At 30.7% G+C, this 60948-nt stretch overlaps 7 protein-coding genes across 11 annotated transcripts; 3 read left to right on the plus strand and 4 right to left on the minus strand.

Moving 5' to 3' along the window:
* Positions 1-17043: 17043 nt before the first annotated feature.
* On the plus strand, positions 17044-21574 carry LOC113849267. The gene is made up of 5 exons (XM_027479040.1): positions 17044-17958; positions 18627-18685; positions 18838-18966; positions 20123-20258; positions 20542-21574. The coding sequence occupies exons 1-5, from the start codon at positions 17257-17259 to the stop codon at positions 20860-20862; spliced, it is 1347 nt and encodes a 448-aa protein (XP_027334841.1). The 5' UTR covers positions 17044-17256; the 3' UTR covers positions 20863-21574.
* LOC113849268 (THO complex subunit 4D) lies at positions 21542-27123 on the minus strand. Its single transcript, XM_027479041.1, has 7 exons — positions 26872-27123; positions 25840-26145; positions 24865-25008; positions 24700-24768; positions 24237-24424; positions 23328-23378; positions 21542-22105 (listed from the first exon to the last, which is right to left on the minus strand). Exons 2-7 carry the CDS (start codon positions 26089-26091, stop codon positions 21916-21918), a joined length of 894 nt encoding a protein of 297 aa, XP_027334842.1. The 5' UTR covers positions 26092-26145; positions 26872-27123; the 3' UTR covers positions 21542-21915.
* Positions 27124-29506: 2383 nt separating this feature from the next.
* LOC113850394 (HMG-Y-related protein A-like) lies at positions 29507-31135 on the minus strand. The gene is made up of 2 exons (XM_027480928.1): positions 30947-31135; positions 29507-30296 (listed from the first exon to the last, which is right to left on the minus strand). Exons 1-2 carry the CDS (start codon positions 30995-30997, stop codon positions 29823-29825), a joined length of 525 nt encoding a protein of 174 aa, XP_027336729.1. The 5' UTR covers positions 30998-31135; the 3' UTR covers positions 29507-29822.
* A 2624-nt stretch (positions 31136-33759) lies between these two features.
* On the minus strand, positions 33760-35124 carry LOC113850348 (HMG-Y-related protein A-like). 2 transcript variants are annotated; one of them, XM_027480855.1, is made up of 2 exons: positions 34957-35124; positions 33760-34643 (listed from the first exon to the last, which is right to left on the minus strand). In XM_027480855.1, exons 1-2 carry the CDS (start codon positions 35008-35010, stop codon positions 34167-34169), a joined length of 531 nt encoding a protein of 176 aa, XP_027336656.1. In that variant the 5' UTR covers positions 35011-35124; the 3' UTR covers positions 33760-34166. The 2 variants fall into 2 exon arrangements, with proteins under 2 accessions (XP_027336656.1, XP_027336655.1); XM_027480854.1 differs by having other exon boundaries at positions 33791-34655.
* Positions 35125-35354: 230 nt separating this feature from the next.
* LOC113851256 (putative F-box/LRR-repeat protein 23) lies at positions 35355-38176 on the plus strand. The gene is made up of 4 exons (XM_027481723.1): positions 35355-35413; positions 36758-37024; positions 37546-38015; positions 38154-38176. Exons 1-4 carry the CDS (start codon positions 35355-35357, stop codon positions 38174-38176), a joined length of 819 nt encoding a protein of 272 aa, XP_027337524.1.
* Positions 38177-39328: 1152 nt separating this feature from the next.
* LOC113849681 (glutathione S-transferase DHAR3, chloroplastic-like) lies at positions 39329-42413 on the minus strand. Its single transcript, XM_027479759.1, has 6 exons — positions 42125-42413; positions 41572-41662; positions 41282-41425; positions 40884-41001; positions 39622-39762; positions 39329-39445 (listed from the first exon to the last, which is right to left on the minus strand). Exons 1-6 carry the CDS (start codon positions 42339-42341, stop codon positions 39359-39361), a joined length of 798 nt encoding a protein of 265 aa, XP_027335560.1. The 5' UTR covers positions 42342-42413; the 3' UTR covers positions 39329-39358.
* A 13769-nt stretch (positions 42414-56182) lies between these two features.
* On the plus strand, positions 56183-58314 carry LOC113850062 (DELLA protein GAI-like). 4 transcript variants are annotated; one of them, XM_027480392.1, is made up of 2 exons: positions 56340-56908; positions 56978-58314. In XM_027480392.1, exons 1-2 carry the CDS (start codon positions 56407-56409, stop codon positions 58141-58143), a joined length of 1668 nt encoding a protein of 555 aa, XP_027336193.1. In that variant the 5' UTR covers positions 56340-56406; the 3' UTR covers positions 58144-58314. The 4 variants fall into 4 exon arrangements, with proteins under 4 accessions (XP_027336192.1, XP_027336193.1, XP_027336194.1 ...); XM_027480393.1 differs by having other exon boundaries at positions 56340-56825; positions 56907-58314; XM_027480394.1 differs by having other exon boundaries at positions 56340-56739; positions 56821-58314.
* The last annotated feature ends 2634 nt before the right edge of the window (positions 58315-60948 follow it).

The following is a 60948-nucleotide window of genomic DNA, read 5'->3' on the forward strand; positions in this document are numbered from 1 at the left end:
CAGCTCAAAATTACTATTGGGTAAATAAAAACAAAAAGTCGAATAGTTCCAAGTCCAACGGTAGACATGTCTTTTTCCATGCTTTATATAGTTACAATTTGGCAAATGTTAATCTACGCAGTAAAGATACAGTTCAAGGAATTCAAAAAAAAATTATTAAAAAAATATATCCATTTAATGTTTGAGGGTAGACTATATATAGTAACCATTTTTATTAATTTTGATAAATTAGTGTGTGTATATATATATATATATGCTATTTATTTATTATTTATAAATATTGATATATTCTAGCAAAATTTATATAAATGTTACTATACATGTCTTATTTTAAAAACAAGAAAATTAAAAAATAATTTAAAATTTATGAGAAATTATGCATAAGTACTAGTTTTAGAAAGAATTATATAAATAAAAAGTTACTGACTTTGACACTTGCGATAAGAACTGTATATACAGTATATGTATAATTAATTATGATGGATTGGTTGGGCATGAGTATAAAGATTAATGCCTTACAATGTTTAAAACCATAGGATACGAGTAACAGTGACATGTGGGTCCAACCATACATCATATTATACATTTAAGATAATATATATATATATATATATATATATATATATATATATAAAATTAAAAAATTTATTAGATATACTCATAATAAGGCTAATCATATATCATATATTCATATTATAATTTATTATAATTACTGTATGTTTTAATCAATTAATAATTTTTTATACTACCATCCATCAATTTATACGCAACTAAAAGATCGACTCGCAGAGTTACTAGTAACAATACATAGATAAAAAATCAAACTTAATAATATATAATGTGTTTATGTAAAATGTTATTATTTATACGATTATTTAAATTGGATTTTATAAATTTTAATAAAAAATTATTACATGTAATTAACGGATACATATATATTAGTATAATGTAATAAGTTTCAACAAGAAGATCCGACATACGCCAGAAACTTTAATGAGGCATCATTCAAGCATCCTCTATTTAAAGGAATATATTTTTTAAGCTTAGAAATATAATAATTTTTTGTTTTAGACCTTAAAATATTTATGAATTATATATTTAAAAACAATCATTTCAATATAAATGATTTTGCTTGTATATGCAGAAAATTTCTCCAATGATAGACTTATACATTACACTAAGGTAGATTAAAATAGATAAAAAACAAAAAAAAAATTCAAATATAAAAGGACGTGAATGAACTTGTATTTCTTAGAAATTTTATAGAGATAAAGAATATGTTATAGTTGTATATGTACACGCACAGCATTTTGTTAGCAGAACAATAATAATGAATGATAATAGTTTTGCCTCCTTGGTAATTATAAATGCTCTGGTGCCTTTGGAGAGTTTTTTAAGCCTTGGTTATGAAGGTAGGACTCACTAAAACTTAATAATTAATTGCAGTTTGATAATCATCCTTTTGAACAATACCAACATACCAAGATATACGATTGTCTACGTTACTCATGACACCCAGCACGTCTTCTTTGCAAGCCAAGATTACAATTTCCTTCAAAAGTTGTTCACATCATTCTTATTTAAGATCAAGCCATCAAAAAGATTAATCATTTTTTATTTTTATAATAATCATTTCAATGCAATAAATTGTACACCAATAGAATTCATATGAAATTATTCAGTAATATGATCAATTTCAGTTGTTTAAATTAATGTTCCTCAGTATAACATCTCATTGTGCTTACGTGTGTCTGATCTTTTTTTTTTTAATCAATTCTTTAACGTTACTTTAGACTTTTTGGATAAAAAAAAATTGTTTTCAATATTTTTTTTAATTTATAGTAAGTATTGTTTTAAAAAACAATAATTCCAGAAAGTATTTTAATTAAAATACGATAAATAATGTAACGCTATTCCAATAATGAGAAGTGAGAACGCGTAAAACGCTATCCGTACACCCAGCAAGTCAAAGGATGATTCAAACTCATCTTAAAGTCGTCGGCAAGTACTCACTCGATCGCCTGAGTCAAACTTGCGAGTCTTGGCTTTCTCGCAGTTGAAACGTGAATCACAATTGTAAATTAAAAAAAATTTGTTATTGTTAATAATATTTTGTTTACATTTCTCATGATGGATGTGCAAGTTAAGTAATATCTATTTATTATTAAAATAATATACTAAATTAATCTCTATAATTATTAGTATTAATGCATTTAATATTTAAAATTATAAATTTAATTTTTAAAATTTTAAGAACTAAAATAATTATCATGTGATAAAGTTAAGAATTAAAATATATTTATTTAATAAATTTAAATTTAAAATAATATTTATATAATTTTTAGAAATAAATTAAATGGTGTGTTAATTTAAGAATTGAATTAATTCATTATACTTGATCAAAAATTGGAGAATTGTCCTTTAAAATGAACAATTAAAAAAAACAATAGAATATTTATCTTCAAGTAAACGTTAACGAGCATTGTCAGATGTTTTTAAAATTTTTAAATATATTTGTGTTGTATTGTTTAACCTGTGTTATTGAGATATTTATCAATAAGATCCTTTCTTTTCGTACGTCAAAGTGTGTTGTAATGTTAACCTATTAAATGATTTAAGAGAAAACCTAATTTTATAAATAGTGGCTGGTTATAATAAAAGTGAACTGCTATTATAAAGTTTAAATGTAATGTTAAAAGATCGATTTTAATACTAAAGTCAAATTATTTTAAGAAAATCTTTACCTAACCATTATTTCTCACTGGAAAACTTTATATGCAATGTTAATTTTGTTCTCGTTATTTTTTTTTAGAAATTAAGATTTCATGATAAATCTTTAAAAATTATTTAATGTAAGAAAAAATAATTTATCGATAAATTTTTATGTGCTCTAATATATATATATATGATTCTTTCTAGTCAACATGTTAGGTTTGAGTGAATAGGGGACTTAAATTTCTCAAATACACTGCTAGATTTAGGTTTAGTTTAGGTGAACTTTACTTATAGGAAAAAAAAATCATTCTCATGGTTTAAAAGTTTTTTCAATTAAATTATTAAAAATGTTATGCATAAGTTGACTTTAATTTATAAAAAGATTATTATTTTCGTTAGGTACTCAGCCTCAAACATAACCTTTACCATTTATGAGTGTGAAAAAAAAAAGTATTATTAAGAAGAGTCTATATTTTAACACACACACAAAGTATTACATTTTCACTTGAAATGACGGCAGGTTGAGAGTATTAAGAATTGTTAATAAACTATGCGGATTGCTGGAAACCACCGTCGTTTTAATTTTGAAGATTGATCATCACAGCTTGCATACAGACCTTGCAGAACATTAAGTGCAACCTCTAATGTATAGAAGCATCAAAACGCGTATGAGTAAAATTATCCTTATTATAATATTACCCTATTTTTTAGGAGCTAAAGAAATGGAAGAATTCTCACTTGTTTGGTAAAACTATAAAGTACAAAATCATTCAAAGAAAATGACTTGTGGAAGTGGAGCTAATCAAAAGGGTTTGAATTCTCTCTCTCTTTCTCTTTCACTTGCAGTTCTCTTCTGGCGCATACCCCTTCATTACATAGTCTTTGAAAATGTAAATGTTGTTCTGCCATCTTTTATGGACTTCTGGCTTTGACATGGGTTGCAATTATCTTTCTACTCTCATCAAGATGTTACATTCACACACTATTTTTGACCCTTCTTGTCTTTCCCTCGATGACAAAAGATTCATTTCATGGTCCTCACACATTGGCAATTCATGTGTCAAAGATTATCCTTGTGAACAGAATATTATGCACCGTGATGCCGCGTTATCTCCATTACATAAGTATACGTTTGATTTTCCTTAATATATTATTGTACTTTATACCCTGAAAATATACTAAAATTATTACTCGTTTAAAAGAATTGACTTGCTATTAATATTAAGTTAGTATGAAGATTTTTAATGAATTTACTATTGTTGTATGGATTAAAAATATTCAAATATTATCAAATAATTCATATCATTTCATTTACATCATAAGAGATCACTAAGATAGTTGGAATATCCTAGTACACATAGAATATTATTCATGAAGAGCAAATTTGTTTTCTTATTCTCCCAATCGATTCAAATAATATTATGATGCGAAGTTTGATAGCTAAACCTCTTTCTAAGGGAAAGTGACATTCGTTAGGGTCAGTTGAAAAAATAATTACTTTATTTTCTTGTTGGTTCATTAGAAAAATGCATTTAGTTAATCATAAATAGTTGGGTAATTTTTTTAAAAAAATGTAGCGAAAAAATTAAAAAATTATATAAAATCAAGCTGATACAACTTTTTTTTCAGCTAATTATTTTGTATATAATAATTTTAAAAATATATATTTTTGGGGATTGGCCCCTATTGGTAGGAAATTGACATTTTCTCTCATAAGGCTTCCACGAATGGTGATCATTTTCCCACTATAACAAATTGGGACATGAGATCCAACAAGATGTGATAGTAAGTCTTAAATGGAACCTTATTATGCGCATCATTCTCAATCCATATCACCTACAGATTCTAAAATCCTCATTAACATTCAAAAGCTCAAACTGCAATATAAAAGACAAGTGGAGTATGCAACTAGTGACACAACACTAGCATGTTCCAATGGAACTTCTAAAAAGCCAGATCGAAAAACACTAATCTTTGTCCTAGTAATATAATTACACTCAATATTATAAGTCTTGATAAAATCATGGTTAGTTTAATTGGTATTATTGCTCAATTTATGATGGCACGCACACATACAAATGACATATGATACGCGGATCTCAAAGTTACTCTATGAAAATGACTATTTATTGTATATTTTATTTATTTTTATTATTAAAGACAAAAATTAAATGCAGTATTACTGATATTACATATTTTATAATTGAAATTAAAATTTTACTTTAATAATATATATATATATATATATATATATCAAATTTTAATGTGAATTTTTATTACATAAATCGTCAAGATAAAATTTTTATTTTAATTAAAAAACAATCAAAAATATTAAAAATGGTATCTTCAATATATTTTTTTAATATATTTAGTTATTGATAAAAAATTTAAAAATATCAGAAAAAAATCATTAAATTAAAAGTAAATTTAATCTAATTTTTAAATATGATTAGTTAATTTTAATTAATAATTAAAAATATATTTGAAAATTGTGTTAAAAAACGTATTACTATATTTCTTGTACAAACTATTTATAAAATTGTATTTAAGTTTATCTTGTTATAAATTTTTTGATGGGGTAGACTAGCACCTGCAGATCATGCTAAAAACATATTTGATGTCTTTTATACCTGAGTTTTATTATTTTATATCATTTAATGCTAAAACATTTTGTATTTTAATAATAATAAGATAAAATTTATCTTATAAAATGAAAATCATTTTAAAAATTATTGTATAAACAGTATAAATGTAGTTTTAAAGAAAAATATATTTATTATTTTAAAATATTAAAATTATTCAATAATCTTTAATTAATAATTAAAAAATAAATAGGAAAATTTTGAATTATAATTTTTAGTTATTTCGTAACTGAGAATTGTGAAAGTAAACATGTGCCACGTGAGCAGGTTTCTCTACTCGACACATCATCACACACAAGTAAGGGACATTGAAACAGTTTACCATATTTCTAGTGCGTGACAACCTACGCGTAGAACAGCACATCATTACCAATTCCATATGTCAGTATAAGTTCATCTTAATAATGTCAATTACTATTTATTAATCACAATACAATGTGTATATAGATTAGAGAGAGATTTCAATCATAAAATGTTTGAAAATTGTTTATATAACTTTATGTTTGTTTTAGCAGCAAAGAGGTGACGTTCAATAGTGCTCAACGTAATTTTATTAAAAAAATATTTTTGATTAATTTCAATTGAAACCATGTTTATTAATTTTTTAAAAATATTTAAGTAAAAATAAAAAGTTAAAATTTTTATAATAGCTCTATAAGTCCATATAGTGTTAATGTTTTACTCATTTTAATTTTTAAAAATAAGTTTTATATATATAAAAAAAAGTATAAAAATATAATAGTTTTCTTTATTTTTTAAAAAAATTAAAATTAAAATTAAAGCTGGAATATAATGTTGAATAATTTTATGAATGGGGGGGCAAACAGTTTTTGTCGGAGCAATATTATTGGTTGTTTGTACATAAACTGTGTCCCTTGAAACATAATTTGGGTGTGTAATTGATTGGTTGACTAGATATTTAGTGAGTCAAATCACTTCAAAGCAGTCGTTAGAAGGTCAAATCATAGATTAGTAGGACATTGTCAGTTTCATTCACTGACTTACTAGTTATTACCATCATAATGACAACTTGGGCTCTTTGCCACAACAAATCACAATAACCCTTCGTGGATCCCATTTATCGTTCTATATTCAAAGAAGCTACAACGTAATTGTCTCATTAAGCTTATCCTTCTAAAAGTTGTGAGAATAGACAACATTAACTATGTATAACTTTACCAGGTCATAAATCAATAAAAAGAAAGAAAAAATTATATATATATATGTGATCTTCAACTTATATATTACATGTAATTTATTTTAAATATGGCGAGAAATACCAAATTATAAGTAATATTGCGAGATATGAATACCAAATGTAATTTTAGGGTATTATCTATCGCATGTATAGAACCATGTAAAGAATATGAATATGAATTTGTGCAATTATAAAATCATCAATCTAAATAATAATCGTAGGAATTTTTAACTAAAAGAATAAACTGTGGTAAAAGAAAATTCGATTAGATAAATTGCAACATTGTACTGGAATTTAAAGTTTTAATAAATTATATGTAAAGTAAAATTGAATAAATGTGTTCAAATCAAGATAAAAATATAAAGAATATGAAGTTTATCGATTACTACTTAAATTATGATATAATTACTAACGAGCATGTTGATTAATTGGTATATAGTTGTGTTATCATGATTAATAATTTAATTTTAATTGAAATATTAAAAATATAATTATGTTAAATATTTAAAAATTGATTTTATTTTCTTTGGAATAAAATTGATTGTGATACAAATTAAAAAATTATGGTATAAATATAATAATATTTTAAATAAAAGTAAATTGAATTGGATGAATTTATCGATGAGTTGTTTGGGATTACTTAAAATGATATTTAAATAAGAAAAATTCAGACCAGTTATTTTTAGCTATAGAACCCCCCCTCCCCTAATTACTTCATTGATTATTTCTTTCACTAAATGGAATTTTAGACTCATTCTATATATAATAAGATAGTAGGTAATTTTCCTTGCATTAGTCAATTCAAACATCGAAGGAGGCAAGACCCGGGCTATGTGCTAGATGATCTTGGGACTAAGACTATATATATGTATTTTTTCCATTGTTTAATTAATATACTAACGGACTTCCAAACAACATGATTTTTTAAAGTAAAGTTAATAAAGTGAACCATTTAATTAGATGACGTAATAAGATGTAAGACTTGAATTTAACTTAACTGGATTGAGTATTTTATTTTTTCAACTCTACTCTTTAGTTTTCCTAAATTAATCTCAATATAGCAATATGAACCAAAAAAATTATAACTTTAAAAAATATTAAAAAATATAATTTTAAAATAACAATTTAAGGTAGATAAAAAGGACATATGTAGCTTAGAATTATAACTTAAGCAATAATACAACATTTAGGGATTTTTAGATTAAATTTTAGTTAAATTTTCTTTTTCTACTTTACATGTGTATCCATTAGTTTTGTAAGCTTTATTTCACTTCATTAGTTTTTTAAACATTTGATTTTATCAATCCAATTTAAAACGTTTATTAAATATCAAGTGTATGATCAATGTTATATAACTTGAAAAATAATTAATAGTTCATCAATCAATTTTATTTCAATACATAACAGGCTTTGTAAAATATAAATAAATTTTAACAATAAAATTATATATTAAAATATTTAATTTATTTAAAATTAGTATATAATACTACCTCATGTCCTATTTATGAAAAACAAGCAACTAATTCATCAATACCAATAAAAATAGTTACATTCTTTAAATATTAATGTTATTGCAAAAGTATCCATCATTAAATGACTAAATTAGTGGCTTGCATGGAAAATAGATGAGTGCTTAATTAAAATAACCTTATAAGAAATTAAGAGTATAAAATATTTAGCAATCAGTATACTTAAAAATAAGTTATTATTTCTTAGAATTAGGACTAAAAATAAATTTTGGTAGTTATTTCTTATAAATAGAACCAGAGATAGTATTATAAAGATAACACACTTGATTTAATAGTTTAATTTACTAATTTATTTAAAAAATTATTAAGTACGTTAAGCTTTAAGAATTATTCTTAGATTGAAAAAAAAAATTGTGTTTATAGTTGGTGTAACAGGAAAAGGTAACTTAAGGTGAGGGTATAGTAACAAATAAATAATGTATATGTAAAAAGTTGGTCAATGCCTATCATAACATCCATAGGAACGTAATTAGTTCAAAACAAATGAAAGATAAAGGGCCATGGGATGTGACCAACAAAATTTGAGAGGCTGGGCAAGGATGGAAGCCACTGGGTTTAGTTGGTACAAGCAAGCAGAGATGTAATTTTTCAAGAAAAAGAGAAAAGGGATAAGAAGATGAGTAAAGTTAGTGTGTTTGTTTTAATTGTTAGGAGAGATCAGAGAAAAAGAAAAAGAAGATGGAAAGGGAGTTGAAGATGATGGGTGGGTCACATTATGTTGAGCTTCTCTTCACTGTAACCTGGCACAAAAAGTGCCTAAATGAAATGAATAGAGGAGAGATATATCTTCATTAAAAAAATTCCACAATTTTACATGTAGAAAATTATGTTAAAAATGTGTATATTTTAGCAAAATTTTAAATGGCTAAATTATAGGTAAATTATCTGAAAATTGGGGTGAATAAAGGGTATGGTAAGATATGCACATATGGTCCCCTTGCTTGGGGCGGTGCGATTTGATCTCCCAAAAACGCGCATGAATTCCATTGGAGGATTTAGTGGATGTTGGGACCCTCATCTGGGTCTCTCCCTACTACATGCCTCCAAAATAAAGTGTTCGATCAGAAGAGAGAGGCTTAGAGAGAAGTAGTATATACCCTTTATCTTGCATCCTTTTCATCTTTATTAAAATGAATCAATGCCCCAATGAGTGCATGTTTCAAGTCAGCTTTGATGTTTCCAAGACCTTAATCTTCATATAAATATATTAGTATATATGGTGCAAATTCATCGTTCACTTTCATGCATAGCACGTTTTATTTTTATATACCCGCGGCTTAAATTTGATCCTTTGTTAATTCGATACTCGACTCTCCAATTCGTAATGCTTTGGTCATTCCTATGGTCACATATTTGCTTTTAGATTTAGAAAAACTTTGTTGAGGCATGCGAGCTAGTTAAAATATTGAAGAGGTTTCTTTTCTTTTAATAGAACATGAACAGAACATACAAAGAGACTTAAATCTCACAGTAAGATTTTTCTATTCATCCTTGTTATCTCAACAGACTTGCAAACTGATAGTGCTATTCTTTCTTAATTTCTCCCATTTGAATGACATAAGCAACAAACTAGCTTGACGCAACAAAACTTGTCCCATTAGTTTGGTTGGAATGACATTTAGGTATCTTAATTTTTCTAACTAACAAATTTTGAAAAAGAAAAATTATGGTTATATGGTATACAAATAATTGGAATTCCAAGTTGAAAGTGGATCGAGAAAAGGAATTTATAAATCAACCTTCAATGTGGATATCCTTATTTGTACTTGGATAAAACTGCCAATCGCCATGCAATCCTTAAACCCTAGGTCCACATCCACTTTCATTACACGCGTATATATGTGAATACAATTCTTGAATATAGCACTTGGATTTGAAGGTCGGAGTTGGTGATGGGTCCAAAAGGTCATTACTGGTTCAGTGTTTCATGGCAGATAGGGCTCCTAGACTAGCCAACGCAACAGGATAAAAAAGAAGAGGTCAACATCTTAGAGGGCACAAAATTTTTAAATCCACGAAAAAAAAAAGATAATATAATCATTAATTTCAGCAATTTCTTTCCATTTTATTGAATTTTTTTGGGTGAATAAAAATATATAATAAATAATGTGATATGATATGATAAAAATAAAATAAAACAAAAAAGAAGTAAAAATAAGTATACAAGTATATGAATATAATTATTAATGTTTATTTATGAATATATTTATATTCCATCACTTTATTCGATGACTATTATGAGTGGATATTCGAAAAGCTTTTCCAGATTTGATAATACCCATCCATTTACAGAAACGTTATCTTCTGCAGCCACATTATGGGTTCTACAATGTTCTGAGAGGTGCCAAGGTGTGCCATTTTGGGCACGGGGAGCATTAGAATATGAGGGACAGACATTATGTTTTGGAGGTTACCCATCCATGACCTGCTCCAATATAACAAATACATGTGTAGGTGCATAAAGATACACATAGGCCATTGAGGCCCAAACATTTTCTTTTGCCTTTGCATTTTGGTCGTTGATATGATCATTTATGCTTGCTACCTAAATTGCTTTCAATAAATTCTCGACATATGTTAACATTTTGAATGAGTTGGCATAGGAAACATAGTGTACTTTCCAAGAAGACTATTGGTTGGTTTTGTTGCAAAGAGAAGTTACTAAATAATAAGGTCTCTCCCTTATTATATTTTAATTTTTACATTGATTTATAGTATGGTACTATTATTCTAATTTTCTTTATGAAACAGTGGATTATTAGCAAGCCCCTTATGTTCTGAAGAAATTCACATGACGTAAGAACTTGATCAAAATTACCTTGGATAATGTCACTTACAACGTCATAATATACGTTATTTTTATGTTAATTAAAATCTGTTGTTAGAAGAAGCACTTTCGGAGGAGAAAGTACTGGAGGACATGAATAAAGCATTGAATTCGAGATGTTCCACATTGAAGATGAATCAGCATAAGGTTGTAATCATTAAGTTGAAAACTATACTATGTAATGAGTGGTAGGTAATGGTGAATAGAAAAGGAGAAAGGGAAAATGAAAAGATCATGTCTACTAAACAGTCAAACATAAGAAAAATAATAAAAAAAATATGTCAATGTAAAAAGTATTGTTTCTTTTCTTTTTTCTCATGGACAATGCAAAGTGTCCTCACAGAAAAAGTTAAAAACAAAAAGCTGAAAATCAATAACAGCACTGGCATCCCTGAGGGCTTCATAAACCACTCTCTGTAGATATAGAGTATCTAAATTTTAAAAATTGGTAGAACAAATCAAATCAATTGGAAGCACAAAACTAATGAAATAAGTTTAGACTTGATCTCACACTAAATATTGCTTTATTTTTATTTTTAATAAAAACTAATTATATTTATTTATCTTCGTGACTTTAACATTTATTCTGAATATCTTTTAACTCATATCAGATAATAAATTAACTTTAACATTATTATTTCTTTTGGGCCATAACTGTATGGACGTGGTTTTCACTTTTGGCCCACAACTTGTAGGGATTATTTAGCTGTTTTTTACTTTGGTTAAAATGAGCTTAGTTTTCGGTAAACATGTGGGCCTTACGCCTTTTTATCTGTTTCATTGATGACCAGATAAGGCTGAGTTGAAAAACTTCAGCTCATTCAAAAAACGGTTTTTTTATGGTCAACAAAAAAACAGTTGTTGCAGCTGAAAACTTCTATGGGCCTAATAATATTCTTAAGATCTTATTTTAGTAGTTCATGAACATTTTGAATCTTCATAGTTTTGAAGCCCAAAAAAAGTTTCCACTGTTTTACGATTAACTAACCTATTGTAGCTGGGTCTCTGTTTGAAATGAAAACGTATGTCATACGAATATAATATATATTATATGAATTTAATTTGAATCCATTGATATTATACAAAAAAAAATTTACATTATCACTTAATTATGAACTATCACATCAACAAAAATCGTTAATTTATATAATAATTAATATAAAACTATATCCATAATGTATTTTAATTGATTAACTTAGTAAAATATTAAAGTGGTGTTATATAAACCATCTCATCTTATTCGAGTTTATTGTAACCAATCTTATCTGGAAGCTGTATAAGATGCATGGTAAACAGCAAACATCTACCTGGCAAAAATTTATTTACATGAATCAAAATAATACCTCAACTATTTTAGCATATCATCCAATTAATACTTATTGTAAATATTTTGTACTAATTAGGTTAGATCATTAATATTTCGTAATTAGTAAATCAGCTCGTGAAAATTTGTGGTTCTGATATTTACTAATTAGGTTACTCGTGTAATGTATGTAGCATTGCACGGTTTTTCCAGTCAATATTTAAAATAATTACAATTATATTTCATTTAATTGATAAACATTTAAAATATAATTAAAAAACCATCTATGATTAAGATTCTCATAAAAGAATATTTGGTCAAATTATTTTTAATCAACGGGCATGATTGTAGTTACGAGTAAAGGCGAGTTGATGTAGATATGAAAGTTATAATAACAGCCCACAGAAGAACTTGTGTAACCTGTGATGTAGATTCCATTATGAGTTCCAAACTTTTGTTAATCTAAACTAAGTTTTTAATTTGGCTCTTTTTATTATGCATGTGAGTGAAGAATGCTCGTGTTTTAGGATGATGATTCTTTGCTTTAATCACACTGAAAAGATGGTGGAATAGGGCTGCAAGGTTCTTTCCTTAAGTTGGAGACATGCTTTCTTGTGCTTGGAAAAATGCACTTTTAACAATTACAAAAATATAATTCTATTTTCATTTCATTTCAATTTCAATAACTTGTATTAAATAAAAATAATATAAATAAAAAATATTCTTTTCAAATTAAAAAATTTATTTATCTTTTCATTTTCTTTCATAAAAATTGGTTTAAAGATTGCGAAAATGCTTAGCTATTTTTATTATAAGTAGTCCAATGGAGCAAAATGGATTTCAATTTCATTGTAGAAAACTTTATTATAAAAAGCACAAGTTTATCTTAAAAAAGTGCTCTTTTTTTTTCATGTTTGTATTGAGAATCGTATAAAACAAACACGTAAATAAGCACTTGATGTATGTTTATTTTAACATTTACAACAATTCAAACACAAATTTTGCTTCAGGGCAACAAATTGTTATTTTCCCATTTATCAGCTTTAAAACTCATTCTAACATATTCTTAAACAATGAAAATGAATACCAAAAATCTTTACATCGACAGCAACAAAGAAAATCATCACAAAATCAGTAAGAGAAGCAGATTATGTCAGGATTTGTGATGCCATTATGTTATGGTATAATATAAGTTAAATTACATTTTGTAGTTTATTTTAATAATTTTTTAATATAATTTTTTTTTATTCTCATTCGATTTAATTTGGATCCGACTCAAGTCGTGCACTTGAATATGGTAGGTGAGTTTATTATTGAAATTTTTTGATATATACAAAAATTCAAATATAAAATCTTACTTAAGCGATAACAAATTGTCTGCCACTCAAATTAATTTTTGTTAGTTTTTAATATAATTTATTAAAATAAATTATGTTAACTATTAAATTTGTAGCATAGACTATTGTTTAAAAAATATACTAAATAAATACTTAAATAAGTTATATATTCAAATACACACATAATTTAAAATAATCATAGTCAAAACATCTTTTATAGAAAAGGACTTTATTTTAAGAACAAATATAATTTATTTCGTTGTTTATCACAATTATAATTATGATATATTTCCCTGTTGTTAAAAACATAGATCAAATGATAAATATAACAATTATTGAAAAGGGTAAACCGTGTTTGAAAAGCATATGATTGTATAAATATTCAGATCTTAGCAAGCAGGAAAGCAAAAAGTGACAAATCAAAAGCAGGAGAATTTTCTTTTCCTCTCAGAATGATTTATATATTAAAAAGATTGGAATTTAGCCAATTACTTCTCTTTTTAATTTTTACTGAGTATGGTATAATGATGTATCATTAATTCACTAAGCACTATATTTTCCTAGCAGCTATTTCCTCAAAATGGAAAATTCCAATAAGAACTCATTATCTCATACAACTTTGACTCTCCTCTTTGGAGAAATAGACTGGTCATTAAGTAATGCAATTTTAAGGGAAATTTTAATAATTTTTTATAATATAAATCTAAAATACAATAATTTTTTATTAACAGGTACAATATTTAATACTAATAATATATTCAATTATTAATTTTTTTCAATACAATTTTATTACACATAGTTTTTACTACATATCCTTAGATGTGATAAAAAAATATATATATGATGAAACATAATCATCAAAATTATTTTGAAGGTGAATTTAATTCTCGTTTTAATTTTTTTTTTCTATTTATGGCCGTTGCAAGTTCAAATTTATCAATGGTTTATTAATCTTTCATTCTAGAAAGTCATTAGATTTCGTAACAAGATTTCCATATTACAAAACATTAAAGAAAGAAGGAAGATGGACTATACAACTTTCTGAAATATATAATTACTTAAATTTAAACATTAATTTATTCTTTATGACCAAACATGTAATTTAAGGAGTTGTTTTAACTTAATTTGTAACCTTGAATTCAAAATTCAAACGTTAAATATTCAGAAAAAAAATATTGGTATTTAATTACGGCGTTATTAGTTGGTTCGAAGATAATTAGAGAAATAACAACCATTAAAATAATAAAAAAGAGAAACATGGAGGATTGAAATTTGAAGATACAAATAAGAAAGGAAAAGAAAAGAAGAAAATGAACTACTCCACCAGCCAGAGAGAAAAGAGAATGAAACAATAATATATAAAAGCCGTCTGTGACTTATAAAGCGTGGACTGATTTATAATATTAAAATTTTCAACTACAATTATCACATGATAATTTTTTTCTAATTTTCTTTTAAAATATTCACATGCTTAATTAATAATATATTTCAAGAAACGTACATTACATTGTTTAATACTTTAAAATTTCTTTTTTGGTTATTCTTCTAACTTTATAAATAAATAATAATTAAAAGTACATTAATTTTTAATGATTTATAAAAATATATTTTATCACATATGTAGATCATAAAAAGAATATAACAATATACATTAACAAAATTAAAAAATTGTATATTCATATTTTATGTTTATAATGAAAAATGTTAAGGATTAATTAGATGTTAAAATTTGATTATAAATGAGAATATTAAATAAAAACTATAAATTATTTCATCATAGATGTAATCATGTAAATACTATGGTTGAATACAAATAATTTTATTTTCTCTTGTTATTGGCTGCTAGTTGATGAAAAGCCAAACCTACATTTTATAAACCATTACACTTTATATTCATGGATACTCCTACCTAAACAATGGAGGAAAATTAAAGCCATCGACTTTGATCATTGATTAAATAATGCAATTAAGTTGAATCACATATACAGGTGTGGAACAGGCAGGATCTTTGAAGATGATGCAGTTTCATCCTTCACCATTCAAAAGTTACAATCTTATATTTTGTTTATATTTTTTTTATGTATAAATAGTTTTTTGGATGACTACAGAGAACAAAATCTGGAGTTCATTCAAAAGGAGACGTGTAATCACCTAACCAAATTTAAAAGAGATTTTTTTTGGTTTTTTCAAATGTTTGTTACTATTTAATTAAATGAATATAAAATAAGAACATAAAAATATTTAATGAATTTTCAAATTAATAATTTATAGACACACAAAATTATTAATTATAAAAGCTGTAGTCTTACCCACATCCACAAAAAAAAAATTTAATGTACGTTTGATGAAATAATAATAAAAGAAAAGCTAAAATTCAACTTAACAATCAAGCATCCACATATTGTCTAACAAAAACTGTTTATATTTTTATTTATTTACTCAAAATAATTATAAAAATTTAAAAATATTTTTTATTAGGGAATCTATTTTAAATTGTTGGAATATTTAACTGGTAAAAATGCTTTACTTATTATAATTAAAATTCCTATATGAACAAAAAATAATAATTAGTATTTTCTTAACTTTTCACATAAGCTGATAAGTAAGAAAAGATAGCATTATAAAATGCAATTCAACAAACAACAATTGACACATTAAATTATTTCATAAAAATATAAATATCTATTAATGTAGGATAAAATTAAGGTGTACTAATTTATATATTTTTAATTGAAATTAATTTTTCTTAAAAATTAATGCTGGTCTTTTATTTTTTTCTAGGTTAATTATTAAAATAAATTTTACTTTCCATTGGAAAAAAATATCCAAAAAAATTTAAGATGGTGTCTAATTCCTTTATAAGACAATACATTAAAAGTTGATATTATTTATAAGACAATTTATGGAATTTTAAAAGTATTAATGTTTTTATATATTTGTCTTTATAGTTTAATCACAATAGTAAAATCTAATGACTTTAAAGTGAAATTTAACTTTACATAATAATATTTTTAAAAATTAAGATCAAATTTGAAAATTAAGTACAATAATATTATTAAAAAATATTTATTACACTTATAATTTTAACATAATAAATGTGTTATTTTTAAAAAAATATTTATTTTTTGATATTGAACCTAATTTTAAGAATAGAAGTTAACGAAACCCTAAATTTAAATATTATACAATAAATTTTCAAAAATCAAAATATAATTAATTTTAACATTTTTTCTTATAAATTTTTAACATATTTTTAAATTTGTGTAATTTAGTAAAAATGTATTGTAAACTGAATAAAAAACATTATTTTTAATCATTGAAATAATCAAACCATATAATTTTCATCCTTTACTTTTATAATTTCAAAGAGTAGATGGTTATTTAATAGCATCAAAGACTAAGCATGACTATAATCAAAGACAAGCATTGGAATCTGACAAAAAAAGTCACAATCTCAGTCTCTTTTCTCTCTCCAGCTAACTTGTTTGAAGTTGAAGGCTTTAACCTCACACCAGAATCTTCCATTATATTCTCTCTAACACATCCCATTCTATGTGTTATAGAGATTAACCCCTAATTAGGCTATCACTCTCAAACACACTCACTCAGAAAGAAAGCATATCCAAACCCATCTTCCATTGACACCACAAGTTCCAAACTTCCACACATTCTAAGACTCCCATTACCTTAAAAGCCCCGAAAACCATGTCGGTATCATGTGGGGTAGAGTGCGTCTTCGTTCTCGGCTGCGCGCGCTGGCTCTGGAAACGCTGTACCTACGTCGGCTCCTACGACAGTGTCACGTGGCCAGCCGCCACAGCCGATGAGTTCGAGCCGGTACCACGTGTCTGCCGACTCATTCTCGCCATCTACGAACCGGATCTCCGAAACCCGCAGTACTATAAACCCGCAACCGGGTACGGGTTGAACCCGGATTGGGTCATAAAACGTGTCACTTACGAAGAAACACTCGGCCAAGCGCCGCCCTACATAATCTACGCCGATCACGAGCACCGCGAGATCGTGATGGCGGTGCGTGGACTCAATTTAGTGAAGGAGAGTGATTATAAGCTTCTTTTGGATAATCGATTGGGTAAGCAAATGTTCGATGGTGGGTATGTTCATCATGGGTTGCTGAAGTCTGCGGTTTGGTTGTTGAATCGTGAATCGGAGACTTTGAAGCGATTGTGGGTTGAGAATGGTTCGGATTATGGAATGGTTTTTGCGGGTCACTCTTTGGGGTCTGGTGTGGTTTCGTTGTTGACAATTCTTGTTGTGAATCATAGAGAGCGTTTGGGTGGAATTCCCAAAGAGAAGATTCGGTGTTATGCTCTTGCTCCTGCTCGTTGTATGTCTCTCAATTTGGCCGTTAAATATGCCAATGTCATTCACTCTATTATTTTGCAGGTTAGTTCCATAATTCTTTCATTTTAATGAAAATTAATTGAGACGTGGATGATAATCCATGTTAATTAAACTTTGTTTTTAATTAAACAGTAGAATACTTCATTTTTTATTTGATGGTTGTGTGATTTGATGTATTATCTCAATATCATTAGGCTATTGAGAAGACAATTTTTTAAAGAATCTAGTTTTTAAAAATAATTACAATAATGTCTGTTTCGTTTCAATAGTGTTATGTTAATTTTACCGGTTCTTACATTAATTTTCAAAAGTAATGTTTTTGTCACTATTTATAAGAAAAAAAAAACGCTTTTTTCAAACATTTCCTACGAGATTTTTGTCAGCTTGACCGTATTGCCTCTGACTGAATTGCTTAGGAACTTGTCATTAAATGGATAAAATTATAAAAATGTTTATAAAATTAAAGGTGTAAAACTGTACTTATGCAAGGTAATATGTATGTAACGTACGTAATACGTGTATAAACAAAGGTGAAATTATTATTTTTTCGCTCTCTTCTATTCTTGATCAAAATTATCAACCTGATTGTTGTTACTACTCTTATGTGGGGTTATTTAAAATGTTCGCTTATAAATTATATTCAATTGAATGATGATGATGATGACGCCGGTTTAAACTACGTTCTTGTTCTTATTTATCTCTTGGTGCAGGATGATTTCTTGCCAAGAACGGCCACTCCACTGGAAGATATATTCAAATCAATATTCTGGTTAGTGTTGCCCTTTCTGTGATATGCATATGAGCACATTGGTTTCAAATTTTCAATCATGTGATTTGTTCTTATTTTCCTTTAATCTTTATTATTGAGCGAAGTAAAATACCATGATGATGTCTTAAACCAGGCCTTGATGATTTAAACAGTTTGCCCTGCTTATTATTCTTGGTTTGCCTGAGAGACACCTTTATACCCGAGGGTAGAAAGCTTGGGGATCCAAGGAGACTTTATGCACCAGGACGAATGTACCATATTGTTGAGAGAAAATTTTGCAGGTATTAACTTGCAAACAGTTATATTCCTAGTAAAATCCTGTATATAATTACAATCTTTGTGGGAATATGTTTATTAGATTTCTATGATAAAAAATTGCTTTTGTGAAATTATTTGTGTTAGTTGCCTAAGCAGTGGCTCTGTGTGACATCATTCTGTAGTGCTGAATCGACTTGTTTAATAGTTAGCTGAGAGCATGATTCATGAAACTATAACTTTTCTTGTCTTCATATGCTGAAGGAATCATGTTATTATGAATATTTTTGTGCTTTTTTATTACATACCCCGTTAATTCTAAGTGTCGTTTATTAAGGAGAAACTAGAAAGGTTAGATGTATTTCATCATTTTTCTTTGTCTGTTCTTCTTGTGTAAGTGTGTGTGTGTTTTGATTCAATTGGGACATCAAATCAAGTATCTTTACACGACGTGTCATCCCCCAGCTTCATTAGTTAAGCACAGTATATTTTGCCTTGTGGAGTAGGAGTCTTTCATTTTTTATTTGTTTGGGGTTCTAATCTTTTTGTTTACTCCAAACATTGAGCGAAATAGACCTTTTCATCTTGACTGTTCTAATTCAAATATTCCAGCTGATTTTTCCATTTCTTTTGCTAGTAAGTGTATTGAAAGGAATTCCCTATCAAACAAATATATTTTAACTACTAATTCTTTGAACGAAAGTGTTTCTATGGGTATTCCCAAATAGGAGCATTTTTAAGGATTTATTTATTTTTTATTGTGCCAAGTGATTTTTCGTATATTATGTATTTATTTTTTAATTTAATGTTATTTTAAATTTTGTATAATTTATTTTTAATTTTATTTAAAATATATATTATCAATAATTAAAATATTTAATCTTTTTAAAATGTATAAAATCTATTAAATTTAATCGTATAATTTATTTTTGAATTGAAAGTTACTTGTGTAGTGTACGGGAAAATTAATGGTTTCACTAATTTTAGCATCTTCGTCTATGACCCGCATTAAAGAACAGTTCTCAATATTAATGGTTTAGCACAAGGAATTGTTCACCGAGTGCGGACACAGAGATATCATGTGTTGCTAAACCTCGTCCGGAACTACTGCTACAGGCCTAGAAGTAATAATGTAATATATTGTTCCAAATAATGAAATTGCTTGATGCATGGTGAACACAGATGTGGGAGATTTCCTCCTGAAGTGAGGACTGCCATTCCTGTTGATGGAAGATTTGAGCATATTGTCTTGTCCTGTAATGCAACTTCAGATCATGGAATTATTTGGATTGAAAGAGAGGCAGAGAAAGCCTTACAAGTAAGCAAATATAGTTTTGAAAATTCTACCATTTGCATTTTTTGCTGCTCTTCTTTTTCCACTAACACTGTTTAGTAACCCCAACTAGAAATAAAAAAAACCTTGGTGCATGCCCAAGAAATAACTAGGAATAGAATACATGGTTCTGCTTTTGTCTTTGTTCTTTTAAGTTTGAGACTCTGTTATTGATAATAATGTGATCTATGGACCAAAAATCTGTTGGAATTTCTTAATATTTTATGCATTTAATGAATTTCTGACTGTTCTTGGTGTTCCCTTTTAGTTAATGAAGGATCACAGCTCTAAAACTGTGACAGTCCCTCCAACTGTACGAAAGTTTGAGAGGTTGAAGACCATAGAAAAAGAACATAGAGATGCTTTGGAAAGGGCTGTTAGCTTAAATGTACCTCATGCAGTGGACACTGCAGAGGAAGAATCATCTAAAAAAAATGAAGGTGAGGCATCCAGTAGTGCAAGCAAGGACGCCTCAACTACCCAATCAAAATCAAGTCGGGGAAGGTCAACCTGGGATGAGGTGGTTCAAAAACTACTCAAGAATGAGACAGATCCACACCTGGAAAGGGATACACATGTCCCACAATAGCATCTCTCTCTATGGTCTTTATCGTGCATATCCACACGCATTCATATATTTGTTTCTTTTTTTCTTAGGTATTCTTGGGTTTGTAGATGTAAAAAAAAGAGTTACAATTGCTTGGGAACTCCAGGCATACCGCAGAGGAATTACAGTACGTGAGCCGAGAAGTGCTATTTCTGATGTTTCGGTCCTGATTGTTTTTTCGGGGTTAAAACTTGAGGCTTTCCTATGTATAATTTAAAGTAAACATGGATCAATAAATATTTTTATCTGTTGAGTGGGGACTGTTACTGATGCAAGGTGTATGTTCTTATAATGATCCATTCTACTATTTCGTTGTCGGTTATCACACTGGTGGATAGGCATAATGGTTTTGAAAGATAAATATCTCTTGATCGTTTTATTTGTTCTACAAATTTGAGCGTTGCATCCTCCACTGGTAAAACCTGACTCAGCACCTACTTAAAAGAGGATTCAAAAAGCGTGAAGTTGAACGCCTGAGGTTCAGCAAAACAAGGAAACAGAAAACATGCACGACAATCAAAATGCCAAAAACACAGACTAATAATGCAACGTATTATATATATAAAAGAGGGATGATTAGTACACAAGGTGAATTCTTAAACGTATATTTTTTGCTAGAAAAATATGCGGAGGTAATAAATAACAAATAAAACCTTTTTAAAAGTTTCCAAAGAGATGAGAATTTAAAACTCCTGATGGAAATATTTCCTTGTACATGCTGCCCGTAACTGTTGATCTTTGCAACACACTGAACTAGCTGAACGCTTACAAGAGATGACGGGAGCAAGACAATTACAAATAATATAATGAATTGATACGCAAATATGACTATAATCTATGTCTTTGACAAGTTCAAAAATCACTCATTGATCATTCAACCTCAAACACGAGTTAAATGCGGTCAAATAGGATGGCATATTTAAAAGCATAAAGCACTAAAAGATCCATAGTATCGCCAAGAAAACGAGCCTTTTGTACAAGGAAGCCAACCACAAATCTTGAGATTAATAACATTACAAAATAAACTCCCACTTCTCATGAGATGTGCATGGCTTCAGCGTGATAGGTTTCCAGTTCCTTGTCAAGTTCCTCTGCTGACTTCTCAACAGCATCCTTTCTTCCACTTCCACGACCTCGACCTCCACCCCGGGCACCTCCACCCCTAGCCCGACCACGGCCCCGACCACGTCCACTGCCACTCCTTGAACCACCGCGACGTGCCCAGCTGTATAAATAAATAAAATAAACATTGAATGACAGGTTTCGGGAAAGGAAAGAAAATGAGGTCATTATATAATAACTATACCACAGGACTAGAGAAAACAATACTGGGCCCTTTTCTGTGCCTGTATGATAACAAAGCTAGCATAATGGCAATTAAATTACCTGTACAATGCCTATTACCATTGTTCCTGACTCTACTGAAGCTACCGTGTATAAGTGCCTAAATTAAACTGAAACAAGTCTTCCCTACCCCGCATCACATGATAAAAATAAGTCATGTCCCACAAAAATGCATCTACCACAATTTCAAATCAGGAATCCAAAATAAAAAAACACACCAGCTCTACAAACCTCCAAACGACTTAAGCTCAAAAACTAAACTATGGACATATTGGATATTTATAGAGTGCAGGATTATAAACCAATCAAATGTAACAGTACCTAATAACAATTTGAGAATAGCATCAGAAAAATGCAATTACACTTGAACAGAGGACCTGATATCCTATGTGTTATTGTTCGATAGACGTGGAATTCGTTAGTCTATACACTTTGAAGAAAACTGTTTTGAAGAATGCAGCAAATTTGCCCAATTCATGCAAAATATGATCAGTGTATGTTCAAGGGAGATTCTGGATAATTAACTATTAAAATACACCCTAATTTCTATCTCAGTTGTTTTATTTCTTCATGCCATCAATAAACGATTATAGCCTATGTTTTTCAACAGATTTCTAGTATATGACTTAGAACTCCCAACAGCTTAAAATTTATATCTTTCCTGCTAACATGGCATTTCATGACACCAGAAACAAATACTTAACCTATGATCCTTCATGTATCTTAAATCAGAATGTTCAACAGCTTAATATTTATATCCCTTCTACCCTTTGCATATACCAACTCAGAAATCCCTTTCAATTGAAAAAACATGCATACCAAAACACAAATACATGGTAAAAACAGGTATGAATGAAACATCAACTGTACTCTTCAATAAATCCTTAATAGGGGTGATTAAACTTAGCCTTAGCTAAATATATAAACCACAACAGAAATCACTTTTAACTAATAATACACAAAAAATTATACACTATCCACAACATATATGACCAAAATCTTCATGCTAATGAGATATTTTGGAATACACACACAAACTTTCATTTAACCTGTACTCAAGCTCAGTAAAAAATGCAAAATCATCCATGATCTAAAAGACTTACCCAGCACCACGATTAGTTATAGCAGCACCTCCAGCTTGACCACCTCTAGGCCTGCAACACCTCTAAACATTAGTACACAATTTGAAGCAGTATTTTTTGTCCTACCAAGAGAGAACTGGAGTTTAACAGAACATGGTAATACTAAAGGAAAAAGTATTTGCCAGTTGGTGCATGTTCTGATCATGTAGCATCATAGTTAACCGTCCTAGATTGCAGTCAACACCAAAAACAATAGTAGGATAACAGCTATTTTAAAACTTTTAATTAAGATTATATATCTACTCAATATGCATAATTAAATGCATAACACTCAATTCATGCCATATTCATAATTTTTACAAGCTGTAGTCTGTTTTACACAAAGTAAATAAGTAAATAACAAATAAAGTTGAGGAAAGAATAACAGCAATAATAGAGACTAAAATGCCAGAAGAGGTGGTCTTTGGTGAGGGTGGGGTAAGCAAGAGAAGGCTGTGTTCTGGTCCATGCAGAACGTCCTCGTGACTGAATTGGGGGAATAGGGTTATTCATTTAGGTCTCATATGTCACAATTTACCCCAAAAATAAGCCCAAAACTGGAGCAGTGGGCAACAGTTTCTTAAAACTCTAAGTATTTAATAGCCTATAATGCACAAATACAATATGTATTTAATACAGCAATACATATAAAAATTCACAAGGCAAAAAATATAAAATTACAATTCCTCCAATCCAAAGTAAGAGCATACTTATTGGATGATACTTAAAAAATCATAAATGATTATCTTCACGTACCATTGCTTATTGTCCACAAATATTAGCATTTCTTAACAAAAATTAAGGATTCTAAAGAAACTAATTCAAGGAACTTCCACTTTTAAGGGAAAAAAGAAACCCAAAAAAGCCAGGCCAAAATGCCAAGTAACTTACGTCATGACAACAGTCCTCTTCCTCCGTCCATTCACCCCAGTGACATTCACTCGTGCAGTTATAGGCAATTCCGCATTGGAACCTACAATCTCAATCTTCATGGGCTTTCCATCCAAAAGTACATTATTATATCGCTTAAGAGCAGCAAATGCGTCACTTCTCCTGGTATAAACAACTTCAGCTGAACCCTGTTACACAATATAAGACACTAACCATTTAGCCAAAAAAAAACTGGCAACCACAGCAGCAAAGCTTATATGCAGACTACAAACTGCTAAACAAACCACATCCGGAAAAATAAATTAAGTTAAACTGGGAAAAGTGTCAATGGCTAGTCAAATCCAATTGACTAACTTAGAACTAAGTACTACTCCCCCCCCCCCCCGGGATTTAAAATCAATTGGCAACAATAGACTAAGATAAAAATGGTAGTTAAAATTACAATACAAAATCCAATACTTACACTTGAACGTCCATTTTTGTCATAATGAACAGCAAAGTGCTTCAAGGCTCCAAGTTCAGAGAATAGTTCCTGGGTTGCAAATCAAGTTTCAAGAGAACTTCCAAACAGGTTGGCTAGAAACAGTGACTAAGAACGAAGCATATGATGATATGACATAATATATACCCTTATATCTTCATTGGTCACTCCATAGTCCAAATTCGAAACATACAACTTCGTGCCGACTTCTATTCCTTGAATCCCTGCAGCTCTTAGGCTATCTTCAAACAAATCATGCTGCCATGGAAAAGGCCTAGCTCTGCGAATAGACTGGCCAAAGCAAACAGAACAGTTTCCAAAATGGCAAAAGAACACATCAGATTATGACCAGAAAAAAGATATTCACCATTCTTCAACATATGTCAGAGCAGGAAAATCCCCAGAAAAAAACAAAACACGCTATTAACGAAGTAGATCTGGCCATGGAAATATATTTAATCAAGAGAGACCCGTACTCAAACATCAATGTTCTAGGTGAAAGATGGTAAATGGAGAAAGAATTCAACCCACGGCATATAACCAGTGCTACGCTACTAGTGAGAGCTCCAGTTCTGGTTCTAAGCGAAAAGCTCCTTTGCAAAATACCATGAATTAGAAGTAAACTGAATTCTTGCACTGTAGAACCCAACTGAGCAAGAGTATCCAATAAAACACCGGTCCACACATAACGAGCCAAACATTTAAAGCCATCTCATGTAAATGAAATGAATTTGCATGGTTTAGAGAATTTAACCCCACTTATAGTTTTATGATTTTTGTGCTACTGCTAAGAGCTCCATTTTGAAATTCACTTAATGAAGCTCCTTCACATAATATGCCAGGAATCATCAAAGAACTCCTGCACACATCATAGATCTGTAGCATATCCCCCAAAACAAAAGCAAACAACTCTTAGGTGCATATTAATTGTGACATTATGGAACTATGACAATGGCATCGATGATGCAAAATGAACTCGCCTCTCCATAGAACAAACACTAAAAGAAGGAAGTTCCACTTGCTTTTGAGTTTCTATAATGCTGATTCGTCTCATAATTGGATATTTTATAGTTTATCAGAATCTCAAACACATGTATAAGCATCCGCGGTTTTTGAGCTTGCCTTGGCAATAGCATAAGACGATGGTCGAGTGTTAACCATAAGAGGACCTCTACGAACAGCACCAGTTGCTCTTCCACCATTACCAGCACCAGGCACTCTTCTACTATTAACAGCACCAGTCATTCTTCCACCACTAAGAGTCCCGCTTGGTCCACGGCCAGAACGGGCTCTGCCAAGGCCCCCTCTACCTCTCCCTCTGTTACTCCTGTTCTTTATTCTATCATCAAGTGACATATCCAAGGACGAGGCCATTACACTTCCAATTTAACAGTGTTACACCCTTCACGAAACTTCAGTGAAGTAGCCCTGCAAAAATTAAGAAATAAAATCAGTTATACGCAAGCATCCCAGATCCTAATGAAAACAGATCGCACAGAAATAATTTGAATGGAAAATCTCAGGACTAAGACGATGATAACATTGTTTATACAATACTCCAGTTTAAGTCCATAAATCATGTGGGCTAATCTTGTAAAACACTCAGCAGCCAAAAGTGAATAACAAGTCCTAGCCAAACATTCCCCAAAATTCAAGACTACAACCTGCCAGACATCAAAACTACAAGATCCAACCTAAAAGACTCCACACTGAATTTCTACGTATACATTACAACTTCAACAGATCTTCTTGGATAATATCTCTCTTCAGTCTGAACACTAACTCCCAGTTTTACAGGGAAGCCCTGAATCATAAACGACATAACCAATACTAAAACGCATAACCTTCCCGATAAATAATCGAAATCCAAACACTTCAAAACATACTAGATCAACCCCCTCCCCTGGCAAATTTCATCCTTGCTTCTAAAATATTTCGATTCCAATAGCATAGCATGTTAATTATAAAAAATTGTAGAACATCCAAATTTACAACTTTAGTCTAGAGTTCATCGCTCTTCGCAACACACACAAACCCTAATATGCTAACATCTCAACTCAACTCCCCCCCCCCCACCTCCTCAAACGCACACACAGAAAGACATCACAGTTGAAAAACCCCGCGACAAAAAAAGAGAGAACGGAAGAGAATTACCTGGCGAATAAAAGAGAAACGCGTACGGAATGGGCAAATAAGTGTGTGAAGCGATTGAGACAGAGGGAGAGAGAGAGAGAGGGAGTTTGTGAGAGTGAGCGTTTTGGGGGGTGAGAAGCTTTGATGAATTAAACGAAGAAGAGAAAATTAGGGTTTGGAAGGAAAAAGAGAGGAAAGATTCATGCGATTGAGAGAGAAAGGGGGTTTTAGGGTTTCAGCGAAAGAGAGAGCGCTTTCGGGCCAACTTAGCTTCTGGGAAAGCCACCCATCGTGTCATTTTAAATAGCTTTCAGGGGCTTATTTGTCTTTTTCTCTTCCTTCCCACCGCGTCCAACCACAGAGCCTCACACGGAAGATTTACGCAACTTCCGTAGACATAAACATCATACAAAAAAATTGCTAATACCAACTCTTCAAATTATTTTTAAGTATTTGAAAATAATAAGATTTTATTTAAAAAAATTCTTTATTATTTAAAAATATAAATGTTTTTAATGAAGAATTTTATTTTATAGCCTAAATATTAAGAAAGTAGTGGGCAAAAATTATGTACGGTAATTAATAAAAAAATGTTAACTTCAACTTTAGGTTTCCTTTAAATATTTTTAAAAAATTTATTAAATGTTTAAATTTAAATAAATGCATATATTTTTAATTAAAATATAGTATTGTTATCCTTAAACTCACTTTTTTTAAGACTAAAGTTAACAAAACTCATAAATTAATATCATATTCTAGTTAAAAGTGTTATAAAAATATTTTTATTTTATTTTAACTATTCTAATGTGTTAAGTGTCATGGAGTAAAATTTGTAATAAATAAAAAAATTTATATTATTTAATATTATAATGTATTAGATCTTATCATATTATGTAATTTTTTAAGAAGAAATTATTATATATAAATTTTTATTTCATTCTGCAAATCTTAAAATTATTTGTTTTTATTTGTTTTACTTATTTAATTCCTCCCATCTTTCTTTTCTCTTCGAAGCAAAATATTGTGATCGATGTTTTAGTATTTCACGAGTCTTCTTTATTAACTTGATAAAAACATTTCACGGTCCTTAAGTATTATATATCATTATATCCATTTCATTTGTGCGTTGATATTATTAATTAATTGCAAACTCTATTATTCATTTATGTAATAGTTGATTAAAGTAATAAGTACGTAAACAAGTTTTGTGTCCGTGATAAAAATATATCCAATTTTAGTCAAAAGTCTTAAGGTGGTACACAATAGACTACACCAGTATTCAATAAAACTGTTGTATCTTATCGACAACTGCAACCTAAATTAATAAATTTCTCGTGCAATAATCACTTTTCATTTTATTTGTTTGAAAATTAAAAAATTAAATACAAAAAGATAAATGGATACTCAATTTTATCTAATTTTTAAGCTTGTATCATTTAAAAATTCAATATATAATTAATAAAATCTAGAACAAAAGTAATTGATAGGTCCATCGTTACTACATTCGATAATCATGCACAATTTCTCATGCAGCAAAGTTTTTATTTTCACCCTATTGTCTATTGTTGTGTCTGTACATTAGATAAAGTTAGAAAAATAATTGCCAGTAAGATATTGTCTAACATTTTTTAAATATATTTTTTTATCAAGTTAAAATTTATTAATATTATATTTATCTCATTTACAATTTGACAATTTTTGTTCATTTTGTATTTTTTTAAAGAAACAAGTAATAACAAAAGTGTATTAAAGAATTATATTGGAAAGTGTATAATACTACATGTGTGTTTCTAATGGAACCAGAAGTTTTGGTTTGGGTCACTTCTTTCTTATTCCGCGTGTTTCCTAGAAATCACCCATTTTTATCTTCTTTCGCTGACTTAGTGGCTGTGCACTATTCAATTTTGAATCTGATTCTCTTATTTAGACTCAATTTCAAAACTGTTTACCACTTTACATGGAATTTGCTTGCCAATCTCCAGCTATTAAAAGTTATGAAATCATTTCAGAAGTATTACTTACCTGTTTAGATTCACATTCAACTGACTACTTATACACGTTTATTTCAGTTCCATAAATTATATCTTTTCATTAAATTTACATTTACATATTATTCAACACTTGATAGATTTAAGTATGATTGGGAAATGGTTCAATTTAAGCAATGTACATTTTAATTTTGTTGCATTTTAGTAGACAATCTTGGATAGATGAATGTTATATCATTCCCTATATATTGTTTGATTCCCTGTGTCTAAATGTCTTACCATATTGATTGCCATCAATCAAAAGGGCAGAACTTGGAAGAAATAAATCTGTAAAAGATTCCCACACAATTGAAATCCCATCCAAAGGCGAGACAATGGAAAACTAGAAGAGTGGTCGTAGCAATTCATTAATTTCATCATTGAAAAAAGATGTAGACTTCCCAGGTAGACACAACACCACCTACGAGGTCCTATCGAGCGAACAGAGAATAATTACGTACGAGGTTCTTTCAGTCTTTGACTAAACCCAATTCTCATCAAGCAAAGCGAAGTCAAATTCCTAACATCATCTCCCAAAATCCAAAATGTTAGATCGAATTTCAGACCAAATATATGTTCAAATTATCTTACCAAATTGAAAAAGTCTTAACGAATAAACGAATTGTTTTAGAAATTAATCCTTTTTCCAATTGTGCTAAAAAATGAACAAGAATAACCACAAGGGACAATACCCTTTTCCACATTAGGAATTCTTAAGTTAGAGCACCACAAGGAGAACACAATTCACCGCCAATTCTAGTCATTGTCCTCATTGATAATTAGAAACCAGCAAAGCCTTCCCATAAACTAATCCACTACACAATTTTACAAAGCAATTACATTGACACTAAAGGAAGAAAAAGAAAACTAAGACCACACCCACTTCTATAAAGGAAGATTAGATCAAGTTCAAGATCACTACTTTATGGTCACCAAAGGAGTTTTCTATTGTTCAACACTCACTTCTGTCAATTGGGGCTTCACCTTAGGAGGCCTACCCCTAGGCCTTCCAGTGGAGCCAGTTGTTGATGTCACCATAGTCCTAGCAATCTTCTTGGGCCTCCCTCTGGGCCTTCCACTTGACACTTTGACACTTGATGACTTTGGTGGAGCATTAGGGTCCTTTGGAGGGCGACCCCTAGGCCTTGGTGAGGACAAAATAGTACCCGGAGGAAGAGGTTCTTTGGGCTTTGGTGGCCTTCCACGCCCTCTCCTTGGTGGGGCATTTGGGTCACTCTTCATGTAGTTATTCTTCCAAAACACTATCTCACCACTCTCTTTCATCTTGTTAAGGTGGTTAGACAGAAGGGTTGAGTGGCTTGGTGGCAACTCTCCATAGGCGGACTCAATATACTTTGATATCACCGATTTGTTTGCACCATTGTTGTCACCTTGGGCTTCAATTGCTTTCATTATCATCTGAAACACACATAACACGACACCACCATCAACAACTTGGGCTATCTTTCAGCAACAAAACTTGCCTCTCTTAATCATAGCTCAGGTTAACGGGTTTGTGAAAAAATTTAACACTTCGAGATGAAGTAGTGCCAAATTCACTATAAAAGAAAAAAGACAAATAATAACCTCGAAAAAATAAAAGGGTCTCCCGATTTTATTTAAATTCGTAGGTTACCAAAGAAAAAAATAAAAAGATAATAAATAGAATAAAAAAAACTTTGTTTAAAATCCCATTATTTAATAATAATATCTAATAAAACCTTACTATACATCATATTTTTCACTTCTATAAAGTTAAGCATCAATCAGAAAAGCTGAAATTACAACTCAGCTCAACAACACATCTAAATCCAAACTAATGAACAAAACCAGATCAACCTACACAACAGCTGAACTATGACGTAGTAACAAAAAAACACGACCTGATTTTTCCTAGAATTCCTCGAGAGCATTGACTCTCAAATGAAGAGGTAAGAAAACAGTTGAAAAATAACTTTTTTTTTCCTTTTTGAAAATAGACCAATTCATAAATAACTGATTCTACCAGGAAAATTTATCTCAAGATTCAAATTTTGGAGAAAGAGTAAAAGGGTAGTAGTTGAGTTTACCTCAGGGTATGGTGGGAGTGACGAAGGCTTATTAACCTCTTCGGTCGCCATTGAAGTTTCAGATGGTGAAGAAGCTTAGGAGAACGCTGTGTGACAGGGCGAAAATATAAAAAGATTAAAATTAGAAATAGAAACTTTAACAGAGGCAGGTTTAAAATTTTCACTAAAAGGAACAGTTTTGATGTGAGTGGCACTTGCAAATATCTGAAGGCTGGATTTAAAGGAGGATAAATAAATTAAAATATTTGCAAAACAAAGGAAAAGGAGAAAAAATAATAAAGAAAAAGATGCAAACCCTTCCTCTTTTTCACCCACGCCTGGTTCATCTTTTTGGGATATTGGACGGCTTAGATCCTACAAACGGATGAGGATCTTGCGGTTGAGGATCCATTGTGAGGTGGTCACTGGGATCAATGACGTGGCAAGTGACTGCATGTTCACAGATTTTTATTGTTACCCTGCTTTGCTGGCTTTTTCCTTCTTGGGGGAGGTGACCAACTTCGCTCTTTCTCCCTTTCCTTTTTCTTTATGTAAAAATTGGGTATAAAAGTAGGGAATATTACGGTGCAACAAAAACATGTTACTTTTTATTTTTTAAAGATTAACAAATTACCAAAAGTCTTATAAAGGCTTCATGAATAGTTATAATTCAACGTACATTATAAATTAGAAAACCAAAATACGAAAGTTTTGTTAAATTTGATCGAATTGTAAATGTATCATATGTATAACCTTAAAATGAGTATATACCAAATAAATAAATTAATTAAAACTATTGATATAAAAGAGCAAACTAAATTTAAAATATATGCTAACTCGGTTTATTTAGTCCAAAATAAGCAATTTATTATTATTTTATTTTTTAATAATAAACTTATTTATCATATCTAAACATGTAACGTATGCAATCTAAGTTAAATTTAAATTAAGCTAAATAAAAAAAAATAGAAGTAATTTTATTGTTACTTCAAAATATAAATAATTATTTTTTGAGATATTTTGTATGTAAAATTACATTTTATATATAAATTAAATTAATAAATATTTTTAAGTAATTAAAAAAAAGTGACAATGGATATATACGAACAGTAATTAAGGTAATAACAAGATGCAATTAAACTAACTAAATTTGTAACAATGATGAAAATATCCAACTCCACCAGCTTTTGGGACAAAATAAAAAAAACCCTGCTATAAGTAACTATCAAATTGAAGTTTCCAAGTTAAAAAATGAAGGTGTTATCGACATTAGAAAAAAGTGATTTGCTTATTCACTAAATAATTTTTGGTTTGCCAGTTCCTAACGTACCCTTACTCCAATTGTTTTTTTTTTAAAAAAAGGAATATTATGTGCGCACTATGTGAGCAACCAGCATAATACTTTACAGAACGCGCAATCCCCTTTGCTAATGTTAAATTACTGCCAAAAAAAAGTTTACCATAATTGATAGATATTTTCATTTTTTTATATTATATTAATAGGACCCCATTTTTAACTTTAAATATTAAATTTTTTATTTATCTTTGTAATCTTTCTGTCGTGAAATTAAATGACTTTTTATTATAAAGTTTAAAAAACCTTTAATATACAAAAGAAAGTCACCGTAATCAATCACAGCAAGATTAGCGTTAGTAACACGTATTTCTGTGTCTTTGGATGAGATTTATGTAAAAGAAAAATGTTTATATATCTGATGTGAGATTTTTTTTTTATGTTAATTTTTTGTTTCGTATTATTTTTTTTTAAAGTCATATACAGTTTTGTTTTTAAAATTTTTAAATAATAAATTTGTTTGTTTAAACATCGGCCACATTTGGTATTAACAATTTTAAATGTTTCTATTTTTATTCTCATAACTTCTCGTAATTTGTAAATAAAAAATATTATTAAATATAGTTTAATTTTTTAAGATAATAACTACATATATTTTTCATTTAATATTTACATTTCAAATTATGCAAGAGAATATAACAAAGTTTATTCAATAAATAAAAATATATTAATATAATTTATATTTTTAATATTATATATATATATATATATATAATTTTTTTATAAACTACTAAATGTTAACTCATCTATTAAAATTATATTTAATCAAAGTTACAAGTATGATAATGATATTTTTACTTGTAACATGTTCTCAGCTCCGCATATTTATGAGAATGAGTAATTTCTGTCATCCTTAAATAACATTGTAAGATTTATAAACATTTAAAAATATGATTTTTTAGCATTATCAAATTATTTTAGCATATATTCACTTATTAACAAACTCACAATGCGAAAAAGTTGAACAAAATCATATTTGTTAAATTAAAATTGTAAAATCATAAATATCTGATAACTTTTATTGTCATAAGCAATTAACACAAGTAGTATTATTTTGAATTGATAATTTAATTTTTAAACAAACAGTCAAGTAAAAATATGATTTGTTTTTCTTATTTAAGTCATTTTTAAATTCATTACCACATAATCATACATCAATTTAATTAACATCCATCTTTAACAAAATTGGTTTTTTACATTATTAGCAATTATATGTTGTCAAAGTATGGAAAAATAAATACTAACGATAATTAATTTAAGTGATACATGCTTTATTGTCTTTAAGTACCTATTCATTTATATATATATATATATATATATATATAAAGAAATAAGATGCTGATTTATTCAAATTTCTTTCGTACTTGACAAGTATAATTATCTATATAAGGCGTATGGTGTTGTCTTGCTTGATTCCTTTGTTTTTTAAAGCATTAAAAATATAAAATATCAAAACATTGTTTATAGATCCATAGATTGGCAAAGCAGAAATAACTAGAACCATCTTTAAGAATGGGTTTTACTTATATTTAGTATGACTTTTACAAGTTTCATTCATTTAAGTAGGCTGCTTGTAGTTAAAATGTTCCTTGAAAATTCAAGAGTTATGCTAATTGAGTGAACACGAGAAGAACCCATTTGCACATTTAGGCAAAGATTCTTCAAATCAAGAATTTTAGAATTGAGTTCCCCAACTCTACCCATTGTCCCATTTTCACAATTACCATATACAACCCAACAAAGCCTCATTAACTACGATACACATACGATTGTACAGAACAATTCATCCATGTTAGCAGAAGATTAACAACCCAGGTGACTTAATTGCTCCATTCTATAATCTTCTATTATCCATGCAAAGCCCAAACTCAAAACAAGCCTCTATTGTTAAGCATTAATCTCTGTCAACGTGGGCTTCACCTTGGGAGGCCTACCTCTGGGCCTCCCACTGGCCGCCTTGGAAGGCGGTGCTCCACCAAATCCTCCGGCGGGTCGGGCCATCTTCCTGGGCCTACCTCTGGGCCTCCCACTTCCAGTTGAGAACTTAGCTTTGGGGGGCCTTGGTGGGTCATTTGGGCCCTTTCGGGGGCGGCCTCTGGGCCGGGGAGGTGGCAACGTAGTACCCGGAGGCAGAGGGTCTTTGGGCTTGGGTGGCCTGCCACGGCCCCGCCGCGGTGGCGCGTTTTGGTCACGCTTTGAGTAATTATTTTTCCAAAACACTAACAACCCACTGTCTCTCATTTTTCCAAGGTGCACATTGAGCAGTGCCTTGTGGCCCTGAGGCAATCCACCGTACGTTGATTCTACGTACTTTGATATTGAAGACTTGTTTGAACCATTCTCCTCGTTCAGTGCTTCTATTGCCTTCAAAATCATCTACAAAATTAAAACACCCAAACTCTGTTTTTGTAATTATTTCATTTTCCAATGTTTTCTATGTTTTCTCATTACCTTTTAAGAAAAAAAATACTTTGAGCTGAAACCCAAACACGTCTCTTAATTTTAAGAAAAATTAAAAATTGGATCGGTAGAACTAATTTTAGCTTTTGTTTAATTTGAAAAATCTCCTAGATTTTTCCAGAAAATAAAATGGAAAATTTAGATAAATTAAAGATAAGAAAATTGATAAGGTAAATTAATTAAAAAATGATGGGATTAAGGGGTAGCTAAAACATACCTCGGGGTACGGAGGAAGGGAAAGGGGTTTATTAGTAACTTCTCCAGCGGCCATTAAAGTTGGTTGCAGAGTTTGAAGCTTTCCAACCTCGGATTCCAACACCTACCTTAAAAACAAATAGAGCTTTCAAAGTTTTCACAGAACTGTCTCGTTCGAGCAGAACCTGCAAATAATTGAGGATCTGATTTGATTTTGAAGGAAGATAATAAATGTAATAAATAATTAAAAAATAAAAAACAAAACGCTTCTTTCTTTTCCAGTCAGGGAAATATGGACGGCTAGGAATAGCGGAAGAGGCGGTGATCCGACGGCGGGGTCTTAATGTGAGAAAGACACACGGATCGATGATGTGGCAGGTGTTTTTTTGAAAATTTTAATGTGGTTGCGAAAGTACGAAGATGTCCCTGGCCGTAGATAATGGGTTGTGGGCCCCAGATCAGGAAGCTAGAAGCGGAATGTGAGGTCGTTGTTTTGGTAAGGGCAACAGATGCAGGCTCCGAATTGTAGTAAAAGGACATTACCAAACCCAACCAATACAGAGGATGAAGATTTTATTGGCCAACCAACGCGTGTCCTCTCTTCCTTTCAGATATCTTGTTCAGGGGCTATACGTACCCACATACATTACTTTGTACATCTACACTCAACCACTAATACGTACTTTTCTGTTTAATCATAAATAACTACGTACTTTTTTACACTGCTATTCGAACACAGTAATAATAATGTTTCATAGCTGAACGAAGAAAGAACCAATACGTACTTTTTTTTTCTATTAATTATTTCTAATATTTTATACTCTTTTAAATATTTTATATAAAATAATTATAAAAAATAATTTTTTATTTTTTAGAATATCATATGAATATTTTTAAAAATATATTAATTCAACAAAATAATAATTTTGTCATTTGAATACATTTTATATTTTATTTTGTTAATTTTTATCTTAAATATTAAATAAGATAATGTAATGTTATCTACTTCACTGTCTTAATATATATCCTAGGATAAAAGTTTATCTTTCACTTAAAAAAAGTTTATCCTAAATGCTTCATCACTTCTCTTAAAGTTGTATGATCAAAGATTCAACTAAAACAATATAGTTTATCTTAAATTGATTCAAATTAATTTATAAATTTTTTAAAAAAAATTTATAAATTATTCAAACTTATCTTATAATAAAATCTTTTAAACTATAACTTGAAATATACTTTATTATATTTATGAAAGTAACTATAATTTTTGTATAAATTTTTTTAACTTAATTTAAAAAGTTCTACTCAAATAAATTTATTAAATACATAAATTTTTTGAAACCTGCCTATGTGTTTAAATTATTTAGTCATTTATTAAATTAGTCATATACATGCCCTTAAAAGATATGCTTTTGAAACCATCGAACTGCAAAAGTTTTGATGAATCATATTAATGTCATAAATTTTCTTATTTATTAAAAAAAACATATCTCGATACAAATTGATCAATCCAAAGCCCTTAGAACATTGGAGCAATTAAGAGTTCGAATATTTTCAAAGAAATTCCATATTTTCAAGGTTATTCGGGTAGCTGAAGAGTTTTTGCATCACTGTTAAAGTTGCAATACACTATATGTAATGCCTATTTTATCCCCGACTTTTAAGCTTCAAAAGGCTTAGGATACACTATTTATTAAGGTATTACTACCAAAAGTAATTCAAAATCCAAACGTTTATTGCATCGAAGATGGCATCGTGTTCAAGTAAAGATGCAATAGAGAAGAACAACGCCAAGGGGCCAAACTGGCTTGAACTTCCTACAGACGTGCAGCAAAGATACTCAGCAGCTTGGGTGTGATCGAGATTGCGACCAGTGCACGTAACGTGTGCTCTCTGTGGGGGAAGATTTGCAAGGACCCTCTCATGTGGCGCACCATTCACATTTGCAACTTTAATCCTTTACCCTGTTCTACAGCTGAGAAGATTCAGAAGTTTTGTCGCTATGCAATTGATCAGAGTCGTGGTCATCTCGAAGAGTTTCAAATTGCTTTTCTTGGCACCAATGCTATCCTCAAATACCTTGCAAATAGGTATACCATTTCTTCCTGAGTCCTTGAGAGCGTTCTATCATGCAATATATATTGTGTATCTAAGGAGAATTATTTTGAAATAAATAATTCCTAGATGCATCTTTTGGCCGAGTACAAGAATTTATTCTAAGATTCAAATTACATACTCTTACCATTATTTTTATAAAAAAAAATATGAAAAAAAAACAAATACTAATGAATTTTAAATTTATGTAAAATGCTTTTTTATTACAAAATATTTAATCTATGTTTTACATCTACACAAAAATATTTTATTTCTATAAGATTTTTTTGGCTTTTATTCAAAAGCTATAATAATGTATGGATATTGAATCTCTTGAGACAATTATAAATCTTGGAGAGAATTTTAATTGGTCAATAAAAGTGAATTTTAATACTATTTTTTTTTTTGTGAAAAGTAAAAAGATAAATTAAACTTGTGCTGATTTTATTATGCTATTTTTATTGTCATTGATTGGGAATTCTTTTTTATATTTCATGTATTTTTGTCAAATTTTCAGTACAAGTCAACTGACACGCTTGGGGCTTATTTTGTGTGAGGATATAACAGATGAGGGATTGTTTTTCGTTGTTGATAAGTGTCCACAGTTGGTGGAACTTGACATTTACCTTTGTGATAATTGTTTGTATTCTCTTGAAGCTGTTGGCCAATTGTGCTCTAATTTGACAACGTTGAAATTTCAAGGTATTGTTAACGAAAGTAGCATGGCTGATGTTATTGCATTTGCTATTGCAAAAACCATGCCCAACTTGCGCCATCTTGAGATATTTGTAAACAAACTCACCAATGATGGTTTGCTTGCAATTCTTAATGGATGCCAACACCTTGAATCACTTGACTTGCGAGGTTGTGTAAATCTTAATTTGACCGCGAGTTTGAGCAAAAGGTGCAGTGAACAAGTTAAAGATCTTAGGCTTCCACACTGCCTTATGCTTGAAAGCTGTTATTATGATGATCTTGATGATCTTGGTTTTTATTGCTATTTATCTTTTTATTATGAAGAAAAATATGGTTATTATTATAATTAACAGTAATACGATGATGGATTTAGTCATCATCACAGTATATGTGTTCCTTACTGAAATGTTGTTCATTGTGTATTTGTAGTTGCATGGCGGTTGGGGGTTTAAAGAGCCTCCTTGTTTCATGCTGAAATGAAATTTGTTTAGACTATTTCACGTTCTAAATGCATAGAAATCATTTTGCGGTTGCCCCTTCTGATTAAATTTTTCGTTTGCTTTTTAAGTATTAGTCTGAGTGTTTAAATATTTCTGTCAGAAATTATTTATAACGTCGAAATTATAGCCTGTTCATTTAAGATTTGTACTATTTTACGTTTATCGAAATAAATCTAAGAGTTTTTGGATTAATATTAAAAAGTAGTAGATATCAAACGTAAAGTTACAAATAGTAGCATTTAAATAAATTTAAATACATTACCAATTAAACATGAAACCAAAAATGCATTAATTTTTCAATTTTGAATTGGAATATCCAAAATGTAATTTTCGCGTAGATGCTGCAGAACTATTGGCTATATCGAGCAAAAATATAATCAGGAGAGGACTATGGTTATAGTATTTGGTTGTTTACTATTAATTGAAGACTGAAGAAATAAAAAAAAATAAGGAAGTTGTTAGGTTGTTTAGAGTGTTCAAAATTGACACAATCACATAAGTTTGTAATGAAAATAATTCCTTTATTTTTTTTATGATTATTGATTAATGTGATATTAGGATTCTTTTAAAAAAAATTCAGCTTTACCAAGCATTCCCCTAGTCTATTTCGTGCATTGTAAATATGTACTAATAAAGATGCAATTTATTACATTTTCTTTTATTATTTTCAAAATTTAGCAATTTCAAAGGACAAAAACCATATAATTTATTTAGTACTTGATGACAAGGCCGAAAGGCGAACTTCTCATCCGTTGAACTCTGCTTTCACTATCCATTGAGTACATACTGTTACTTAGGAGATGGATTTTAAGACCAGACTCTTCATCACCACGTTTAGTACTAGCCCATTCCCATCACAAAATGATTGCTTAGACAGTGCACAACAATGTTTAAGAAAAATAAGGAATATAATTCTGATTTCTCTTAAGAAAATGCTGTTATTTTCGTTATATTCATCTACATGCAATGCAGCCTCCTGGCCTCCCTATCAAACATGTAACAATCTGTGGCCAACTATTCTTTGATAAATAATTATTCTATTGTCCATAGACCATAGTAAATAAACAAGGCTATAGTACAAAACAATATAGGCTTGAACTCTTGATGGAAATGATAGAACAGGGTGAGTGCATATCAGCCCTCCACTTTCGGACGCCAACCTTCAATGACATCCTGTGGTTGTGCACTTGTTTTAACGAACGATTCCCTTGAGAAAATGGTCTGTACATTCAACATTATTAGATATTGCGAACATGTTAATGAAACAATTTCAAAGCATCACTAAACGCCTAGGAAACATCAAACAAAGAATTATTAATGTATCATGTTCTCATATACTTTGAAGTACAAGAAAATGATATTAAAATGTTGAGTGAATAGACTCATCTTGAACATACCTTCATATAAGACTTCAAAGAGGTAAGTGAATCAGGCAATGCCCATTTCTTATAATGCCCCAAAGCAATCTCCAAATGGTATAGCTTTGGTCCAAGTGACAGGTCTGCTGCAGATATCTCTTTACCATTGATGAAAGGACCCTATAAAGAGGAAAAAGATAAGTCATTCAAATAAAGTAGAAGGTTCCCACCAAATGAACCCCCTTCCTCAAAACTGAAAAAACTCACTGAGGCAGAATCTCGAAGGATAAGAAAACAGAATCCAAATGTTATGTAACATATAACCCATCTTGGACTAGGATCATGTTTTTCATAATTACTGATAGATAACCATAATGATATTATGGGAGTTATTGGCCTCCTTAAATTAATCAAAGAGCTTGTTTAGCTAAGTCATGAAAATCCAAGTAGGGTTTTCCATTGAGAATGGGAGATATATTAGTCAATATCTCCAACTCGGCCAGAATCAGGAAATGATACCTAGTTTAGAGGGTTTTAGTTTAAAAAAGCAGTCTATAACTCTATATTGGATCAACAGCTCTGAGCGAATTGGTTCCTAAGTTTTGACCAGTCTTTTTTGGGTGATATTGATCATATATATTCAGGGAGACCCCATACTATGGGAAACAAAATTTCGAAGATACCCCAATGAGACACTTGCAGCCTAAGTAACCTAGGTGTGATCCCTAAGTTATCTTCTCATATACCTTCGTTTTCTCAAATCCGCTCAATTAAAGTGACACATGATCCCCGTTTAACATGTGGTAACATCTTATGTAGATGGAGTGTAAAAAGCATCAGCGCAGCAATACATGTTACAAAAGAAGTCTACAAGAATAAACATAAAAAGAAATATGCATGTAAAAGGCAGAGAGGAGAAAAAGGGGGAAGGATGCCATATATAGGTTAATATGTATCCCAAGCTTTTGCTTGTCCTTGCCACATCTCAGTTCCGTACTAAATGCATATACAGAAAAAAATAAAAAAATAAAGAAGGTAATAAAGATATCCTTTCAACATATGTATACCAACTTCCGGTAATTCACGTTTCACGCTTCACCATTTAGCTTAAATCTTACCAGGGTTGAACTTAAAGAAGAAACTACAGCTCAGAAAGGGGAATCATGTAAGTAAAGATTGTGATCGTGTGACAAACAATTCCATTGTAACATTCCATGGCTAAAAAGAGATTATCAACGAATCAACAGTCTAATCAAGATTGCAAACAAATAGCAGAGAGACAAGAGCATAAAAGACATTACATTTTCCTTGAGGTAATCATTGAAAGAGCTCAGTTCACTTAGTAACGCTTGCTGTGTTCCATCATTGGGATCTTTGCTCTTGAGAAACCCAATAAATGTAGAAAAGATCTTTGAGCCCCTACAGACAAAAAACACATTCATACATTAAATCGTTGTAGTACATTTTATTTTAATATAGTCATGTAAACATCGAATAATAAAAACTGACGAAAAGTAGAAGGAAAACCAAAGGCAGAAATAAATAAAAAGGGTATGAAAGAAACCGTACTTAAGCTTGTATGAGTGCAACATGCATTTTTCTAAAAATTCAAAGCAACCAACAACTAAGCATGAGAACTAAATTTATTGACTTTCAAGTATCTTCTAACGATGAGCAAATCAATAAGCCAGATGCTTACACTGTTGCCTTATCAGGAGGGGTCACCAATGGCGGGCTAGGATACTTCTCTTCCAATGTTTGTGTGATAACATCTGAATCTGGAACCCACTTCTCATCAAACTTTATCACAGGAACTCTACCCTCAGGATTGATTTTAAGGAACCTAAATCACCAAAACAAAAGATAAGGAAAGGAACAAATATAATATGAGGACCAGACAAGTTGTGGTGTGTAACAGTGTAGGCGATTCGGTTTTATGGAGATGACCACTCTAAAAGAAAACAAAAACTTAATGGAGCAGAAGATCACCATTCTGGCTTGTTGGTCAAATCCACCAACTTGGGGTCATAAGGTAGATGTTTTTCCTCCAGTGTCAGCAATACTCTTTGGCAAAAAGGGCCTGAAAACACAATTCAAAGAAGACTCACTGATTGATTACAGGTAGTAACCCCAAGTTTAAAGCTCAAATTCCAACAAAAAATCACTATCTATTATCTTAAATACAAAAATATATGCATAATTAGCTCTCTACAATTTCAGGATAATTTCACGAGAAAAAAATAAAAACATCAAATGTCAATTCCCACTTCCAAAAAACATGACAAATTACTTAACCACAGACATAGGAAAACATTTTCAGAATCCAAACAGCACTTAAAATTTCTTAGAAAGAAAATGTTGTGAGAAATGGAGTTAAAACTGACAATGCATGTGGACATAACATAAGTCTAGATACATCCTAATTTTCTGTTCCATAGCTTCACTCACAACCACCCACATCATCAATACAGCAAATTCAATTTCCACCAAAGAGACCCAAAAGGGAAAAAGAGAAGAAAAGCGTAAAAGGAGAGGTTTTTACAGTCGCCGAGCCTATTGGGTGTGGTGACGGAAGCTTTAACGGCGACTTCAAAGGGTTGGGAAGGAGGAACGGAAGACAGAGAGACGCAGAGAGGCTTTCTTTGGGGTCTGAAAGCGAAATGGTTGTTGAATGAAACGACGACGTTTGGGCGGAGGCGAAGGTGGTTGACGGTGGCGGAAAGCGCACACGCCGAAACTTGAACTCTGACAGTGGACATTTGAGTGTGGGTTTGCGTAGCCTTTGCTTTGAAGCTGATGAGGTTACTCCTTTCTTTTTGATTCTGGCAATGTTTACGTGTCACTACAAAATGTTCCCAACAAGTCTAGACTTTTTTTTTTTTTTGGTTAATTTTTAGAAACCCAAAATTAAATGAAACATACATAATTTTTTTATCACTAAAATATTAAAAAAATCATAATTATTAATTTTAAAAAGTATTATTGTTTAAGATAATTTATAAAATATTCTTATTCACAAAAATAATTTACATAAATATGTAGAAATAAATTATAAAAGCACATATTATCAATTATATATGTAAATTAAGGATATTAAGGTCAATTATTTTATAATTAATTTAACCATGCAATTAATCAGATTAAGAGATATAATTTAAGTTTTGTTTCAGCGGAGAGATATAGAAATCATTTTATATACATTAAACATTTCGGTCTCCTCCTTTAGTGTTCTACTTATTTTATCTAATTTATTTATTAAACCGATTTTTTGTCTTAAATAAATTTTTATTTTACTTATTCCATAACAGACTCAAACGTGCAACAAATTATAATTTTTTTTGTTCATTGTCATTTTCTTCCATCCTTTATTATGAATCATCAAGTTTAATCTTCTCTTCTTCGAGTGTTAAACACTATCCATTAAAAAAAAAAGTTTGTATTAACAATTAGTGATGCTTTCCTTTTTTCTCCCCTAGTCTCAGAAAGAACAAAGGCCCAAAAGACAACTCAACTATTCAGAGAACTACAACGCTCATGAGCAAAATATAAAAGCCCTATAACTCTCAGACCAGACATAATTTCGACAAAAATATCCAAGACATGTATATGATATTAACTTCTCACACTCGGGCTTAGGATGGGCTTTTTTCAAGAAGTTTTTAGAAGTGATGCTGGGCCAAAAATAGCCTAGCCTTTTGAAATGATACATTTTCTATCCTTTCTTGCTGTGTTGCTAAATAAGAACTTGTTGACCAAAATAAAAAAAGACAAAATAAGACTTTGGTCAATTCTTATGCAACGGAGTTACCATCAAAACGCAAACATGCTTTTAAGTGTTCATAATTTTAGTCAAAAGTACATAGAAAATTCCGTAAACAAAGTTTACACACTCGTATTCAAACAGGCACCAAGCAAAAAATATAAAAATATAAAAATTCCACAAGTTCATTCCCAATCAAACACTCGCCCATTTCTTTAGGCACATCAAAATGTGTCAACAACAGTAACAACAGGTTCAAGTTCCTTAAACACACGTCTCACCTGAAAATATGTTAAAAAAGTAGTTAATTAATTTGACCACTCATTACAGTGATTAACATTCAACTAAATAAGCAAAAACACTGACGGTAGACTGAACCCCCATCATTCCATCTTGCAAACCTCCATCTCTGCACAATCAAATTAGCTTCCTATAACTTTAAATTAGTTTCAGTCACAGACCCATAAAAATTTATGAACCTTAACTTGGGTAAGATAAAGGGTTTTTTCTTTGGAATCATTGCTTTTTAGATTCTTTTCTTTATTATCATAAATTTTGTGAAGAAAATATCATAAAAGAAGTTAAGAGAGTGTGAAAAAAAAGAGGAGCATACATTATTCCCTTTATTCAAATGAAATGGGGCAAAAACCTAAAATGAAAAACTCACGAAACATGATATGATATAATAAATAAAGAGTAAAATATAAAGTTTAATCATAACTATTTATAAAATTTAAAATATCAATTTTTTGAATTCCTGTATAAAACACACACAAAAATATATTGAAAAGAGTAATAAAGCGTTTAATTTTTGTAACTATATATATTTTTATAATAATTGTGTGCTGTAACTGATAATACTCGTGCACTTTACCTTCAAAATAATTTATAGCTATTTATAAATATATAACGTTTTAACAAAATATGTTTTTATGTTATAAATTTCTTTAAATTTGTTTAGTAAGGACACTTTTTTTTGTTATTTTAAAGTATTATAATTTTTACAATTTTATATTTTTTAATAATTTTCAATTTAATTTAACACTTAACGTACAGATGATATACTAATTAATTTAAATGTAAAGAAAGAAAAAGAAAAGGATAAGATGAAGATTCTTTTTACTAAAGGGAAAATCATTGTATGAAGGTAATTTGGCTTGAGGCAAACACATGAACCTTTTTATGGACATAATTAGGAGCAGGGACCCAAACGTGTCTAAAATCACATGGAAGGACATGCATGTGGGGATTGTTTAGGATAGGCAATGACTTGTTCTAATAAAGTGGACGCCCATCATTCAATTTCCCTTTGTTTAGTGTAAAGTTGCTTCAATAGTAGTGGCACACAAAATGCATATCCTTACTACGTTTTGGGGCCCAAAAATCACACATTCAAGATATGAGGAAGGGCCTCTTACCGGTTGGTTTGTACAGAGAGAAGTGATCCTGATCTGGAGAATGCAGAAGAGGAACATGTGGCTAATTCATGGTTCACATGGGAGAGATGATATGGTCCCAATTGGGAGACAATGTTGGGATTGTTTCCATGTTGCTGGGTGAATCAGTACCCCATCATAAAAAAGTATTATACACATCATAGAGAAAGAAATGGGTAAGGACATTCCAAAATTTTAAGAATCTTTCCTTGTTTCACTTTCAATGTTTTACTTGGTTAGATATTGCCCCCAAGCCTACAACAAAATTTCCATAGTAAACTTTGATCATCACTTCTAACACAATTTTGTTAAATATCACAGTTCTATTAAACGACAAATTTTTGGGATAGGCGCATAGCTATTTTAGTTTTTGCTATCAATTGAAATGCTAAAATATGAGACAAATTGGGAGCTTATTTCGATTTTATTTTATTTTTGTAGGGGGAGGGGGGGGGGGTTATGAATCCCATCTTATAAAGAGAGGGAAGCATACATTTCATTTGTCTTGTTACGTCAATATGTTTTTATGTTCATTAATTCAATAATTGGCTCTTTCTTAAAAAAAATAGAGACTTGAAAATGTTTTGGGATTACTAAATTTGGAGTTCTCTAAATTTTCTAATGATTCTCTCAAACCCATGTTGACAGCTGGTAAAATATTCTAATGATTCTCTATCTTATTCTTTAATGTAAAAATTATGATCAAAGTGATGTAAAAATAATGTTACTTTTGCTTATCCTGATAGACAATAAGTTAGAAGAGAGAATCTTGATATTACGAGAGATGGTTAATTTATATTTTTAAGAATAATGCTATATGCCCTTTTAATATATATTTTTTATATTAATCCTCCTTACACCATTTTTTTTCTCTCCTAACAATGACATTCTTAACATCGCTTTGAAAAATAGTTACTGCCATAGAATTGATCTGGTCAGCTGGTTGCGATACTTAGTTTGACTCTTAATATATAACAGTCGTAAATGTTTGTAATTGAATATCCTTAATTATTCAGTGATTTGTCATTATATAACAAAAATTATTTATATAGATGCAATGATTTACATTAAGTTGAGATTATCTTGTTCATTTTTAGCCTTTTCCACTCGTCTTATATAAAGTAACAATCGCACTACTATTTGTAAGGATCCAATAAACACTTTCAAAGATCAAGTTAATGAGACTTTTGACAGTTTATCTACTTGTATAGAATGCATGATTTTCAACCACAAAAGTGAGAAAGAGCCATATGATACCTCATTGTTCATATCACTCGAGTGGAATCTCTTCCAAGATATGTAGAGAGTTCTGGTTTTTCAAATTCAAAACAAACTCATGATGGATAGAATAATTTCATTTGCACAAAAGAGTTCTTGGTGCCTCATATATATATATATATACACAAGACAATGAGACCCATGCCAGACTAAGCATTTTCGATCACATGGTTGCTTCCTCAAATTTGAATCTTCATCAAGTTTTATTGTGAGTACGAAGGGAGATGAACAAAGTAGGATGAGATAAGATTTAACCTACCTAATCTTTTGTGGGTAGCAAGTGTACGTGCATGATTGTATATTGGCAAGGCAATTTGTTTAAACAGTTCACATGATGGCTTAAAGGTGATTTTTTTCAAATTGGGATGGATTACAAATGGTTGGGTTCAGAATATTTAAATGTAGAAGGAGAATGAAGATACGAAAAGATAAGAAACAATTGCATAACTAGCCCAGATATTTTAAGGATAAAATTTAAGTTTAATTAACGGGTTGCTTGCTAACTAATGGTGAAAAAAGAACATCAAGAGTTAGACTGCATGTTAATCGTATCACTATTATTTCTGAAGATTTATTTCTTTGAAGTTAAGGATGTTGTTGAGGTGGTTAATTAGCTGAAAATCAGTTCAATCCATTAATTAATTTTAGTCCATAACTTAGTTGATAAAATAATCGCCATCATCACGATTATTATGCATGATCTTAATAAATTATCGTAAATGTGGAACAAAAAAAAAATAGAAGCATGATAAATAGGCTTAGTGGAAGTTAACAATTGGTTTAAATAGGCTTGTTTCTTTGGAGGAGATGGAAAATAGATTCCACTCCTGTTCTAAATATCCCATCTTGAACTTAGAAAACCCTCTCTTATCGTGCTCATATTCTTTTTCTCCAAATAAATAATATATCAAACACACTTTAACTTAATATATAAAAATTGCCATGAAGAATCAAAGAATTTGTGAATCAAATCATACTACTATTATAAATATACACATATACTAGCTATACCTTCAGAATTTAATTATTATTGTAATTCAACTATTAACGAGTTTAGGCCAGATTGAGGCTAATATTTGTATTCTTTAAGCTGCCCTCGTCTTTCCATTTCTAGGTCAAGATTATCTCAATTCTAATTAAATATATGTTTAGAAACTCATTTTAAAAAAATTAAAAATATAAATTAAACGCAAAAATTACAATCTTTAGTGTTGAAGTAAATATAGATTTATATTGGTTTGATTATAAATGCAAATATGTTATAGATCATTACTCATGGATATTCATTGAAAAAAGTTATAAATATGAATCAAACTTGATCATTATTTAGCCTGACATCATTCTATAGATGGAATCTGATCCTTGATGTGAAGATGAATTGGTTTCATGGATGTGGAAACTCTCACCCTTGATGTCTCCACAATGCATGGTACTGTGAACATAAGGAAATTTGAATTGACAGACTCAAATTAAACATGATTCTGTGAGAAGGGAAGTGAGTAATTGATTTGCTGGCTAATTAGGCCCACTTGTGTGATCTTGAAAATCTTGAGCATGTGACTCCTCCTTCAGGTTGTGGACTTGGGGTTTGCTATGTAATCAAAAGAAGTGCATTCCTTATTTAAAATTATTCAAATCCAAAATTCATGGGCAAACTATGAAAAATAAAATTCACATAAATTTTCTCAATCTCAACATTGAAAACTCTAAACAAACTAAAAATTTTACTTTTACCATGACTCGTGTACCTTAGGCCATTTGGTTAATTTGAACAAAAAATTTGAGGCTCTAAGTATATACTATATCTTAATTGTTTGTTGGTTCGTTTTAGCCAGTTGGGCACCCCCAATAGGCTTTAGCTAGCTAGCTTAGAGGGTGCGGCAGCAACAACTATGCCAAAAGCCATGGGTCAATGCCTAATATTTCTTATTAATTAATAAATGTTACACATCCATTCCCCAACTATTTATATCTGTGCCATATGTTTAGCTCTTAAATTATTTTCAAAGTGATCTCATCGGATGCGTCAATGGGTGTTTATGCATTCAATAATTATTCTAAATTAATAATCCCAATAATGAAGAGAGTAATAATCAGTGGAGCTTAGATTAAGACATGCCAATATTTAACTCTTAATTACTTGGTAGAATATATCTTGTTTGTATGATTTGCTGCCGGCGCAAACTATTAAGCGACAGTAACCTAAGGGTTAGCAATTATGTTCAATAATTAAGTGATCGCTTGATCTGATATATGCATATAATATGCACTTCATGCACTGAGATTGGTGTTTAATTATATATATTCCATTTAAAAAATTATTGCAAGTGTTGGTTTAACGTAAAGCTACGACACAGGATCAGCAGGATTTGGAACTTTATCAGCAACCAAAGGAATCTCGTGGAGTTGTATTTGAACGAGGAAAAATTGCACAGCTAGGACCAAGTGACAAACAGGGAAAAAAGAAAAAAGAAAAAAGAAGAAGAAGAAGAAGAAGAGAAGCACATGTATGAATAACCATATAATTATATTTAATTTATTACTTACACGGTCCTTGTTATTAGACATTATAGTATTTGGATGAAATTTAAGAAAAAGAAATTGAAATTTTAAGAATTTAAAATGATCCATGAAATGATGCAGCGATTACGTTCAACCAAATTATGAAAGGATAGTGACCATCTTAGCTAGAAAGTATTGGTGGCTGTTATTGAATTATACCTCATTACGTACTTGATTATCATTGTCGCTTTTTAATTGCAGATATCATACATTAATTACAATATAACTCCGGCGCACTAGGTTGATTTGACCCTTGAACCGGCCAATTGTTTTTGAGATCAACTCTTTTTCTCACTTATTATATTTAGTTTTATTCTTTTTGAGGTCGTTAAACTTTTCAGCTTATTTTTAAATAACAACATCTATTGTTGTTAATATTTTTTAATAAATTTATACTTTAATATGAATGAATATCTATAAAATGTAATGGATATAGATACTGCAGTTTTAAATGTGTTATTTTTTCAATTTTATACACGTTATATCATAATTAGATATTTTATTATATCTATCTTTTATTAGTTTATACAAAGTATTTAAAAATATGAAAATAGGAATTAAAATTGGTACAAATAATTTTTTAAAATATAAATATAAGGATAGATACTAAACTACTCTATCTAAATCTTATGGATTGTTATCTTTATTTGGCATAAAAAAATAAGGATAATGGTCAATAAATACCACAAATTTAATATTCTAAAACACCTTTTCTGCTTGAGGCAACATATTTAGCTTGATTATGATGGAAAAATACAAGAAATGACTAGATTCCCATTTCGGTGGATTTGATATGTCAACTTTCAAGAAAGTAAGAACAAATCGCCATCCATTTGAAAGGACTCGTTTAATTTTTTATTAAATAACTGATCATTTGGTCTCTTGTTTATCAATATACTAGTAATTATTTGATATCCTTTTGTATGAATATTATAATCACGTTAATGTTGATGTTTTCAATTACTAGTGTTCAATTTCGAAGAGGCTCAATATTTGGACGGTCGATCTGAGTGAAGGTTTGGTTTTAAATTTCGTGTTCACAATTTATTTTATTTTATTTTTTAAGTCTTATTATTTCCAGACGTTATCTTAATTTGGTTTTTTAAATATATAGGAAAGAAAAAAGAATATGCAAACTAAATAGAAATTGTATTTAAGAATTAAATAAACTTGTACAAAAATGAAACGAGCTTTACACCAGCTATGTGATTTTTTTCGGGGAATCGATATTGATATAAAAAAAATGATTAGTGAAAGTTAATAGTGTAAAAATAATTTTATTTTTGTATTTAATATGATATATAGTATTTTTAATTATATATAATATACTAAACAAAAAAGAAATTATATTGTCTCCTTTTTTGTTATTAAAAATATTACATCTCATTAGATAAAGTCATTATTACTGTTGAACGTTTGCTATTCAAAAAATTTGTGTATGTCATTCCTTTACACACAAAAAAATTGCTAATAACATATTTTTATGATTAATTATTTAAAATTTTTTTAACACGGAATTATAAATTAAATGTTTTTTAAAAATTATCAACTAATTACAAAAAAAATATATTTCTAATATTTGTCTTCACGCAAATAACATTACCCTAAGAACAGATAGCATAGGTTTTGACAATAAAAGTCGCTTTTATAAGTTGTCAATAGTAACACTCACGTCAATTAAAAAAAGGTTCTAACAAATAGCGGTCAATGGTGAAAACTTCAAATTTATAATATTTTTGAAATATAAAATAAAAATACTAAATAATTTTTATGTTTCAAAAATATTAAATATATGCATTTACTTAACATGTTTTAAAAATATTATTTATCATAAAAAATATAATATTATTCTAAAAGTGTACTATAAAATAGGCACCACTATTTAAGAAGCAGTACTTGCATACCCTAAAACCATTAATTTTGATTCGTTTTGCTTCTGGTCTCGTCAGCAGAAAAAATTAATAGGCTAATTGCCTAGGTGCTGCCTACCTGTCACAGCTCATTAATAATTCAACTTTCTTCAATAAACGAAGCTTTTGAAGGTCAATGTAATTTTTAACTTTTTGAGAGATCAAGTTTATGACGTTATTAGATAAATTAAAATTTTGCGACTTAAGAAGAAATCATCGTAGTAAAAACTATTAAACATGCTACAAAGCCGAAGTTCAAAAGGCATAAACAGAGAGATTCCTTGTTTCATACCATTTTCATTAATATGTGTACTATAATTCGTACTTATGCGATGCTAGAAGATTTTTTCACAAAAAAATATAAGTTTGTCAAAGTATTTTTAGGCTATTAATCATTCAAATTTTATTAACAACAGATTCAATTGATTGTTTTGATTTAAATTAGTACATATTTTTTAAAAAGAGAATACCAAAGCTTACTTTAAAAATCACTATATATATATATATATGTATATATATATATATATATATATATAATAATTTATTTGACATTAATTACTCTGGACATTCAAATTTTATCTCAATCTCAATCTATTTTTGACATTTTTTTTTTACTTTCAATATACAATTGTTTTATTCACTAACTTTTATTTCTATTCCCTAATCACTATTATCAAGTTAAATACTGTAGTTTTCATTCATATTTAGTTTATATAATTATATAACTATTATTTTTTAATCTAGTACTTCTACAATTTTTTAAACGGTATAATTATATACAATTTCAAACATATAAGATCATTCGTTTAATTAACTTATAACATAAACGCTTTTATTAGTAATTTTATAATAATTTTTTTTATCATTTCATGCAATACTAAACACATGATAATTTTAAATTTTTAATAATATACAAAAAAGAACAAAATATAAGAATGAAATTATAATTTCAACAAATATAAAATAATTAAAACTTAAAAAACATGTGTAATAATTTTAGTAAAACAAAATTGATTTGAAAATTTTTATTTTTTGAGATTATAAATATGTATCTTTCATATAAAAGAATAATATGCTTAAATTAATTAAAATTATTATGAAAAATAAAATATTTATTTTAAAAATTTAATATAATTATATACCTAAGACTTAAATTCAAAATTAATTGTTAAACATATATAATTATAGATTCATAATTTTTAATATAAACGTTATTACATTTTAATTGTTTAATTAAAAATTTTAATGTTTTATCTATTAAAATAAATCATAATCTATCAAAACATAAAGTATGGTATATATCTTATATATTTATGTTTATGTGTGTGCACGTGCACCCACTTGTGCATAAAATTTAAAAGTATCTTCTACTAATATTATTAATATAAAATTTAAATACATTATGGGTGAAATCTATAAATGACTAAATTATGATATTTTAAGCGTACTTTGTTTATGTACATTCTTATTTTTAGTTATTTACGATTAACATAGGTAATAGGTACTTTTTTTTTATTAATTTATTCATAAATTAGTTAATTAGTGAACTTTTATTGTTATTTATTTAAAATTATAAAGTAATTGTAAAAAAAAAAAAACAGAGAATTTTAAAGGTCGAATAATTCTGAAAGTCACGAAAGGCATAAAAGGAACCATGAAAAATAATAAAATTTAATTTAAATGAATTGATAAAAAAATTTTTACAAAAATGTTAATGAAAGGAATAATTAATCATTAAATTTATATTTATTTTAAGGATTTATGTAATAAGAATTAATCATCAAATTAAATACCACAAGTTTACACCAATAATCTGATATATTATATAAATACACACCTAATTGATGCTTCAAATTGTTTTGTGATACATTTATTTTATATTAGCTACTTCATTTTTATTTGAACCAATATTATATTAACAAGATAAATTATCTAAAATAACTTTTATTTTCTCATAGTACGTAGAATAATACTTTTATAAAAAGTTAACAGATCGTATCTGTAATGCCAATGATTTAATAGATCTTTACCTCATAGCAATGCTTGTTTCATATTGCTCCCACAAATTAAATTGCAAGTATACATAAGATAAGGCGAAGGTAATTATAATTATAATAATAACAATGCAGGTGTCAGATAATACATGCACGTGTAAAATGTTAATAAACTACACTCGATCTGCTCAATCATCCTTTCAACTGTTACACCATTATAACTTGTTTGGAACATCTCAAATCTATACGTAACTGAGGCTGTCTATATTAAAAATACAAACCTCTTCAACAATAATAAATTCTCTAAAAGATGTATAAGAAAAAGTAAATCTTTCAAACTGCATTTATATATGTAATTTGTGACAATTAATACGATTTAAATATAAAGTAATTTTTTAATACATAATGCATGTTTTTATTATTGTTTTTTTTTCCAAATAAAACAAGATAAATACAAAACTAAAGACAATACATATTAATTTTGGAAAAGAAGATAATATAAAATATGATAATATTGTCGCACTGTGTTTGATCTGCATGCGTGCGAAAAGACTAGTCCAGTTTGTAATTGAAACGAAAAAGATTTGGAATTGTAGATGGAAGCACTAGTAGTGCATGCACAGTAGGTAGGTAAGATGGTCGTGAGGCATAATTGAAGAAATGAGCATTGACTCTGTCGGCAATTCCTCTGGCGATTCAACACAGTGGTAATTTGATGATGAACTAAAGCTGAAGGTCCACTTCCCACAAACACAAACACAAACAGGATAAGGCATTTGCATTTACGGGTTTCTTGTGGGGCTGTTGGGTTTGAGTTGTACAATGCCTTCTACCCCAATACGCATGTGTGTGTGTGTTTATTTACAACACCAGAATAAACCACCCTCTCTACGAAGAAACTCTGAATCCTCTTCATTAAACAAACTAATACGCAAAGTTGTTCACTTTTTGAAGTGGGGGACAACCTTTCATTATAGTTTAACCAAGCTTCAGGGATTTGCCTCAAATTGTATCATTTCATAATTTTAATTTCTCTTAAATAGTTATTTGCTAACGTTAATGAAGTACAGTGTGAGTGTAAAGGATACTCACATAAGACCCATGAGAAGTGGTTGAAGAATGGAAGGAAGTACGAGAATATTTGTTGTAAATAAAGGGCTTTTAAGTATAGTGTTGGTAGAGTTTCTTGAATTGATGTCACATGAAATGCGGGAAGGAGACTAAAATAAATTCTTTACTTTAAACCAAATCATGGGTACCCCATAATTGATGTTGAGATTATGTCTCTTTGGTCATTACTGATTGGAGGCACGGTTAGTACAACCGTTTGTTTAATCATAGCATGATCTCAACTGTCACATGTCCATTTTATTGACCATTGTTTTAGAATTGGATAGTACTTAATGTGAAGGTTAATTCCGGAAAAAACTATGATGGAGATTAATTGGAAGGGAAGGTAAAAAAAAATGTAAAGAGGAGAGAGAGAGAGAGAGAGAGAGAGATGCTGAAAGTGATACAGAGAGGAAGCAGGGTGAGGAAGTGAGGGTGGTGCAGGGGGAGGGACCACGGGGACAAGGGAATCTGTGAAACGTGGCAGAATCACATGGTCATGGCCCTCTCCTCTTTCATATATCACTGAGCACACCACCTGTCAGTGCCGCTTCTCCCTCCTCCTTTCAATCTTTTTCTTTCCAATTATCAAACCAAATCGATAATCATTTTTCCTGTAATAATGATAAAAAGAGTGTAGAATTATTTAATTCTCATAACATGTCGTTCATCAAGTCTCTTTTTTATAAATTATAAATATAATTTTTATAAAATATTAATTTACGTTGAAATATAAATAAGCTTTGCTGAGAACAAAAAAACGAGCAAAAGCAAAGCCCCGTATTCGTTCGTGTTGGTGTTCGGCTCCTAACGTCACCGTCCGGATGAGGACGCCACCCTTTAGCACTTCGGGGGACGTCCTTTTTACACAGTCTCGCCCAAATAACGCCGTTGTCTCTGGACGGACCGTTTTTCTTATTTGTCTATAAATTCAAATTAATTTATTAAACTGCATATAACTCAGTAATTCCATAACAGAGTTTTGTGCATATTGGTGAGTTTTATTATTTTAAAGACGGAGCATGAAATTTTCTAAAAAAAGGGTAATTATTTAAAAAGTGTTGTTTACAAAAAAGAAAGAGGATAACGCTGTTAACAAGGGACGTGCTGTGCTGGCAGCCCTTTTCTTTCGGTATAGAGAGAGTAGTAGTCATGTTTTGTTTTTTGGACAGTGGGTCCCACGTCGGATGGTCCTAAAATCGATGTTGACGTCTGAATCCCCGTCCTCGTTGATCTCCTCTCAGCACAGACTCCTCTTTGTGTGGGCCCTCGTTGCAACTCAGCTCTTCTCTCATTCACCATCGCTCATGTAACGCGTGAAAACCACACGCCTCAAGGGGTCGCCATTTGGTTCGGTAGCTGTCTTTCACTCCCTGTTTGGGTTTGGCGTGGGAACGTGGCGCGTGGAGACCAAAGTTGACCCGTCCCCTTGATCTCTCCTTCATGTGCGTAGCGAGATGTTATTCCCCACTCGAACCTACGGAACCCGACCGACCACACATACTTGCCATAGGCCACACCTCATACAAACACTACCCTCAGAGTTGAGTTTTCTTTTTCATTATTATCATTTTGTGTTAAACAATGACTTGCTGCATTATTTCATCTTCTAACGAAGATATTTAAAATTTGTTATTTTCAAACATAAATAACCATTTCAAAATTATATAAAAAATTAGCAGCAGCAACAATGACAAAAGGGAAAAGAACTTTTCAAAAGTAAAGAAAGCATGATACTAAAATAGCAAGGCTACGTGAGGAAAAAAGGGAAGCGGTATTTTAAGATGAGTGAATAAATGCCAAACTCACAATTATATGTCATTTCGCATGAAAATAAATGCTCTCCCTTCTCTAAGATGGATTTAGGAAAAGTAAATTGAGGAAATAACAAAATTAGGAAATCCTGGGGGTCACATCTTTTAGAAGGGTGGAGCATAAATACGAGTATCCACTTGGCTTGATATAACTATGGATGCTGAAATTCTCACTTGACGAGGATTATTCGTGACATAAAATTAATGAAACGATATTGGAAGGCGTTAAAGAGAAATATTGATTATAGTACAACTAATGGGATACTGGAGTGAGGGAGTGAAGAGAGCAGCATCCCCACCCCACGCACGTGGTGGGCGTGTGGAGGGAAGACAAGACAGAAATGTACCAAAAAATAATGAGTGAGGGGACATTAACCGGAATTAAAATTTAAAGTCAAATAAAAATGATGGAGGGCAATGAAATGATAATTGTGGAGTGCAATTGGGCATTCCCTTTTTAAACGATTTGCTTAATTTGGTTAATGAAGGGAAGAGAGTGAGGGACGCGCTCAAGAGGGAGAGTGGGAGTGTGTGTTGAGGTGGAGCCCAGGATGATTCTCGGTCCCCAAGAGTCTGAATAGATGGAAGCGTACGGGCACCTGATATTGTAGTGTATGGTGTCTGGTGTATGCACGAGCTGTACACTATCATGGGCATCTTTCTTGCCATTGCGGTGCTGCCACGGCTCTTTTATGCCTTTTAAGTATTTGCCGGACCTTCATTTTTTAGCGCACACTCCCTCCTTTTTCTTACTACCCCCAAATATCAAACTCACCTTTTCGTTAATTTTAATTTTAATTAATCATAAAACCAATTTCATTATTATGGCTTCCGTTGCTCCTTATCTTTTCCACCCTTCTCTCTCTCTCTCTCTCTCTCCCCCCTTTTCTCTCTTAAGCTCTGAAATTTTGCTATGACCAAACAACCCAATTGGAACTGTGATTTGTGATCTGTGTCGTGATGAAGAGGGAACAGCAAGAAAGGTGTGGTGGAGGAGGAGGGTACGGCATGAAAGAAAGCTCGTCAATGTCGAGCGGCAAGGGGAAGAAGATGTGGGAGGAAGAGCAACAGGGAGGGAATGACGAGTTGCTGGCGGCGTTGGGGTACAAGGTGCGTTCTTCGGACATGGCTGACGTGGCACAGAAGCTTGAGCTGTTGGATATGGTGATGGGCAGTGCTCAGGAAGAGGGAATTTCGCACCTGGCTTCTGACACCGTTCACTACGACCCAGCGGATCTATCTTCATGGGTGCAAAGCATGCTCAACGAACTCAACCCTGATCCATCATCATCCATCCTCGATCCATCTTCTCTCTTGGAAACCCCCCAAATCGATAACCCCTTACACCACCCTTCTTCCATCCTCAACGACGACTCTGAATACGACCTCAGAGCCATTCCCGGAATAGCCGCATACCCTCCACAAAACAACCACACCAAAACCGAAACCGAAACCGAAACAGGTAACAAGCGGTTCAAGGCGTCGCCAATTGAGTCACCAGAGTCCGTGCCACCGGCGGGGACTTTATCAGAGTCAACAAGACCCGTTGTTCTGGTTGACTCCCAGGTAACGGGGGTTCGTCTCGTTCACACTATCTTGGCCTGCGCTGAAGCCGTTCAGCAAGAGAATCTCAAGCTCGCCGACACGCTCGTCAAGCACATAGGTCTTCTCGCGGCTTCGCAAGCAGGAGCCATGAGAAAAGTGGCTTCGTATTTCGCGCAAGCCTTGGCGCGCCGAATCTACGGAATATTCCCGGAGGAAACCCTCGATTCCCCTTTCTCCGATATGTTGCACATGCACTTCTACGAGTCCTGTCCCTATCTGAAATTCGCGCACTTCACCGCCAACCAGGCCATTCTCGAGGCCTTTGCCACCGCCGGGAGGGTCCACGTCATCGATTTTGGACTCAAACAGGGGATGCAGTGGCCGGCGCTCATGCAGGCCCTCGCATTGCGTCCCGGTGGCCCTCCTACTTTCCGGTTAACCGGAATCGGTCCTCCTCAGCCGGATAACACCGACTCGCTTCAGCAAGTGGGCTGGAAGCTGGCCGAGTTGGCCCAAACCATTGGCGTTCAGTTCGAGTTTCGCGGATTCGTTTGCAACAGTTTGGCGGATCTTGACCCGACCATGCTCGAGGTCCGACCCGGTGAAGCCGTCGCTGTAAACTCTGTTTTTGAGCTTCACCGCATGTTGGCCCGACCCGGTTCCATAGAAAAAGTGTTGAACACTGTGAAGAAAATTAAGCCCAAGATTGTGATCATTGTGGAGCAAGAAGCGAACCATAATGGACCGGTTTTTCAGGACCGGTTCACGGAGGCCCTGCATTACTACTCGAGTTTGTTTGACTCGCTGGAGGGATCGTCCTCTTCGACCGGGTTGGGTTCACCGAGTCAGGACCTGTTGATGTCGGAGCTTTACCTGGGGAGACAAATATGCAACATAGTGGCGTGTGAAGGGGTGGACCGGGTCGAGCGCCACGAGCCTCTGACTCAGTGGAGGGGGAGAATGGGCTCGGCCGGATTCGACCCGGTTCATCTCGGGTCTAATGCTTTCAAACAAGCTAGCATGTTGTTGGCTCTTTTCGCCGGCGGTGATGGCTATAGGGTGGAGGAGAATAATGGGTGTCTCATGCTTGGGTGGCACACGAGGCCACTCATCGCAACCTCCGCGTGGAAGCTTCCCGCCGGTGAGTCTTAGTGAGTTGACTCACTGGGTCCCACCGAGTTAGGAAATTGGATGGACGCTGTAGATTAATTGGGAATGAGTGATGAGATGAGATGAGAGGGTTTGATTGAACTTGGACTTGAGTGAGCCAGTAACCGAGTGAGCCAGCGAGGCAGAAGGATAAATAAAAAGAGAAACCAAAAAAGAAAAAACAATCAAAGACTGTAATTTGTAATTGTACTCTTAATTACGTTTCTCTTTAGTGTTTTTCTTTCTCTAAATTATTATTATTATTATATAATTTGTTTAATTCTTAAGTATTGGATGTCCTTTTCTTGGTTTGTTACTTTTGATTTTTATCTTCTTCGTGTGTTAGATTAGATTAACTTTAATTAACTCGTTCACCGTGTGTTGAGAATTGAGATGGTGTTGGATTTCGCCTTTGTTTAATTGGGAGGGTGAGGAGTGGTCCTGCCGAGACAGTGATTGTGTCTAGTTTTTGTTGTTTGAGTTTGTTGTGATAAACCAAAAAATAAGAAAGCAGTGTTGTAATTTTAGTCGTATCAAGTTTTCAATAATTGTTTCTTTTAATGAATAAAAGCATGCATTTTGATGTTTCTCCTAATTTTAATCGTTCCTCTTTGATCAATGATTTCTGTCAATGTGATTGTTTGTAGATAAAGTGGAGAATATAAAATAATTTTGATTTGGAAAATGAAAGTGATGTGATGATTCTTTTGGCCTTTAATTTCCATGAATGAGAATTTTTGTTTCACATTGATTTTCTTTTTTTCCTTTTGGAGCACATGATAATATGATGTGATGATCAGTGATATTTAGAAACCTTATCTCCCAACAGAGAATAGAGAAAGTGAATTTCTGTTCAAGTTTTAACCTAACGATTTTTATCAAAGTAAATTTGCACGCCACTTTGGTGAAGTCAATTGGTTATGATTAAAATAAAAAAAACTTTGATTAAACGTAACAAAGAGAAGTAATCAAAATTATCTCGAGTTATTTAAGGTTACTGTTAATTTCCATTCTCACCTCAAAAGATTCGCATATTCATATTCAAGCCTAGAAGATGTTCTTCCTCATGCCGTAAGACATGATCTTATTCTTCTTTTAAATATTTTACCAGTTTCATCAATTGTCAAATGTATGGGGAATTCATAATGTGACCCTAACTATGGATCGTTGTGTTGAGGAAGCTAGCTTTTGAATTCGCCGTAGAGATTCACAAAGATGGCTCACTACATCGATATGTCAAACCTTTGGTTTAACTGCAAATATTACATAAAGATTAAAACAATTACTTAAGTTTATCAAATTGGCCGGTCATTAAATGCAAGTTCTTTGTTAATAAATTCTATTATTACCATTTTATAGTAATTTGATCTGATGTGCGCTCCTCCATTTTAATCGCTTCACTTTTATTGTAGTTTATTATTTAAGTTAAATGTGTGTGGTTAACATTTATCACATGGACATCCACTTAATAATTACTGTATGATTAAGATTGAAAGAAAGTTATGTAAGAAACTAGTTGGTAATAAAAAAATTAACCTTCACCCAAGACTAGGTTAGTTACGCGTTGGTGGTGTCTAAATTTCATTTTCAGGATGTTCCAAAAAAATCACTTTTATCCAACTAAGAATTAACCTGTATTGAGATTTGTACATCGACGTTACACATGATAAGTAAACAGGTCAATAGTATATATACTAGATTTAGAACTCCACTTGGAACAATTTCATTAAAAATATTTGTAAAGAACAAAATCTTTTAAATTTTTATTTGTAAATATTTTTTCTTTTTCTTTTAAATAAAAAAAACATATATCGTTATCTGTTTTTTTATTTTTATTTCATTCCTTTTACCCCGAAAATAGCATTAAAGTAAAAATGTTTTAAGGTTTCGACAAAGTCAACCAATAAATATTTTCCAAAATTTAAGCTACAGTTTCTCATTTTTTTTTAAAATTTTAAATATATTCCAAGCGGTGGAATCATAGTGCAACCTTTTAAAGAATTGTTAATATAAGAACTAGCAAAGACAAATGAGATGGATGCATTCAATTATACCGGTATGTTTGTGATTATTTTGTGCTAATCATGTTAACAAGAGTCTTATGTGAATATATTTTTTTTTATATATTTGCGAACATGATTAATGCAAATATCTTCTTTAAAGAACACTTTGTTGTATTTTTGCCTTGTTAGAATTGCTTGAAGCTTGATGGTAATAAAAATAATTTTAATTTTTTTCACACTTTATAAAGATTTTGAAGTAAAAGTGCATACATAAATTCATTTTAAATGCAAATTTTTTAATTTTACTGGTAATATTTGTGGAAAGTGAGAAGATGAAAAATTTTGAAATTGAAGGGAAAATGAAAGAGAAAAGATTGAGTTTTTGTTTCTAAAGGTCAAACCTTATTATTTTCTTTTACTTTCTTTTTAAGCAAAAAAAAAAAAGTTAGAGTAAACATATTTCAAGGTCACGACAAAGTAAACCTCCCAGAAATTAAGTTACAGTTTCTCATTTTTTTTCTTAATGTTGAATAAATCTTAAGCGGTAGAATAATAATGTCACCCATTAATGTAGTGTTAATATAAGAATCAGTAATGACAAATGAGATGGATAGATTCACACTTTAGTTTCTCAAGTTAAACTCTTCAATCTAAAAAAAAAAGAAAAGCTTCAAGATCACGACAAAGTCAACTATTAATTATTGCTCAAAATTTAAGCTATGGTTTCTCATTTTTTTTTTTAGATCTTAAATATATTCTAAGCGGTGGAATCATACAACTAATAATTATCTCTCAAAACTTAAGT

Source organism: Abrus precatorius, unplaced genomic scaffold (genome assembly GCF_003935025.1).
Source record: "Abrus precatorius isolate BTA unplaced genomic scaffold, Abrus_2018 Scaffold9, whole genome shotgun sequence".
Classification (NCBI taxonomy): Eukaryota; Viridiplantae; Streptophyta; class Magnoliopsida; order Fabales; family Fabaceae; genus Abrus; species Abrus precatorius.

What these genes read in the sequence shown, in the direction of transcription:
- LOC113849681 (XM_027479759.1), bottom strand. Translation starts at nt 42,341, where the DNA reads ATGTCCACTGTCAGAGTTCAAGTTTCGGCGTGTGCGCTTTCCGCCACC. An exon ending in ATGATTACCTCAAGGAAAAT is followed by an intron (nt 39,763 to 40,883) that starts GTAATGTCTTTT and finishes TCCTCTTTATAG; the next exon opens with GGTCCTTTCATCAATGGTAA. An exon ending in CTTTGAAGTCTTATATGAAG is followed by an intron (nt 39,446 to 39,621) that starts GTATGTTCAAGA and finishes TTGAATGTACAG; the next exon opens with ACCATTTTCTCAAGGGAATC.
- LOC113850348 (XM_027480854.1), bottom strand. Translation starts at nt 35,010, where the DNA reads ATGGCCGCTGGAGAAGTTACTAATAAACCCCTTTCCCTTCCTCCGTAC. An exon ending in CCCTTCCTCCGTACCCCGAG is followed by an intron (nt 34,656 to 34,956) that starts GTATGTTTTAGC and finishes TTAATTTTGTAG; the next exon opens with ATGATTTTGAAGGCAATAGA.
- LOC113849268 (XM_027479041.1), bottom strand. Translation starts at nt 26,091, where the DNA reads ATGGCCTCGTCCTTGGATATGTCACTTGATGATAGAATAAAGAACAGG. An exon ending in ACAAAAATGGACGTTCAAGT is followed by an intron (nt 24,425 to 24,699) that starts GTAAGTATTGGA and finishes ATTGTGTAACAG; the next exon opens with GGTTCAGCTGAAGTTGTTTA. An exon ending in AAGAGGACTGTTGTCATGAC is followed by an intron (nt 23,379 to 24,236) that starts GTAAGTTACTTG and finishes GAGGTGTTGCAG; the next exon opens with GCCTAGAGGTGGTCAAGCTG.
- LOC113850062 (XM_027480391.1), top strand. Translation starts at nt 56,407, where the DNA reads ATGAAGAGGGAACAGCAAGAAAGGTGTGGTGGAGGAGGAGGGTACGGC.
- LOC113849267 (XM_027479040.1), top strand. Translation starts at nt 17,257, where the DNA reads ATGTCGGTATCATGTGGGGTAGAGTGCGTCTTCGTTCTCGGCTGCGCG. An exon ending in GTTGAGAGAAAATTTTGCAG is followed by an intron (nt 18,967 to 20,122) that starts GTATTAACTTGC and finishes TGGTGAACACAG; the next exon opens with ATGTGGGAGATTTCCTCCTG. An exon ending in AGGCAGAGAAAGCCTTACAA is followed by an intron (nt 20,259 to 20,541) that starts GTAAGCAAATAT and finishes GTTCCCTTTTAG; the next exon opens with TTAATGAAGGATCACAGCTC.
- LOC113850394 (XM_027480928.1), bottom strand. Translation starts at nt 30,997, where the DNA reads ATGGCGACCGAAGAGGTTAATAAGCCTTCGTCACTCCCACCATACCCT. An exon ending in CACTCCCACCATACCCTGAG is followed by an intron (nt 30,297 to 30,946) that starts GTAAACTCAACT and finishes TGTGTGTTTCAG; the next exon opens with ATGATAATGAAAGCAATTGA.
- LOC113851256 (XM_027481723.1), top strand. Translation starts at nt 35,355, where the DNA reads ATGTCCCTGGCCGTAGATAATGGGTTGTGGGCCCCAGATCAGGAAGCT. An exon ending in CAGGAAGCTAGAAGCGGAAT is followed by an intron (nt 35,414 to 36,757) that starts GTGAGGTCGTTG and finishes AACTTCCTACAG; the next exon opens with ACGTGCAGCAAAGATACTCA. An exon ending in CTCAAATACCTTGCAAATAG is followed by an intron (nt 37,025 to 37,545) that starts GTATACCATTTC and finishes TCAAATTTTCAG; the next exon opens with TACAAGTCAACTGACACGCT.